General features: G+C 32.2%; 3 protein-coding genes across 3 annotated transcripts; 2 read left to right on the top strand and 1 right to left on the bottom strand.

Moving 5' to 3' along the window:
• Positions 1–317: 317 nt before the first annotated feature.
• LOTGIDRAFT_188312 (hypothetical protein) lies at positions 318–1,835 on the bottom strand. The gene is made up of 2 exons (XM_009055035.1): positions 1,743–1,835; positions 318–1,147 (listed from the first exon to the last, which is right to left on the bottom strand). Exon 2 carries the CDS (start codon positions 1,011–1,013, stop codon positions 669–671), a length of 345 nt encoding a protein of 114 aa, XP_009053283.1. The 5' UTR covers positions 1,014–1,147; positions 1,743–1,835; the 3' UTR covers positions 318–668.
• A 2,115-nt stretch (positions 1,836–3,950) lies between these two features.
• Positions 3,951–8,377, top strand: LOTGIDRAFT_160156 (hypothetical protein; the record flags this gene model as incomplete). The annotated part of the gene is made up of 3 exons (XM_009055034.1): positions 3,951–4,134; positions 7,499–7,675; positions 8,052–8,377. The coding sequence occupies 3 exons, from the start codon at positions 3,951–3,953 to the stop codon at positions 8,375–8,377; spliced, it is 687 nt and encodes a 228-aa protein (XP_009053282.1).
• Positions 8,378–42,817: 34,440 nt separating this feature from the next.
• On the top strand, positions 42,818–43,555 carry LOTGIDRAFT_116020 (hypothetical protein; the record flags this gene model as incomplete). The annotated part of the gene is made up of 1 exon (XM_009055033.1): positions 42,818–43,555. A coding segment is annotated over one exon (738 nt), but the record flags the coding sequence as incomplete, so codon positions are not given.
• Between the last annotated feature and the right edge of the window lie 17,393 nt (positions 43,556–60,948).

Below are 60,948 nucleotides of genomic sequence, written 5' to 3'. Positions count from 1 at the left end.
TATTAATAGAGTTCTATAATCCTTTTATAATAAATACAAAGAAATTTATTTACAATTTACGAAAATGAAAAGCCTACCTAAAAAGGTATAATGTGCAAAATACAAAACAATATCAGTTTCCAAATCTACTTGAGATAAAAATGAACATGACAAATAAAGGTAAGCTTGCTTGATATAAACTTCATAATAACTATAACACAAAAAAAGAATATTTTGGTATTTACAAATACTAGAAAACATAACTTTTCTTTAAAGTTGGGTTTCTTCATTTTAGTGTCAAATTTTAAAAGAAAACTATTTGATTAATTGGTGTTTCTAATGAATTATCATGTATTCTTAATCAAATCGTTATGTTCTTATTGCATATAATTAAGAGTTTTAAATAATCATAAATGTCCATGTATGTACAGTCTGGATAAACAAAAAAAAAGTCATTAGAACACCTCTCCTTTTTATTCATATAAGCATCAGCATTTTCATGAATGAAAATAAGGGAACCCATCTTTAAAATGCAGATCTTGGTGATTTGTTTCATTTGGAGTCCACCAAATATTATCACGAAATGAAACATCAAGTTCTATACTTTAGTCAGATTGACCCTAGACCTAGTCCTACATACAAGTATTTTGTGGCTAATAATAATGCTGAGTGGAAAACACAGAATTTTTTTACCCTACATTATGAATATACAAATTTCCACAGATACATAATAATATAATAGTGAAAGCATTATAGTAGATCATGGACCGAAACCTTGGTTCCAGTTCTCCTTGTCGGTACCAATATATCAACAACAAGTGGGAACCACAAATGAAAACAATTATAAGGGCAAAAAATATGTTGATTCCATTGGGTGGCCATTTTGGAAAAGCAAAGGCACTCACTAGAGTCACCAACACCACGATAGAGGTAAATGTTCCAACCACCAGATTTAAAACACGATCTGCCCTGCGCGGCTCCCCGAATAGTGGTCTCTCAATCTCATTGGCTTCTTCATAGCCTCCTCTCCTCATTGTGAAAATTTTAATGGAATGATTTAAATTTGACACAACTACTAACACCAGATCTTTATTCTATTATCTTCTAGTTTCCATCTCAGACTTAAAGATGTTCTACAGATTCAGATGGCATTCAGTCTTACAGAATCCTGAAATAAGATGAAAATAATTTTCAAAACATTACATTCCAGTACATACATAAATTGCATCAAAATAGGTTTAAGCTGAAATCAACATTTTCAATTTTCATCAAGGAAATGTATTGCAGCAATTTAGGTTTATTGACAAGGAAAAGATTAATATCTTTATATCCATTAAGCTTTAAAGTGTCTATTTGGTAAACCCAATTTCTATAACTTGAAAAGAAAGCTTTAAAAAAAAAGATTACTGTGTCTGGATCTTTTTAAGTTAAGAGAAGGTCCTGCCTAACGTAAAATTTCAATAACCCCTTCAAGTACCACAGTATCATAAGTAATAACATGAACAATCCTTTCAAAAACAGATAGACAGACAAAAAATGATAGCCTTACGGCTACAGAGGTTAACAGCTAAAATTATCAACAACAAAAGGCAGCCTAGACAACTTTAAACTGACAGCTTTGTAAACAACAATCACATGACTCAAATTTAAAATAGAATGACCTGCTGGGACGACACCGTCAATTTTAATACGCCTGCAATTTCTAACCATTATGAAAACTGTTTCAAAACATGACGACAGTTTCTAGAATTATGTTATCCTACCAATTCAAAGAAATGTTGAAAACATCAAGTGAGCTGCGTAAAAAAAGATTTTTTTTAACAATGTAAACAACAAAGATTCTACTTCCGTTTTCCGATACACATTTCCGGTCAAGTTAGTGTCGCGTAAAGTTTGATGATTCTTAGCGTAAAAAAAATGGTTTTGGATATACATCTATGGTTGTATCCTATCCATAACCAAATAATCAAAACTCTGTTCAAAATAATTCTTGAAACATTTATTAAACAAATAGCCAAACATGAATCATTAAAGAATTATTCAGATTATTAATTTAAAAATTAAGCAAAATAGGCCTACATTAGGCCTAGTCATAGTATAGAGTTATATAGCTCAAGACTATAGGATTCTTTATAGCTATCTAAAATATAGACTTTTCTATATCTAGGCCTAAAACCCCAATATAGGCCTATGACCTTCGTTAGCCTCAGAAAATAAGACGAATAGAACCAACTTAGTTTGGAATTTCTGTATTAACCTATTTTGCCATCGTAAATTTGCCCGGACTAATCTTTTCTGGTCTCTCAGAATTGGTTTCTTTAAAAATTATGTCGCAAGTGGTGAAAAATTACCCGCTATGCAACTACATGTAAAGCTAAATCGTTAAACGCAGGTCCATTTCTTTTTCAAAAATGTTTATGCCAATGCATTGAAATATGCTTACCTGTTTTAACCGAACTGGAATATTTCATCAAGATTAAAGCCAAAGCAAATATTGTGGCAAAATTGTTTAGTTTGGTCCGTCACTTGAAATGAAATTGGAACAAGTAGAATTATTACCAGTATGATCACGAGATGTACTGAATTCTAATTAATGATTGGGCTTCCGCTCATTAGTTAAACTATCAGTGCGGAAAATAATATATTAAATGAGCATACGAAATTGGTGAGGAATTTGGTCGCCCTTATTGTACACTGTATGGCGTGAGCTTACATTGTGAGATCAAAAAGGCAGGCCACAAAATGAATTTAGCATGTTTCTCTCTGATTGGAATGGGCGAAGGCAAGATTGCTTGCTAATAATGATTTTCTAGCCAGTTTTTCCTATAACTCTTGCAGAGTGAGAGACTGGAAAACATTCTGTTTTGGATCTGTTATCTAGACCTAATTTCCCTCATTGTACACTTATTTTGTATCTTTATCGAACCGCATTCTAGGCACTAATTCAAACGCATACTTTCTAGAAAATTATTTTAAAATCGTTTCAGATGAAGCAAAAATATCACTACTTTATTGTAGTCTGTAGCCTACGTATTTCATTAACAATCAGTAGTTACGTCCCTTTGATCGCACCTGAATAAATTTTAGCCTGTCTGCAAAAACTGTGAACTTCTTATTTCATGGGACATAACTCGTAGTGGTTTAAAACTTGCAAACACAGCCGATTATGGAAACCGCGATTCCATCAAACGTTTTGTTCCAGGTTCAAGATCAAAGCTTGTGACAAAATAACAAAATATTTTTGGGGTTATTACATGATTTTGTACGAAAAACATGAAATGAAATTTTTCCCTACCGATAAATAAGCTCAGGCCCGATTCTACTTAGCCTATTCCTTCACCAATTTTCTTTTAAAAAACTAAATTAAAGACCTATTGATCTACTGGGACATTTTTGACTATTATTATAGAATATTTCCCAAATATGGCATAAAAATATTATACGGTACTGGGCCTCTGTAATAAAGTTCAAAATCTGCAAGAATCTGTCATGCTTTGTTAGTAAAAAAAAGTATTGAAGCCTAGCCTATAGGCCTATTTATTTCCTTAATTCTTATTTACGATTTTCCAATGTAATTATCTAATAATTAAGTGGGCTTATCGTTGATTCAATAATCGGGATTGGCGAAAGATTGGCTACCGGTACTGTTTATTTGCTTTATCAATGAAGACAAGTTGTAATGCGTCGTCTGCTAGAGAAAAAATTGATTTTTGCCTCAACTGCCCTCCATACAGTCGTACAGTAGACAGGTGTGATTATAAACCAATGAGAAGACGTCATTGTTGAACACTGCGGAAAACTTGCATTGACTCATTCAGCTACGGCAAACCAGCCGATAACTACACCAATTTCACACACATGGACGTTTTTAAACCAGTAACTGGAATTTTAACGTGTTAAGTTGTCGAACAACAACATTTTTTAGGAGTATATTTTGCTAGGATTTGAATTCTTATCTTAATGTGGCCATAATGGGCGCCCTTCTCAATTGGAATATATCTTTTGTTTTCGTGTTTATGTGTACTTTTTACTGTGGTGTTTTCTCTTCAAATAGCTACCACTATAAACAACAACATACTTGTAAAAATGTTCAAAAAGAATTTCAAGAACTAAACATTGGTGATAAGAGTTTGGTGCCGGATTTGCCAGTCCATGGTAGGTATTTTACAGATTTTGCTATCCACATACGAAGGGGAAGTGTTCTTTGGCCTATTGGCTGGCATTTTCTTTCAAAAAAGGTTTCAAATTTAAGACCAAAAGAATTACAAATTGATTATATTTACATGCAATGTTGCTCAATAATTTTAATATCCAGAAGTGTTGGTAGATGTAGTTATTAGTATTGGATACCTCTTACTATTAATACTATCTACTGTATTATTTGTCCCAGTAGCCTATAACACATTGTATTACATACTGTGTATTATTACTGATATTGCCCTCATAAACCAGTTAATATGAGTGATATTTCACAGATTTAAAACAATATTGTCTAATGTATTACAATTACATACCAAAAGAGTCAGTGAGTCAAAAAGCTGGGATGGTATCCTTTTCAAGGCATTATAATAGTCAATATTGCTTACTGTTATACACTCTGTGAAACACTGTGTATTATTACTGATATTGCCCTCATAAACCAGTTAATATGACTGATAAAGTAAATATGAAATTAAATTCAAAAGTATACATAAAAGGAAGCATTGCAATTAACAACTACAAGTATTATATGAAAATGTATTGATATTACTATAAATAACTAGTTAATATGAGTGATATTTCACAGCTACTATGCATATTGACTTAATATTGCTTAAAAATTGAATTTACTATTTAATCAAGTTTCCTGATTTTGCTGATTTTGTTTTCATTTTTTTATATTTGACTTTTTTTGTAAGATGTATTTTTCTTGGAAATTTTTTTTTAACGCACATTAAAAACATTGTGATCTATAATGACAATGAATTGATAAAACGCAATCAAACCTGAAGACATTGTTTCATTCTTATAAGTGACACAGATTTGTATTAGCTAGTTGTATCTGATAATTAATACATTTTGAATTTTAGCAATTTACAAACTGAATTTTTATGGGTTTTTTTGGTTGTTTAAACAGTAACATGTTACAATTGACTTGAACATTAAAGAATTTTCCTCTATTGTCATTATGAAAAGGATAAACTTGAAAATGTAATTTTAAGCAAATCATATGAAATTCTTTCGAAAGATGTCAAGTTCTCAAGCCCAATTGCAGAGTGGCATCAAGTGTTACGGTATATAGGATGAGTTTAACTGAAGTCAATAACCTATTGTCTGAGCAAATCAAAACGTTTTTGAATTTTTTTGATTTTTTTTAAGAGAATTGTATTAGCAGCCTCAAAATAGTACTGCTAGTGTTGATAGAAACATAATTTCCAAGTTTCCATTGAAAAGAAACACGTTTCCCTCTTAGAAATTTCAACCCTAAAAAGTCACAAATTTTTTGGCTGAAAATTGTCCTCTGTTTAAACAAATTTTGAAGACATTATGTGTGCTTATGTTTATATTTTTATCAACGGAAAGATATTCCAAGACTAACAGTAATATTTTGAGGCTGCTATTCCAATTGTCATAAAAATAAAGGGAAAAATTCAAGAAACTTTTTACTATGCTCAGACAATAATGCAACCTTTTATTACGGGTATTTTCATCTAAACATTATATCATGCACAATCAGATATATTATAACCTTCTCTCTTTTGAAAGATTCACAGTAAATTCTCATTACTTTAACACGGCATGTTACTCATTAATTATAGCCATATCTCAATGTGTTAAAATCTATTGTATATAATCTCTAGGTGTTATATACAGATTAAACATAACACTTTCATTCATTCATTATCCATCAATTTACCTTTCATTCATTCATTTCCTCACTATCTTATTCCCTCATTCATTCATCCATGAAGATTTCATCATTCTTTCTCTCAATTATTCATTCAAATGACTGAAATTCTCCTCTGTAAAAACAAATTTTGAAGACATAATGTTATGCTTATGTTTATATTTTTATCAATGCAAAAGACATTCTAAGACTAATAGTACTATTTTAAGGCTGCTATTCCAATTCTCTTAAAAATTAATGGACAAAATTTTAAGAACTTTTGATTTTGCTCAGACAACAGCTTTTCAGGCTTATCTGACCTATTTATAGAAGGAGTGTATTGTGTCATTTTTCTTGTAAGCATTTCTCAAGTATTTTGGGGAATAGAAATTGAAGTATATAAGTATTTATAAATCAACTTGAATCATTTCATATGTGAAAGTATCTTCCAAAATATTTCCTGTTTGACCTTTGTTATTGTCATTGAATAGATTTCCTTTTAATATTGCCAAAAGAAATTTCCGGTACCATTATGTAAAACCTTATTTGGAAGGCATATTTTTTTCATGATTTTGGACAGGATACTATCAGAATTTTTAAAATGGACATTTTTTACAAATAATACCTGTCCATAACTATCTATTCTTTAGATATAAAGGTGTCCTAAAGCCATAGTGATTACCAGTTGTGTATGGTTTCAAATAAGAAACTTCGAACTCAACTCTCATGCAACTGAGTTGTGATTTGCATTCAGACTTCATGGCCACTTTCATTAGTCGCAAACATACACATCAAAGTTTTTGAGTACAGAACCTGAGCCCCAGCACCAATTCATTGCTAGTAAAGGGGCTATGTACACTGTACGTTGTCTATTCCAACTTTTAGTTCTATTTGCTCAATTTGCCTTATCAAATTTTCCTGAAAAACCACTAAGGAACCCCCCTAAGCATTGCCATCTTGATGAAGACACGCCTCTCTGTCTATCAGTCTACTCTTAACCAATAGATCAATGTCAATATTTAATATCTGTAATCAATCATATTATTAATTAACTAGCACTATAATAACTTTATTATTAATTACTTCTTTTAATTACTCTCAATAAAAGTCAATAACAGACACAGAGCCTTTCATATTAACGTTTTTTTTCCTTTTTAGTAGTTCCATAAAAAAAAAAAAAATAAATAAATATTGGACTCTTGTATTTGTCCATTAGACCTTCCTTTTGTCCCATCAATGTTTAAGGGATTGTATCGCTGACACTTACACATTGGCATTAATTTGCACCTATTTTCAATCAGATGTCTGTTGTTCCTGCAATTCCACTTAAACTAAGCACTTTTATGACGTCACTATCGCAAGGGGCCTTTTATAATGTAAGCAGATTTTGTGATAGTGACATCATCAAAATATAAGCTAGTTTTCATCTAATTTGAATGAATCTGTATATGTGTATCTGAATTGAAGAGATTTGTAACAAGTGTGATGTTGATAATATTTCAGTGAGGGGCTTTTGAGTTCCAGCCTTGACTGAAAACACTGCATTAAAATCTGTATATTAGTATATGAGAGGTCAGATATTTTTGATCTACAAATTATGTTTAGTTTTTCAGGATATGTTTTGCTAAAACCACATTTTTTTTTTTATTTCAGTGGCCCATTTAGCAGTCTGTCATAAAGGATTGCACCATCCTGGTCAAAGACTGTGTTGTAATAATGGCACGGTGGATAAATACCATACTGCTGCCAATAAATACTTGATGGATAGCCTTCATTCAGGCACAGCTTTTCTCAAGAAATTTCTTATGGATAAACTCAAGGACTATGAAAGTAAGCCTTTTTTTTGTTTATTTTAAGCACCCAAGTCCGATACAAAATCAGAACGTTTCTCTGTCTATGCAAAATTGTAATAACTTCTGGAAAAAACCGATGAATTGGCTTCAGACCCAATATAACCTATATAAGGTTAAAATATGAAATTCACATACAATAATTGGAAATTCATGTTGTATTTATGTGAAAATAACCAAATACACATATTATAATTTTCATAACATATCGCAAAGTGTGAAGCTCTGAGTAGCAACATGATTCAGTTTTGTTTTAATATTTCTCTATCGCTCTACAATTGATGTATTGAGCACTATTTTAACAGTGGTATTTCTATATCGCTGTATAATTGATGTATTGAGTACTATTTTAACAGTGGTATTTCTATATCGCTGTATAATTGATGTATTGAGTACTATTTTAACAGTGGTATTTCTATATCGCTGTATAATTGATGTATTGAGTACTATTTTAACAGTGGTATTTCTATATCGCTGTATAATTGATGTATTGAGTACTATTTTAACAGTGGTATTTCTATATTGCTCTATAATTGATGTATTGAGTACTATTTTAACAGTGGTATTTCTATATCGCTGTATAATTGATGTATTGAGTACTATTTTAACAGTGGTATTTCTATATCGCTGTATAATTGATGTATTGAGTACTATTTTAAGTATTGCAATACTTCATATATAAAAGTACATACATTTTAATGGTTATCAAATAATCCACGTAGAAATTCATTTAGTTTGATATTTAGGTACTTATACATATTTTTGGACATTGTCTTAAAAGATATACCAGTGCAAAGGGTTAAGTGATATACAGAATAGGTGTTTATTATATTGACACTGTGTTTGAAACACTGGGTACTGTAGTATGAATATAAAAAATCTTTTAACTAATACATACATGGATTAAGATATACAAGAATCGTGTTCTAAACAACTTCTGTATTATAATAGCATGAAAAAGAGACCCTACACCTGCTTTTGTTAGGGGATCACATGGGTGGGCCAAATACTTGATAGGATTAAGGTGTTACATACGGGCTATTTTAAGGTTCAAATGCTGATGTCAGGGGCAAACTTTGAAATTCCCATTAAACTAAATTTTGTGCTTAACTATCACACCATAATCATTAATGTTTATAGCTCACAAAAAATTTTAAACATAATTATTTTTTATTATGAAAAATGAAATTCCAATTCCACAAGTTTTAATTGATTTGGAGAAAAAAATTGGCTTTAATGTCTTTATCTAAAGTGGTTCCCAACCTTTTTCAGTCTTTACACCCCTGGAGCAATCACCTGGACATTTCACACCCCAAAAAATTTGTTTCTTCTACATTTCCAGCTTGTGATGATGTAAGGTGCTCTCTCAATTCAAAATAAATTCTTCTACTACACCCGTTGGCCACACCCCTGACACCCTAGTCTCCACCCTGCATGGGGTGAAAATACTCCAGTTTGGGAACCGGGGCTAAATGGTTCATGAATTTTTCCTCAAAAATATTTTGAAAATATGCCAGTGTATCAATATATCAAAAGAAAACCTCACATATAAAAAATAGTCAAAATATTTGCAAAAATCGTGCTAACTAAACATTTAGACTCCTATATGCCCTAACTTAACTTTGCTTCAAGCTAGACCATGTAATGTCTTATAATAATCGTATAATGACCAGAGTTAGACCAAGGTAATGAATAATTAAATGCCTACACACTTTTTCCTCTAGCTTTATCACAAGTGGTGAAGGTCATGTAGAAAGTATTTCATAAGGTCTATTCTGATGATGATGATGGGAAGATATTTGTCAAATATAACATCCACATTAAATACTGGAGAACTTACACCATATCTATTTATAGTACAGTATTGATAGTTTAGGAATCTAGGGAAGAATGACATTTAAATTGTCATTGTCACTTAATAATGTTTTGGCTTTGGGCTGATAGTGCTTTTAAAGGGATACTACATCTTAGAATGAACATAAATTTTAAGAATTTTAAACTTGGCCAATAAGAGCATATATTCATCAGTAGATATACCTGGTGTCATAAATAACATAACAGGATCCTTATATAATCCGATAAATCTGCAATCAAGGTCTTCTATAATAAAATAAGGCTCTCTTGCCTTTTAAATTTGACCTAATTCAGTTACTAAGGTAAACAATTGGTTGTCTGGAGAAATTCTAATAAATATTTATTGACCTAATGAAATTTTATCCAACTTGTGAATGAGCTTATTGACTGTTTAAAGAGAAATGTCTACATAATTTATTTATAGAATAATATATAGACTCACTGGTAATGCAGTTGAAATGAAGGATTTTATGAGCAGCTAATCATGTGAAAATATTGGTCAACTCTATACAATGTTAACTCTGACATTATATATTTTGGCTGTAATAGTTGTACAATGAACATTCTTAGATTTAAGGTATTGAATTAAAGATACTATGCCTGATAAATTTTCTGCAAATTATATTTTGCAAAAGTATCTCACTTTTGAAAGGCTTTCCATGATTCCACTGTATCACTGAGAGCAAGGGTTGAATAAATATTGTAGACTCTGTATACCTTTACAAGCTCTTTGGATTGAAGGTAGCATATAAGGCATTTTTATGAAAGGCAATCAGATGAAACAGATCTTGAAAAAGATTAGACACAGAGCCAATCAACCAACAAAAAAGGAAAAATAAAACAACCCTCAGAAATCAATGAACTCATCTAAAACAACTATGATACTAAATCATATTGATTGGAAAAGCATGATGTGGAAGAGTTCAATAAAGTTTGATGGGTGTCAATTGAAAGTATCACACAAAAAGCCTTGCAAGTCTAATAATTTTATTCTGATTTTCTACAGTATTGTTACCTTTACTTAGAAAAGGGGTGGTCAGTATTGTACTTTTAACCATTAGAATGCCTCTTTAAACAGTTGATAATGAATGGTAAACATTGTTAATAGGTACTTAAAAACTAATAATTACCCCTAAAGCCTTTGTAGTTTGTGTACTAACTACATTCCTGTATAGTACTTGTTACCAATAGTAAGATCTATATTGTCTCCTTTAGATAACCATATTAATATTCAATTACCAATTTTTAATTTGAGCAAATTTAGGGGGAAAATCATTCATTTCTGTCAAATTCTTAACATCAGGTGCTTATATGCATCTAAAAATCCTGGAGCATAACAGCAAAAGTCCTTGAAATACTTGTTAATACAGCAATTTCTACATATAGCACACTAAACTAAAATGAAAGGAAATGTGCAACAATTCTATTCTTCTTTTCTGAACCTTGTTGAACTGTCAAAGATTATGATGCCATTCCAGTGCACAATGTGGCAGATATTACCCAATGATTCAACTATAATAGCCTTCATTAGAACAATCTCTGTCACATTTTCCACAATGTAAAATACGCCTAGAGAATTATCAGTGTGAAATCTTGATAATAAATTGTAATAGATTATATTGCCCTAAAGATAAAATGTCTTCATTTATTTCATTCATGTGTTTTATAACTCAATAAAATTAATTTAACTTTAAATACCTGCAGCTTTAAATAACCAACCATCTGATAACATTACATACATTATATTTATTGTTTTATGTTTTTCATTTGTTAAGATTTTTACTTATACACAAGCAGTGAATTTATTTAAAGGGACAGTTGCACCATTATTTTTACCAATCGTACCTTAGCCTCAGAAACTGGATTTTTTCTAGCTAAGCCAATCCATTATAGTTTTCATAGCTCAGAGTCAAAATTTTAGCTTTCAAAACCATGTGTATCCAGAATTATGGGCGTTAAAAGGATAAAAAGGAAAGACAGCTATAGAAAAGAAATTCCTAGTTTAAGATATTTTTGATGGTATTATGCAAATTTCGTACTTTTCTAGTACTTCTGAAGAGTATTTGCATGTATTCAATACAAGAATCAAATCAACCCCAAAAATGGCACATCTGTCTCTTTAAGGTAGTTACGTGGGCAACTGAAAGCCAAAGTTATGTTGTTTTCATCAATATTTAAACCATCTTGAAATAAAGTGCATTAGACGTGTTTTCAGTCAGGATTTAAGTTTAAATGAGTAAATATTAATAAGCTAAGAAAGAATTTGTTAAATTCATCTGACACAGACAGATCATGTCCATGATACAGTGGCAGAAAAGTGCTTCTAAAAAGTCTGGTACTTTCACAAAGTTAGCTGTGTACATTATTCCAGGTGACCTAGCTGTAAATGGGTACAGATAATTTAGGAGAGGTCAATGCCAAGAGGTTTGGCCAAAGATAAGCTGTCAAAAAGGAGTCATGACAAACTAAATAAAAACCGTAAACTAAAAGTTCAAACTTAACAAAAGGATAAATTTACCATTTTAATTACACCATTCTAGAATTGAAATGGGGTCATTTAATTTCCAAAATAACAACAACACATAAATTGTCACTAAATGTGGTATTTAGTATAAAAAACACAACTTAAACTGATGTGCTAGAGTTAATTATAATGACACTTAAAACCTAGCCTAGCTATAAACTAAGATTATATTGTCCAACAGGAGAGATATTTGGTTAAGTGAGCTATTACCCTAACTTGTGTTTTCATTTTGTGTAAAGACCGAAAGGATATATAAATGGAAGCCGGTATAAATATTTGCATACCAATGATAGTCTAGTAATTATTAGTGAGTATACCAAGAGACTTCATTGGTTGTAAAGAGTACAAAAAGTTATTTGAAAATCAAATTTTCGGTGGCTTGTTAAATTTACATCTACAACAATGTATAAAGAATTGTTTTTAAAAAGATTTTGGTAGACTTATTACGTATGTATATCAGGGACATTTATAGCTTCTATTGACCATTATACCATTCTTAAATTCCTGCGGTTCCTGTAATTCTTGAAAATCTTACCTGTCTTCATTAGCCCACATGGTGCAGAAAAGTAGGACGTAAAACTCCATTCATTTCATTTCATTTAAAAATCTTAAGGCGTTGCAATATCTACGATATATTTGGCTGTTCAAGTTTTGGCTGGAATTAGAGAAACAATTACAGTTATCTAATTTAGAATCAAATGATGCTTATAGATGGTTGGTTGGTTGGTAGATGACAAGTTGACATTTGCTTCCAGCGGATGCTGATATCGCAAACTAGGTAGTTGTTGGTAGTCGTAGTAGTTGGTAGTTAAATAGTGCTTATAGATGCTAAAAATGTCCTTTAAATACAAAGAAAAGCTAGAAAACCTGTTTTGAATACCTAATGACAATTTCTTTTAAGAGTACAAATTATGCTTGCGAAAATTTTATAACTCCAAAAGTTGTTTCAGTTTGAATCGTATTAAATTATTCATCCAAAATATTTTTGTCAAGGTGATAATTGAAATTAAATTTTAGGGTATGAAAAGTTCACAGGTTGAGCCCCTTTAATTAACTGTAATCCTCTTACACCCTTACACTCCATTAAAGGACACTTAACAAGTAATCTATCTAATCCTTTAAGGTCAATAATAAAAAGGTAACTCTAAATTTCTCATGGGTAACAAAAAAACAACAAGTCAATGAGTGAAAGAGGCCATTATCCTCGGAAACCTGTTAACACCCTTTAGTCTATAGCAGGAGCATCTAAATGATTAGTGTACCCTAGGGCTAGTTGATTATGTTATTCAATGCATTGAAAAGAGCAGAAATTGACATACCTATTTTCGAACAATCCATTGAAATTTGACACCCACACTCAATATACATGTATAACTTTTTCGTCTCATCATTTATTAAATAGGTCTTATCTTAGTGATATTATGATAAAAAGTGATTCACACTGCTGTGAGAATAAATTATATTGTATTATCAAGTATTTGAAATCCTCCCTATTTTCACTTGGGGGAAATATTTTCTTCATTATCATGTGCACGTTAAAGATCCCTCAACAGTTGGAAATCGAAAAAGAGCAGGCTAATGCCACTGTCCTGACAAAATTTCCCTCATTGCACCCTGCATGGCGTTGCCCGTCTTCATTAACCTACATGGTGCAGAAAAGTAGGGCGTAAACTTCATTTCATCTGTCCATTTAAATTGATTTTTGAAAACATTTCATCTTATATCTTGGCCAAAGTTTTCGAAGCCTTATTTCACCGGTAGGTATTATAAACTTGTAATAAAACAACCTTAAATATGGCAAACACCATGTTTGAAATTTTGTCTCTGGAATTTTCTCACAAAAAGTCAAATTGCTCCATTGAATTATAAGGATTCTTATCAATGACTACCAGAAAAGACTGGGATAACCATAGCTAACATGTTTGATATATAACTTTGATTGAATGATTGAGACTACCTATCCTGTGATATTGATAGCTATGTATTATTGGTAATGTATGATGTAAAGACTTGATAGGTGCAAAATACTATATCTATCAAACAGCTTTTTTTGATACACACTTTTTTAATGCGGAGGCTTTGAGACATTTATTGAGTGAAAAAAAAAAACACCCTCTTTGCAACATGCTCTTCACTGATAGAAGATCAAAAAAGTGGTTGATGAATTAGCTTTTGAATTTTTGTCTTTACATACTTTATGACTTGGCACTGAATAACCATAAAGGTGTATATAAAAGTAGGGTGTAAAACTCAATTTTGTTTCATATGAAAATTTGTCAGTAGGCCAGTAATACTTAGGTAATATTTTTATTTTGAAAAAGTGCAGGTTACTTGATTCCAAAAAGTAAAATATGTCTACCTAAGATGTTTGGAAGTTTGTACTATATGTCTCCCCTAGCTGTAAAAGAGCAGATCTGAAAGGATCTAAGAGAGAGTTGTAGATATATAATTAAAATGATCTGTTTCTATGTAGAGAAGATGAGTTGAGGTAGAAACATTCTACAAACACAACAATCTTATTATTAATTTATACTTTCTACATTTACTCAACCAGTTCCCTGATTTAATCAATACAGACTGAGAAGGACATAGTGTCGATTGCTTACTTCTGCTGAGTTCCAAGCTACCCCAGGTTTTAAGGTTTATGGTCTTGGTTGACGATATTTGTCACTGACTAGAGTCTTGTCATTTGTTTTGCTGACTGGCTGCGGGCACACAAGGAGATGAAAATCTCCTGTCAGTCGTTTTCCACTATGTCAATAATCAAGTGCGGATCATGAAATTGAAAGGAAAATGAATCTGATTGGATGATGACACTCTTGCAGAAGATAAAAGAATCAGCAACAAAAATCAGCAAAGATTGTTCGTGTGGCTGCACCATTAGAGGCAACATTGTTTTTATTTATCAGTTCCAGAGTGCTGAGGTTATAAAACCAATGGTTTGGAATGCTTGAATATCAGAATCCTCCGACCGAATAAATGTGAATGAAAATCTCCTCTATTCCCAATTAATTTGACATTTAGCTCAAAGCAATTACATCATGAACACACAATTTTGTAATCTGACAGTTGGAAAGCCTAGAACTCTTCGAGGTGAGGCCAGGGGTCTGCCAGAGACCTCCAGAGCCAACAGAATCCTGATGGTCTGAGAATTTTGAGCCATTAGAGGGTTTAATTTTCACTTCAAAAAAGACCTTTCACAGGCCTGAGAGAATGGCCCAATAGCTCTCTACCTAAATATGCCACTGGTAAGAAACATGCTGATTATAAAGCTCATGTTTTAATCCAGAAAAGGTCATCATATGTCTTTACATGAACTGTCATGTAGTTCTTATTCAGCTCTCAATTTGTTGTTAATTAAGAAAAGGACATATTCACTTGTTTGTAAATTACTATTTACTTTCGATGTTGTTAGAAAACAAAAGAATTGGTATTCTGATATCAGTATCTTGAATTTGGCATCAGATTTCATGTCAGACCACTTAAAATGGCTTCATTTGGAATTTGTCAGGCTTCTTTCTAGGAACAAGCCTGTTTCATCACAATCAGGTGAAACCGTATCCAGGGCGGCCATATTGGATCAATCAAAGTGTTAATAGGATTTTTGTAAGAATAATATTGACACTACCTTGGACATGTTAAACAAGTTGGGCAGTAATAATTTTATTAGTTACAAGATGGAAGAAAGTGGCTAAACATGTATGTAGTTGATAGACTCGGCCATGTGCATTGATCTGCACCAATTATTTTGCTTGGACTAAATGTTGGCTTGTAGTGAATGATGTTATATACTCAAACTCGTCTGACCACTCAACCTTAAGTCTATTTATTTCAGTAGCTTATGTAGATTAGTTTCTATATGATTTTAGACAAATATAACATGAGAATGTAAGTTTGATAAGAGATACAGGTAAAATACTCAGAAACCAGGACACTGTTTCTCAAAAAATCTTTACCATTTTTTTTCAATATAAATCTCCACACAAAAGAAAACAACTTAATTTCAATTTTTGTTTAAAAATAAGGTACCAGGCACCAAAAATTTCATACATAACTGGACTCTGGAATTTGGTTGATGGAGAGGGGACAAGATTTCTCATAGGAGGATATTATGACTAACAAGATTATCTGTGTTAGTGTTTGATTAGATCTATTACTCTATCAAATATTCATATTGACTCTTACTGCCACTCACATTTGTCCAGGGCTAATCAATGTCACTGCTATAAATGGATATCACTTTCAGCCTTCTTATCTCAAGTAGAAAACTGACTTCCCTTTCAAAATCAATATGAGTACAAAGTTATGGAATATGGTGACAAATATAGTACGATCCATTCTCGTTGGTACCTCAGAACCATTCTGAGATTATCTTGTAGAGGTGGGCCGAATTGGAACGGTTCTCAGAATGCTTGACCATTGACAATACACAAAATATATCTGTTCTGTTCTCAGAACTGTTCTGAAAATGAATAATTTTTGTAATGTAATTAGATAATCTTCTAAAAGTACTCTAGTCAGTATTATTTGTGGGTTTGATTTCCATGTAAAATTTTTGTGGTACAAATCGGAAGACAATCTTGATATCAAACCTTTGACTAATTTGATGACAAATATTTTGACCCTATTTCTGTAGTAATTGGATGAGGTGTGACCTTTAGGAAGGAAACAGTAGGCCTATCTTTCCTTCATCTTCATATTCTCTAATGATGGAGGTTAGAAAATGTTAAAACACAGGAAAAACAACTTCAAATTCATAAAACATCTCACACAAATGTTACACAAACACAATATTCAAAGATTTTTCTTAAAAAAACAGATTTAAATCGTTGAAGCAAAAACGACTTGTAGACTGAGGAATATTTTATACGTATGTTTCTCAACCAAGCTGAACTAAGTCGTGCAATTTCTGCATAAACCATATTAGCCTCCTTGTGAGTTGATATCTTCACCAAATATTCACATTTTTATGACTGCTGAAAAAAATCTGCACCTCATCAACCTTTCTGGTATCAGGATTTTCAATTAGAAAAATTTCTTGAGGAATATTGAAATGTTGACCTCCAGTGGGAATACACAGTGTTTATTTTATATTAGTTATTCTACAAGTCCCTTATCATCATTAACATCACTAAGTATTCTCTTTCCATAATACAGTATACAGATTACATAGAAAGAATGATCTTTTGTTTCTTCAAGACTTGGACAGATTTCCAACACAGATAATTCTGGACACACATGGATTTGAAGGCTCAAATTTTAACAGTGAAAATTGAATTAAATGAATGGAGTCTTACGTCCTACTTTTCTGCATCATGCAGGCTAATTTCTACAGTGAGCTGTGAACACTATTACTGATAGACTTGGTTAAAAAGATTCATGTTTCTGAGACTAAAGACTGATAGGTCGAAAAAATGTCACAGTTGTCCCTTGAAGAAAGTGGTTCAATGACATCAAGCTATAACAGGGTTGGCAAGTTTTGTCCAGAGAAGTTTTAACCGGCCAATTTTGACTACTTAAAACCGTCCCGACCAAAACCCTTGAGTGGACAAAAGTGGTTGAAAGTGGTCAAAATCTAGTTTTTTCCAGCCAAAACCCAACCCTTAGCTACAAACTCCTTTATGATCTGAAAGATAAGCTATAAGACATTAATTGCTCATCCTTCAACCTGTTTCTGCATCATATTGAGATAATGTGAAGGAGGTCTGAAGAAAAGAAAATTGTGTTTGTTCCAACCTAATGATTGACTTGAAGACAACAGAAGAAAATTTCACACCCATTATTTTAAGACTGTTTCTTTGTTGTTGAAGATTGAGCAAGGAATAACTGAATCTGTCAACTCATTTAACCTTCTTCATTCATTTATTATGATCAATGACAATTTGTGTGAACAAAGCTTTTTTACATCATTAGCCATTTTGAAATGATATTCCTCTTATTGATTATTTCTGGCTGAAATACACTGAGGTTGTTTTTAGGTCTCTAAGGTTATGCACCTCTAACTATTTGGTTACTGTTTGACTATATTGTTTTATTTTTTCTCCTGTTAAAGTGATACTACGTCTGAGAATGAACATAAAATTTAATTCTCAAGAATGGTCAATATGAGTCTATATTCATCAGTGAACTTACATGGTGTCATAAAGTTACAACATAATCCCTGTAAAATCTAGAAAATTGGAAAATTCATAAAACTAAGTAATTATTCAAATATTCCTAATATTAAGCATTTTTCAATAGTTAATTGCATATTCATGCATATTTATTAAGTTTTTTGGATTTATTAGATTATATAAGGATCCTGTTATGTTATTTATGACACCAGGTATATCTACTGATGAATATATACTCTTATTGGCCAAGTTTGAAATTTTTAAATTTTATGTTTATTCTAAGACGTAGTATCCCTTTAATCCAAAAACTTGACCAAATTATTAACACTCAAGACAAAGTGTGTCATAATCTGGAGATGTTTTCTGGAATTTCAGGAACCACAGACTTCGTAGAGGAGATCAGAATGGTGCAAATAAAGGCTATAAAACCTCTGTTGAATCTCTTTATATTTCCAGCTTTTTTTAAGCCACATGTACCAAAATTAATCTAATATAAATATTGTAATATAGACTGAAAATAGGTCAGTTGTCTGAAGATCATAAAGCGTGAAACTCCGAGTAACAACATGATTCAAGTTATGTTTTAATATTTATTTATCTATTTTAACAGTGAAAATATTCTTATATTGCAGTTAATGATGTTAGAAATAAAAGTTTTACAAATTTCCTTTTAATCGCTGTTCCTTTTGTGTCCAGTCTGTTAGTAAATTGTTGACAAACATGTCTACTAATTCTGATTGTCCAGTCTGTTTTGCTAGTTATTGTGTGTCTGTCACAAGTTGTCTGTCCTGACAGTGGTAGTAGTCAGTGGTATTATGAGAACATTGATTCCTGTAATTAGTTCTAACAAGTTTAACTATCACTACTAATGGCCATTCTAGTATTGATCAGAAATTAGTTGTTGTTTGGTCTCTTGAGAGTTAGGATAATTGTCTTTGATTTATGCTTAAATATGGCCGAAAGGGAATTGATCAACAACAGGACAGATGGGGCTTAAATATGAAAAAGATACGTTGACAACAGTTGGTCTGACTTGTGCATCTATATTCGAAAGACTGATAAAAAAACAAGGGCTATCCTGAAGAGATGGTACCTTTTGCTGGCATTGATGTACATGAAGCCGTGAAAGAGGATTCTTGCCACGGGTGGCTCGTTTTAAACTGATTGCTGTGAACCATTTGCATGACCCCCAATCTATGAGATGTCAAAAAGTAACTCATTTTTGATTGAATAAAGCAAACAATAAGATAGGCATCATCAACATGAGAATATGGTCCACAATATTACAGCAGTTAGATTATGTTAATTATAAAGTATTCACTATCTAATGTCAAATTCTTTAGTATATGAACTTCAAATACAACAAATTTTCTTCTTGATGGAGTCCTAAAAGACAAATGTAGGCTAAAGTAGATACAATGACCTATAGAGTACTGGTATTACATTATTTACCTAAAACAGACAAATCAACATTCCCCAAGATAACATACATAGAAAACTTACTTTCACAATTGGTCTCAATACCAAACAAGACCATCAAAATGTTGCTTTTTCTATAAATAGATTTCAATGATTGCAGAAGCAATTGTAAGGTAATTACTTATAGTGACTTATAGACCACACAAGTTAGCTCTAGTTAGTAATTAGACAGTTGTCACAGTCAGAAGCATTCTTTACCTAGAATTGATAAAACAGGTGCTAACTATCCAACTTAAATTAAATATTACCTGTAGGAAGTGTAAGCTAGAGTTACATAACTGTTAGAAATTTCAGACTTTTTTTTTTGCATAATAGCACCAAAGTTTTTGCTAGCTTGTGGTAAGGGTTAAGAATGGTTTAGGGATGGCTTCAGCCCTGTCGCTAGTAATGAATTGGTGCTGGGGCTCAGATTTTGCACTCAAAACATCAAAATCTATATCTTTGATTTTGTACAAAGACACTGTAAATGAATCAATCTCTGTTGAACTGAAGAGGGTTTTGTTGAGGCTTAATTCTGCCTTGCTGGGGCCCAGCCCATACGGACCCCACCCTAACGACGGGGCTGGATGGCCTGCGAGTTCACTGGATTTTCTGGTAGGATGGCTGAAGGTACATTGTTTTTTGAAGTGGCATCAACTATGGTTCTATATGAACTGCTTGCTGGTGGCAACACATCAAAATTTTTCGCTATTGAAAGATTTTGGTAGTGACTTAATTGTCCAGCTTTGAGATGGTTAGAGCTACAGACACCTTGAAATCTCAGGAATCTTGTTAACAATTATGAAATATCAAATTTACCGTCTGATCTAAACGGAGAGTCAAGGTGTTTTATCAGACACCATAATGAATTGTGGTCTGAAACCAATCTGGATCAGTGCCATTAAAAGAGGTGTTGCCAGATTATATTATTGTTAGCAATGTTCATAACGTGGATTGATTTGGATGTGAGAAATTGGCTGTTGTTTCTTCTCTGTGATTAAGTTAGGTAATTACCAATAAATACATACAGACTTGCCAACTTCATTAGTCAGAAGTGTTGCCAGAATTTAAATCAAGCTTCAATCTTGGTGAAATCAACAATTAATGTTTAATTGGCTGTTTGGGAGGCCAGCCTGCTTTCAGTTTGAAAAAATAAAATTGTCGGTTCATGTTTGCATAATTTCAAATTCTTTGGTACCTTCTGTGATGTATTCAAATTATCTGGGAATGAAGACAGGCTGTGTCATGTAGTGTGCAATGAAAAAACTTTTCCAAAACATTTATTATATGGTGCAACAGGAAAAAAATGTGAATTGTACAGGTAATTGGGAGGAGATGACAGGAAGTTACTGCATTCCATTTCTATCTTGTGGATTAACTACATCACATTTTTCATTTGTTATGAATCAAGTCAGTCTTGAAAAAATTATCCAGTCTTTTTTTCTCTACCAATTATAACATCTGAAGATTTCCTTACTGAAAACTAAATTCTTGTGTGAGTGGTATTGCAAAATTAACTGCCTTTTGCTAATCATCCTACATCAATGTTGGTGAATGCAGTTCAATGAATATATTGAGAGTCTGTTTACTAAGAATATTCTTGTTGTTGACTCCTCATTCCTGGTCAGTGAATCCTGCATACTTTCTTTTATGTTCGAAGTTCAGTTGATAATTGTACCCATTCCCTAAAACAAAAATGAGGCTCAACAGCAATAACATGGTGACAATGAGGGCAACTCTTTTTGTGGTGTTAGAAAATAGTTGAAAAAGTCAGAACACGTTGCCTATTGTACCTGGACTTGTATAGCTGTGATAGAATAGAATAGATATCTATATTTGATATTATTAGAGATGCTGTCTGGTACATAGTAATGTTAAATATAGACAGATACTAGTTAATATAACAACAGGTTAAAATGGTGACCAGCTGTTGACTGTCTAGTATTTAAAGGTTGTTAGTCACATGGATTAGTTTACTGTAAAAAATACAGACATACTAAACTATCTGTCTGTCTGAAAACATACTTCAAGGGAGTCCTAAGCATATGAAAACTTTAATATCAGGGCCTACAAATCACTGTTATTTCACTCAAAATTTGCTCTGAAAACATATAGGCTTAGAATTTTCCTATCATGTCCCCAATGTTCAGAGCAGAAAGAACCTTTTAAGCACGGTCACGTGGATATCCATGGTTTAGCGCATCGTGTCCAAACCACACCCCCATTTGTCATACTTCCTTGGGTGGGTAAGAGTAGCTGACAATGAAAAACTGATATATTTCATATCCATTGTAATCTAGCATGTTTTCAACCAAAGTCCCGTTCTGATATTTTTTTTAACCAATCAAAGCGTGTTTTGAAGGATCCATTTCTTGAAAATAATGACAAATGGCTGGATAACAAAACCTAATATTGCTGTCATAATGCTCTCCTTAATTCGTTATGTTATCAAGATACTGGTGGACGCCTTATTGGGCTTTAATTGAATTCACAGAAAGAGTTCACTAGTTCACTTCTGTACCCAAAATACAACTCAGATATAGCCATGTAAGGTGATACAAACTGGCTTCAAAGGCATGTAAATCTCTGGGTTTGGTGTATTAAAAACTAGTTTTTGTCAGCTATAATTTATTCCATATGGTACACATGAGTAAAGATGTTTTTTAACAGTCTTCAGGTTTCAATAGAATGACTTGAATTTCCTGTAAAATGGCTTTCAAAGTGAACTTATTTAAAAACTATAACACTTACAGATGAATATCACACACATTTCAAATATTTGTATTTATGAACTAATTATTATTTGAAATATTGTGTAGAATTTCGAAGTACAGATACTTAAAGGTTTGTTAATATCATATAGAAAATATTTACAGTCTTTATCTGAATTGGCATCCCTTTCAGAGAGTCCACATAGCTTGTTTTTTGGTTTTGTATATTTATTACACACGACTGGACCAAGCCATTTAGGATTAAGGCAGTGGTTCCCAACCTATTTCAGCCTTCAAACCCCTGGAGCAATCACATGGACCTTTCACACCCCAAAAATTTGTTTCATCCACATTTCCAGCACGTGAGGATGTGAGGTGCTCTCTCAATTCAAAATAATTTCTTCTCCTACACCAGTTGGCCACACCCCTGACACCATGGTCCCACACCTCAGTTTGGGAACTAGGCTAAGTATTCTCAAAACGATCTTAGTGCTAGGATGTCCGGAGTTCTTATCGTCTAACATTGATTCTAGGACATCCTAGCACTAAGCTCGTTTCGAGTATGGGAGCCCAGGGCATTACAGCATTGGTCCCAAAATGAAATTAAATTAGAGCTACTTTAAGTTCATTCTCCCTCTTCTCTTACACCTGATGCCACTAGGGTTTTTAGAGAGACAACAAAAATAATACAGTTGTTTGGTATACTTATTTTATATTTAGATTTTGATATTACATGTATAGTTGAGTCCTTCTTTTAATTATTGAAACACAAAACTGGTTCAAGATGAAAAAAAAAATATATGATCTTGTGATCTGTAGTTGTATTTAATCTTATAAAAGTGAAAACCAATGAAACCTGTAAGCATTACTTAAAAAAGAAACCTGATAAATCCTATAGATGAAACATGATTATATTTATAATAGAATATAATGTCCAATTGAAATTGTCAAGACATTCTCTCAAACTTGGTATTTAAACTTTAAAAAGGAAGGTGGGTGACCTAATAAGCCTGGAGCATTAAAACGTAACCTGAGACCGTCAACATTTCAACCTTTTCAATATATAAAGCAAAGTTAAACAGCTCAACATATTGTGTTTATAACAGAGACTGGTAGCCATTGAGACAGTCATATCAAAACTATGTCATTCAGGGAAAGGATTGAGGAGGGGGTCATTTTAGGGAAAGTGTGTCTTTAAATCACTTTTAATACTGTTTGAAATTAATCATAAAAAAGTTACAAACAATATCACATGACTATTAAAAGGTGTGTTTTTTTTATTAAAAATCTCAAGGAATGAAGAGGGTGCTCATTTTTGGAGAAACACCTTTAATCAATTTTTTTTATGTTATTTGAAATATATTTATAAAAGTTTACAAATTTTGATCAGTTGAAAAGTTAAAGTGGTGTGTCTTAAAGGGACAGATGTGCCATTTTTTTTTTACCAATTATACTTTAGTCTCAGAAACTGGAATTTTTTAGCTTAGCCAATCAGTAATAAGTATTCACAGCTCACTGTCGAAATTTGAGCTTTGTGTGTCTGCATGAATTATCTGCATTATCTGAATGTTAAAATGACGACTCATCACATTAAGATACTCTGTGATATATAGAAAAGACATATATAGAAATTGTGAGTAAAATTCCTAGTTTGAAGTATTTTTAAAGGAATTATGTAATTTTTGTACATTTCTAGTACTTTTGAAGACTATTTACATATATCCACCATTCAAATCAAACCCCAATAATGGCGCATCTGTCCCTTTAATTACAAATCTCAGTTAGCGTATTTGCCCCCTTTATATAGTTCGCCCCCATTGGTATGTCTATATTCAAGTCATGTCTATATTGTATAGTGACAATACCCATACTATGTTTGGCCTTGTATAGAGAGTAGTCATAAAATAAAACCTTGTCTCAAGAAATAAGACATAAAAAACTTGAAGCGTGTGTCACACGACGACTGAACGGGTGTGCTTTTCAAGAAATATCTTTTGTCTGGGCTAGAAAACCATTCATAATCCTTAATGTTTTGAATGAAATAACGACTTCTCTTGTCCTCAGGTTCTTTATATGGAAACAATATTTAAAGTTATTATCAAAACCCTGTACTGTTCTTTCTATCATTGCTTTATTATCTTAATATATTTCTATTTAAAACTCTATTAGATATTAATACTTTGAAGATTCTTGTGATTTTTCATTTAAGAATATTTTAACAAAATCTCAAATCATTTTCTGATTTTAATTTTTGACTGACTCTAAATATTAAAATAAAGTATGTAAAATATTTCATGGTATAATAATTCCTTTTTTTTTTAAAACATTAACATAAGATTTAATGAAATTTTTGTCTGAGCAATGTAAAAAAGTTTTTGAATTTTTTAGATATTTTTAGGAGAATTGGAATATCAGCCTCAAAATAGTTACTGTTATTCCAATTCTCTTTAAAACTATCAAATTGTTGTTAACTTTGCTCAGTTAATGGTTCATAATATACATTATTATAATGGCATCATTTGTTATTCCAGATTTTGTTTTCATTGTAAATTGTGCAAGTTTCTATTTACTTTCATTTTTTTTCAAGATTGTATATGAAAGGGGGAGGTTAGAAATATTACACGATAAAGGAGAGGGTACTATAGATGAAAGCCTGTTTCCTAATCCTATTATGTAAATAAATATTGTTTATACAAAAAAAAAATGATGCGTTTCATATTTTTATGATTTATTTTACAAGTCTTTCGTTATTAAAGGGACAGGTTCACCATCCGCTTTACCAATCATAGCTAATCTCAGAAATGGAACCAACAAAAATGTGAACCATGGTCTATAAGGAAAGTAAGGTTTTATAAGACTAATATTTGACATTAATTTTTTCCCTATATATGCTCATAAATATATTCAATTGCTTTGCATGTTGGCCCTTCCTAATTATTTCTCAACAGCACAAAAGAAACATGCTATACTTAAGTGGATTGGTCAGGTTTGGACCAGTTCAAAGCTCTTTCAAGTTGTTTCTTCTTTGATGAACAAACACCGTTTTTACTAATTATATTAAATTATACTTTGAATAAAAGTGAAATATTTCTATGCTATTCCAATGTCATCATATTCTACAGTATAAGATTATATGACTTATTATATTGGTGTTTAATGCTGAACATTTGGTAGATAACTTTAAGATCCAGGGTTCAGCATAAGAGATAGTGATAATGCTTGCAGATTTATGCAGTCCACTTATGCAGATGGAACAACAGTGAGAGGCCCATTGCTTGCCACCGTGCATGTCAAAGATCCATAAACATGTATAATTAATAAATAGGTAAATTTTCCCTCATTGTACACTGCTTGGTGTTTTTTTTTTTGACTGTAATACATTGTATGCAGAATAGTATGACTTAAATTTCTAACATTTGTAAAAACTCTAACAGAATATGGTAATAAATGAAAGTATGTGACTATTATAACTAGTATTGATTAACAAGACTTATTTTATGTTACTATCAAATTATCTGTTCGCTTTAAGTGCTAGAAAATGTTCGCTTGTGAATCATTCATTATAAAAAAAACTCTCTTGTCAACTTGTCATCTCACTAACTGGTTTTCTGAAAAATGATCTTAAAGGAGAGCTTCCAGAGGTGTTTTTTCTATTTCATTATGGAAATGAGCTTTCAGAATAAAACAATGGCATGTTTCTAAGAAATTTACATAATAATTAAGTTTAGAAGGTTGAGAATGAAGAATTCAGGTTTTCAGATAAAATGTAGAATTCAAAAAATGATATTTGTTGTAAATTGAATTAAGATAGAGAAGGGAATTTAAGTTAAAGAATTCAGTTTTTGATCAATTGAAGAATTCAGTTTTTGAAAATTGCAGAATACATATTTTTTTTGTTGAAAATTGAAGAATTCGGTCTTTGAGAATTTGGAATTAATGTTTTGATTAATGTAGCGAGGGGATTTATTAAATCCAGCATTGTTCCTGCAGGCTGCAAGATAATTGGAATATTATGCCAATTCTTTCTCAAGAAATGCCTTTCAAAAATACCGATTTGATCAAATAGCATTTGGCCAGCTGACTTCAAAGAACATTTGGTAGTTGAAGAAAGAATTAGTTTTATCCAAGTGTCATTCTGATGTTTTAGACAATAAACAAATAAGAGCCGTTGTATTTAGGCTAGTGCCAAACAAATACCAGAGGAGTATTTCAGCTTGTAACTAAAACAATAGAGGGGTGTTACTAGTGTTTACATACTCTAATAATTCATCAGTAAACATTGTTTAAACACTGCTTCATTTCAACCAATTGTCTTCTCTTCACCTGACTTGACTCACTGACCACATACTGACCTATTTCTATAGTTCATTCATTATTAATAGAATTACTGTTTTTCTCTTGTATTTTACCCACTGAATATCTACTTTTCCAAGAAACAGGATCTGCATAGAAAAAAGGCTATTCTTGCTCTGATTGCTGATAATATTTTTGGTACCATGCTTTTTATCAATCTGGTGTTACTTTATCTGTAATGCAGGCCCAGAGAGGCTGATTTGTAAAGAGTTCTCTACCAATAGGGTAAAACTAACCAAGACAATCTAAACCCAGCTCTTGTTCTCTGTTGGTGTGTGAACAATCCAGGCTCACTAAAAATCAAAGTGACTATGAATGCTTGGATGCCACAAGCCAGTTGTCCCTGTGGTAACTCATTTGATATTCTAGCACTTTGAGTTCATATAAAACCAATTTTTACCATCAAGACTAATTAATGATGCTGATTCTCATCAACAGAATCATCAGTTAACCTTGCAATAATTATAGAACCTGGACCACCTTTTATCTGATATATCCTATACAGTTATCTAGAAGACCATCAAATCTTCATGACTGACAATAATCCAGAGATTAGATTCCAAGTAGGCATATCATGATGTAAAACTATCTAGCAGATAGAAGGAATGGTAGAATAATAAGTAGTGATAAGACAGAGGGATAAGACAAGGTTCTCTTACTAATGTACTATCATCTATACAACAAACTAATAACATTGAAGATTTATCGTTCTGATTAACATCATTACTTACTACAAAGCTAAAAGTAGTTCATCAACTGGTCTTGTGAGTCAGAATTGGATTGAGACTGGGACATGATATTGGGTTTGGACGCTTGTGAAGTTGCAATGCATGGTACTAAAACTAACTTTCAGAGCTTAAGCTGATTGCAGCCTTCAAGCTCAGTACTGAAGCTTTTCTAAGACTTGAATTGATGTATATATGGACAGAAATGAAGAAAAAATAGACAATGTTAGCTTTAGGTGGGGGGGGGGGGGGTAAATATTATTATTATCCATAAATGAATACTGACATGTTGAACAATCGCCTATATTTCAATATGAGGTTACTTAAAATCAGATAATTTAACAAAGTTTTCGACATACTATGTATGGAGATGTCACCAATTCAAGGAACATGTTAAAACTTTATAAAGAATTTCATTGAGAGATATTATCTATATTAGAAGATTGAAGGGGTTATCAGGGGTTTTGTGTATATCTAAACACCAGATAGTTAAAAGGTCATTAGGAATTGGGCTATCAATATCAAAGGGATCTGGTTACTTATAATGTAACTACTGTAATGTTATCCCTACTATGTTCACAATACATCCATTTGAGGCCCTGTTTCCTTACTATTCACTTAAAAAAAGAACAATTTTTTTACAAGGATAACAACTTGGGTTCATATGATTCTTTTCTGCCCGCTGATCCTTGGCTAAATCTCTTGGCATTGATCTTCCTCTGATTATCCATATCCTTTTACAGTGTTTGGTTGACTGGAATGAGTTTCTTACCAACTAATGTTCCTGATAAGAGTTCTGAGATGTGTATCAATAGCATATGAGCTAATATAAATGAATAAACAAAAGCTTATTAGAAGCTTATACTTTCATGATAGCTTGTTGGGAAATAGAGGTACTGTAAATTTACATCACTGAAGGATAAAATGAACTTCTTGTCTTAGTTGACCATCTGGTACCTACATTTGAACCATCCTGAAGTATTTTAATAGGTTTTAGATGAACTAGCCCTTGAAATGACCAGCTCATCATCAGGTCATCAAAAGGTCTTTTGGGGTCTTGTCTGCGATGGTCTAACTCATTCTGCCAGGCAACCAAATTTTATATGGGTACAGATAATTTAGGGGAAAGAAACACAAAGAAGTTTTCAAGAATTCTCCAAACTAAGTTATCCTTGTAAAACATGAATCTTTTTGCCTTTGAATTGACTACCATACACTTCAGAAGGATCTAAAACTTAACAGTATTCTCTCAATAAGAATTAAGATGATCATTTTAAGAAGCCAGTCTTCAAGGTCATCTTCCTACTCAGATTTAAAGGGATAGTACGTCTTAGAATAAACATCATAGTTATAGTGATATCCACTGGATCAAAAATCCTCCAAGCCTAAGTTGCAACAACCTAGTAAACTAGTAGTAAGAAATGAAGTAATTGTAAAGTATGCAGTCTATTTTAACTCTAACTAGGATATAATATGTGATGATTGGCTTCAATCCATAGAATCAACACTTAGCTTTCTACACAGTGTAGACTAGAGTTTATTTTGGCTCTACCCAGTATTTTATACAACAATTTCAAAACAGTTCTCTGTTGATTTCTCTCAGTGGTTTTTCTCCAGGAATCTTGAGATTTAAAGATGGGTTTCCTTATTTTTTAGTGTCAAATTAAGCCAACTATTTGATTAATTGGTGTTTCTAATGAATTATCATGTATTCTTAATCATATCATTATGTTCTCATTCCATATAATTTAGAGTTTTAACGAATCACAATTGCCCATGTAATTACAGTCTGGATGAACAAAAAAAGACCTTTCTTGATCGGTCACTCATTAGAATTCTCTACTTTCTATTCATAAAAGTATTAGCATTTTCATTTTCATAAATGAAAATAAGGGAACCCATCTTTAAAGAATGTCAGAATTACTGTAAGAGTAGTCAAGTTATCAAGACCTTGGTAATTAATGAAAACTTTGGTTCCTTCTTTGTTGTAGTCTACTGGTGTAAAGGCAGATACTTCATCCATTACCATCAGGTCTTTATAAGCTTCTCTTTAATCTGAATATGATTTTACAAGCAGAGCTCAATTTCCGATCTGTATCCCTTTTCAGCATTGAAATTTCATATATGGTGCTCATACAATTAAAAAAATAAGTACTATGATATTTTTAATATTGGCAGTTGTCACTTCAAGGTGTGGGTGAACATTCTTGAGTGACTTCATAATATCAAAAGTCTCATTTTTAGCTCTCTAATTTTGAACCTTGACCTATATAATTACTTTTGAGGTCAAGGGTCACTTTAACGAGAGTCAAAATTTTGTTTTAACATAATTATTATACAATAGTGTTCAGACATAAAGGGATCATGTTTCCAATCCAAGACATCAAAGTAATGTAAAAGAGATTAAAACCTCAACTTTTGCTGTCTGTACACAGTGATATTTTTATGATATGAACAGAAACAGACAGCTGTGTGTATGTTGAATATTATATCATTAATAGAGGCATACAGCTGGTAAAATGAATATCCTACTCTGTTAAGATTTGAGTATTCTCAGAAATGAAGATCTTCTACTGAAAGCTCAATTCCATTTCAAAAATGGGCCATCTTAATTCATACCTTGATTTACCTTTAAAGGGATTGTAAAGAGGTTTTCTAAAAATATTTATGTGTATAGGGAACACAGAGAATTTTCGATCAGACATCTGTGGTTCCTGCAATTGGACTAAAAATAAAGTGTTTGAAAGCCAACTTTGATTGGATTCTTTACAAGATCATGAAGATATTTTGACCAATGAAAAGTATCCTCTTAAAAGTTACAGGTTTCTGCCTTTTTCATTTTGAAAAATATCTGAAAATATATGACATAAATAAACAATAAATATAGAAATATTCTAATAAAAAATGAGAACTTTCACACCACAAAAAATGTGTCCAATGCATTCAGTGCTAAGTGACATGAAATGAGGCGGCTATGGAATTTGGACAACATACTGAAGTGAAAAAACTTATTTTCAAATTCTCAAGTAGTAGAAATTCTCAAATACTTCAATTTGAATCACTAGGTGGCCTCTCACATTTCTTATGAAAATATTTGAAAAATGTGGACATGTTGAAAATGTTGCCAAATTTTAAGAGAAGTAAATTTGACTGCCATCTTTTTGGTAATGTTTGTACTTATTGATCTTTGAAGAATGAATGATTAAATAAATAAAAATGTAAAACATATATTCAAAGCCATCTGAATATTAATTGAGCATAACATCGTGTCCAAACCACACCTCCATTCATCATACTTCCTTGAGAAAGTGAGAAAAATGACGTATTCATAGCTAAATATTGTCCAATCCATATTGGCCCTACTGTATTGGTAGCCAATCAAATTATGACATTTTGTTTGAAAATGTAAACAAAACGAAAGCAACGTGCCATTACATATTTGATGAATATGTACCGTATAGAAATCTCATTTCCACGACCCCAAAACAAAGTGTAGTGGGCTTAGTTTAATACGGGTTAATAAAACCATGTCAAAACCCGTATTCGAGATATGATGTGAGCATAAATACTTATGTGATGTTCAACTGGGGAATGCTACAGCCACTGTAAATCTGTATTTATTAACTGGGCATTCCTTTAATTTAATTCTCATCCTGAATTTAGAGCTCCAAATAAGACAGACAGAAAATGTTCGTGTTTAGGTTAAATTAGTAATCTGAATCCTTGGTGCTAAATTTCATAGTATATCACTTAAAAAAACCTACAAATGCTAAAATATTGCAGAAAAAAAATTAATATCCATGAAATTTAGTACCCCAAAAATACATGATTTGCAGTCTAAAAACATATATTGATGTTAAACATATAAGTATAAAAAGACTAATAGAATGGTAGAAGTTGATTATTCTAACAATAGGCCATGAATATAGGAAGAGACTATAAGATGGCTATAAAAGCAAGGAAATTTCATTCAAGATAATTTATGAGTGAAAAATGAAAGGGTATTTTAGACATTCATTGTCTAAGAATTTACCTCGTAAAAACTATAATGACTTTCAAAACTGCTATGATTATAATAATAATATCTCATAATATGTTATTATACTGACAACTCATTGATGTATTCTGCATTTGGTATATATACACTTGATTCACTTTTTTCTTCCTTCTTGTGAATGAATGGATTCTAAAACCTCCATTTCATTCTATTTACTTCTTTAAATATAAGTATGGCTCAGTGAGTTAGATATTTGCTTGCTAACCTAGAAGTCCAGAGTTCATTCCCGGCATAGATCGAAATGATACCTTTGGATTTTTTAACCCGGTCTCCCCTGTCATGATGCAGGTAAGAGGGGATGACATGGAAAATAAACATGGGACAAAAACCCTGTGCGCTACAGGCTGTGTACGTTAAAGATCCATCAACAGTTGGAAATCGAAATATTTCCTCATCGTACCCTACACGGTGATGCCCGGGTTCATTAGCTCATGTGGTGGAGAAAAGTAGGACATAAAACTCAATTTCATTTCATTTCCTTCTTTAAATATAAGTATATTTAGAGGAGAAAATTGTGTAGCTTCAGAGTCCTTGCTTTTGTGGAATTGTTACTTCAAATAACCAAAGCTAATTGAAAATAGCTCATTGAAAATATCTTCTTGACAATAGTAATAGGTAGATGTTTAATCCTTAACCCTGAGAGCAAATGAAATACAACGTCATATACCCTGAACTCCAAGTAATAAAAGTAAAAGCGTATGACGTTAACGTTGTATGACGTCACTTAGCAACGGCCGGTATACTGGCTGCTCGGGTATATATTGCGTTAGTGTTTGGCCGGTAAACCAGCCGCTAGGGTTGAAAGGGGTAAGATGTGAAGTCCATCACCAGGACCTCAGCTTTGGTAACATTATTTGGACTATTGTCAATATGGCACCAAAATACTCTTATTATATATCTGATAAAGACACAGCTTTATAGAATAAACAAACCAAGCACCAACAACCCAAACCTAAAAAAGAAACCTGAAAAACAACATTTGATGTGTTTCTGCCAATTCTCCTGACTTCAAAGCACATAAAAGTTACATAAGATTTAAACCAGTAATGGTTAATTGATTGTATAGGCCTACATGATACTTATAATTACATTTGCTTAATGCAATTTAAGACCTTATTGTGTGTATATCTCTTTGAAATGTCCTATGGGGCTTTTTCAGAAGTTTGTAGTGGTCAAGTAATAATGGCTCTGGTCATTGAAATCTGGATTTTATCTTAAAGTAATGGACATGTACACTGTTTTACAAACAATATAGATACTTAACAACTATAATAATTTGTTTTAAACAACTAAAATGATTTGTTTAGGTACAATTAATGGGGTGATAAAACCATCAAATTAAATATATTTATAAACATTGAAAAACATAGCACACACTTCACCAGATGAAGGGAAGAATTGTTAGTAGCCTGGTGGTAGTGTAGCACACACTTCACCAGATGAAGGGTAGAATTGTTATTAACCTGGTGTGAGAACTGGCGGTAGCTAGAGATCTGGTTTAACTCCAACTGGTAGAAGACTGTTTATATCAGCCTGGTATGGAGTATATGTTAACAAGTTTGATCTGTAGATAAGAAAGGTATAATAAATGTTATCAAGAGAAATCTAGACCATAAAGCCTGTTGTTTTCTGTCTTCTCACTTTATGATAAATACATTTCCCTATTCTTTAATCTTAATGAATCTCTGAATGCTGATACACAGTACAGGCATTTTTCACTTCAACTGAGCTGCATATCCACATGGCAAATATCAAAAAAATCATATTGGTCTTATGTGTTAATGGAAAAAAAGCATCTGAAAATGAACCGATCAGATGTGCTTTGGGATACGTATGTGAACCTCAAGGACCCTATAGTTCATAAAGGACAAAATGTGAAAAAATCGATTTCTCACGAAAAATGTTATCAAGATAAAATCAAGATTTTTAGATATTTAATGATCTTAATGGATAATAAAAATGAATTTAAAATCAATTTTATTTATTGACCAATCAGATGACTGGGAAACTGAATTCATCAAAGGTTTATGAGAATTTGTTGACTGGTTGTTCGATTTTTTATATTATCATTACAAAAATGTACTTCGCTGTATGAATATCTGAAGATACTTCAACAAATAAATATTGCTGTATATTAATCAGACTGAGACATTTTAACGATTTTCAGAAAAATTAAAATCCATTTATATAACCTTCATAAAGTTAAAAGGATAGGTGCACCATTTTTGGAGGTTGATTTTAGTCTTGAATATATGTAAATAGTCTTCAAAAGTACTAGAAATGTACAAAAATTGCATTATTCCTTTAAAAATACTTCAAACTATGAATTTCACTCACTATTTCTATATATGTCTTTTCTATATATAACAGAGTATTTTTGAAAGCTCAAATTAAACAGTGAGCTATGAATACTATTACTGATTGGCTTAGAAGAAATTCTCATTTCTGAGACTAAAGTATGATTGGTCAAAAAGAATGGGGTACCTTTAACTATTCACAAGTTAAAAAACAGAAAGAAACCTGAAAGCTATTAAATTTTAAATGATACCTCCATCACTGAGTTCTTCAAAACTAATACAAACTTTTATATATGTATTTTAAGGATGAAAATATAACATCTGTTTCCTATATTAATTCAGAAATTAATTCTTAAAAAATTGGAAGACAAAAAACTACACTCTAGGTAATACCAAGGTGAATGATTTACAGGATATTAAGATTGGCACTTTTATATAAACCGCAGACGTATTCCAATATACCATAATAAATAGCGCCATCGATTTAGAACTTTGTTTCTTTTCCAATTTCATCTGACACAAAACAACTAGTTAGATTGGATCAAAAAAGACATTCACTTGACATAAAGGACTATTCTCTCTTTAACAATTATTGAATTAGGGTTGTTGAATACTGTGCAGAAATTGAATTTCTATTGAATATATTTCAACATTAAAATTGCTTGTCTGCAATGTTTCAAGATGGTTATAAAAAAATCCCTGGAATCTTTTCTGCCAAGAAATTTTAACTGCAATACTACATACATGTAAGAATGTATTTTAGATGTGAAATTTGGTTCTGTAAATGCTAGGGGTGCATATTAGTTAAAAGTATTTAATAGTTTGACATGATTTTAATAGTTCATGGAAAGGATTCTGCTAGAATTCAGCTGAATTCAGAAAACGTTCCACCTGTACTGAACAGTGAAGGCGTAGACAGAATTCAAAATGGGGTAGAAAGGAATAGGAGGGTAAACTTTGAATGTTTCCTTCCGGTTTAGAACGCTTGAAGCCAGAATTAGAACCTTCAGTGAACTAACCAATCGAGCGCTACCTAAGTTAAACTTGCCTATTAACCTACAGATTCAAGATTTATTCGACAGTATAGGTAGAGATTATACCATTTTCAACCAGTTGTCTGCTGTCAGTGATCCAGGTCAGAAAAGGCATCAAGTCATTCAGATAAGTCAATAAACAGAGACCCCATGCTACAGTTTGTGGACATTAAAGATCTCTCAACAGTTGAAAATTGAACGCTAAGCCTTTTAATCCATGTCTGAAATAATACTTTCAGGATAAGAAAGTTGATATTGTCACATTAGTTATAATGTCATTGGCATTCCTGCCCTGAGAAAACAATATTTTACTGTGATTAAGTATTGCATGACAACATGTACATGTATTGAAGAAATCAATTATTGAGTCCATAAAATTGTTGAAAAAGATTTAAACTTGATTAAAGTTTGATACAGGCAGTTTAAAATTTCTCTATATCTAAGGAAAGAGATTGATAAGGTTAGGGAAGAGATAATATGTTTTCCTCAAGTTGACAGCTGTGTTGAGATCTGTATATTTGTGTGTGATAGAAGTAGTAAATATGAGGCAGGATGTGCTAACTGTCTTCCGAACACTTGCTTCTTCTGGGTTATTGTTCATGAAGTGAAGTTTTTTTTTTTTCATACTGATGATAAATGGTACAAATTTGGCTACTTTAGTTTCAAAAGGTATGATGGTTTGATGAATCGATGTAATGTTTGAAAAGGGGAATGAAAGTTTACATGAGTATTTGTCACTGAGAAAAAGATATTGTGGGTTTTCAGGACTAACCCCAATGTTACACCCTAAAATCCCAAACGAGCAGTTTCGTCTAGGCACCTAATAAATACATATACAAACACTTGATGTGTTGCTTTGTATTCTGACAGCGGATAAAGGGATAAAATTACAATGTTATCTGTTGGTGTCTGCCATTTACCAACTGATGAATTCAGCACTTGTTAATCTGATAAAAAAATATCCCAGTCTTAAGACAAATTCTAAGAAAAAACAGTCAAATTCTTTTTCTTATTTGACAAATAATTGAACTAGAGCTGGTTTAAACGTTTAGAATTAGACAGCTACACTCTATATTCAATTACAATGGTATTCAACTCTTTTCTTTCTGAATTCAAGACTGACATGTACAAATCTCAGTTCTTAGGAACATTGCTGAATCCATCATCAAGATAACTGGTTTGGAAATGTGGGAGTGGGGTGTTAGGACTTAGAAATATAGCAAAGAAAGAGATCAAATCTTCTGAAGTGGGTCATTTTAAATTGTTGATATAGATCTCATGGTTGTCAAGTAATAGTGATGCAAAGAGCGGTTGCCTCATTGTTTCACATGAAACGAAATATTTTAATCTGTTGCCCCGCATCGATTTTCTTTTTATTTATAATTTGGACCTGTTAGGGAAATCGAAAGTATAGCTTTATGGTAAAACAAATGGTCATTCTGGATTTTATCAGAAACCTATAGTTTCCTTTTACAAGTCGTTTTTGTGCAGTCGGGCACGATGCGGCAAGTTGGGCAATGCGGCAAAACGAACTCACCGTGCAAAGAGATATTTAACGCTAATGCACCTATTTTAGAGTGAGTGAAAAGTCCAATTAAAAGTGGCACTTCTCTTTTACTTCTCTTTTGAGTCCATTTCCTGCTCCATTTCTAGTCCATTGACTTCCATGTCATTTACATTTCATTCAAGTAGTCTCTACGGATAGGTACTGGTATTTATGACTGCTTTACCAGAAAAGTAGCCATAAGTTTATTAGGTGACAGGAAACTGCGTGAATTTTATTTAAATTCATCTCTTTTACGTCTGTTGGAGGCTATGTAGTGGCAGCCATCTTGAATCCCCCAGGGAAATCAGAAAGTAGTTGATATATTGCCTGAACAATGTCTTTCTAACTTTCATTTAATAAGATCTACTTGATAAGCTTTCAACGTCATTATTACATCGCCTGATTTTTATCCTTCATTTATTACACATGTAGATTTATATTGAATTTCAGGGGAAAATGTTGCCATTTATCTTTTGTTTCATGGTGACATGTAGACACATCGCTAGAAGGGAATTGATCTAGGAAGGTTCCAGTCAGATCACAACATGTCCCTAGTCACATCTGCATTGTGAATAACTTGAGCTAGAAATGGCTTGCTTACTTGTCTTGAACACCTGATACCACTGTAAATGGCATGATTTTGAAAGATGGTGTAGATCTCCAACACAGATTGATTTTTTTTTGAAAAAAACAGAATTGTTTAGCCTTATACAGCAAAATCCAATCTGTATTAGTGTCTAGAATCATGAGTTAGTTGAAATCCTACACAGTACTGACTGGTTGCAGAATTTTTTTTACTTTTAGGAGGATTCAAACCCATGGCACCTAATGGCCTAGCAGACTTTTATCCAACTCGCTACCGACTGAGCTAGTCGTTAGTCAGTAAGTGTAGGAATTGGATCATAGAGAACATTTTTTTTGTATTTTGGGCTTCGAATTTGACACCAGTTTGCCAAAAAATTCTCTTGAACATGTAAAGCTTTTATGCCAATGTGTTATTCACAATACATTCCTTCCGCCATGGCCATTGCTTCTGTGTTATTATCCTGTATACTGGGTGTAATTCAGATGATTTGATTTTATCATCTAATCATTGATTCACTTGTCGTTGTGCCATTAAAAGAATTGTGCCGAGATCAATACCAAAGGCTAATTAAAAAACGCAAAAAAAATCTGATCTGACAAAAAGGAAAATGAGATCTATCGCAAGATAAAATAGAAATACATGACTTTTCCAATAGTATTCAAATTGAAATTCCAAACTGCACGGCTTGGAATAATCGGAAATATTTTTTACCACCATTACAATCTGTTAGGAAATTCCCTCTGATGTTTGAAGCTTGGCTAGATTTGTTATTACAACTAATGAAAGCTATTTGTGTCTATTAATGTTTATGGTAGTTTTTATTAAGCTTTATTTTTTTAGCTTAATTTTTTGTAATTCCCATGGTTGCCATTATAATTATTGTCAGTTACTAAGTGATTGGAGAATGTAGGATTTTTCTTTCTAGTACAAACTTATTGATGTATTTTCACCTGAACTAAGCTAATTGGAAGCTCTAATTTCCTATTCGTCTGAGCTAATTAGAACTTAATTAGACATTCAGACTTCAAAAGGTTTTTAAACCTGAGCTTAATGGAAGCTTATTTGAAATTGAATATTTCATCAGTCAGGAGCTAATTGGAATTTCAGTACACATTAAGTACTTCAATCCTGATCTTAATGAGAATTATTAAGCTAAAGCTAATTTGTAATTTAATATTACGTCAGCCATGAGCTAATTAGAATTTCAATACACATTCAGAACTTATAGAAGAGTTGTATTCCTGATCTAAATGGAAAAAATTAAGCAAAAGCTAATTTGAAAATGAATATTTCATCAGCTATGAGCTAATTGGAATTTGAATACACATTAAGTAACTTAGTCCTGATCTTAATGGAAATTATTGAGCTAAAGCTAATTTGAAATTAAATATTTCATCATCCCAGAGCTAATTGGAATTTCAGAAATTTTTAAGCTAAAGCTAATTGAAATGAAATATGTCACCTGTCCTAAGCTAATTAGCAATTCTGGTTTGCTTTGGGTCATGTAGTTTTTGGAAGAATAAATCAAGGCCCTGTGTGCTATAGCCCTATATGGGGAAAAAAGACTTTAAATGCCATATTGTCTGGTATTTTATACTTGATTCTTCCTATTTAGTGCAGAAAAGTAAGATGTAAAACAAGTGTGTCACAGAAAGTTTCAGTAAACATTGGCCCTTATTATATTTCATTTATTTTATACAGGTATGTGAGTATCTAAAGAAATTGAAAAAAATAATCTCATATCAAACAAGTCTAGGTATATATAGGTCAATAAACTGTCTGTTGTTTACAGCATGTATTATATGATTTCCAATAAGTATATATAATATATAGTTATATCTATGTCTACAGCTAGTCTGAAATAAGTCAGAAACACCAAACTCTCAGCTTTGATAAATATTGTTTGACTTAAACCAACTAGAACAGAGTCAATATAATGATTAACTTTTTTACACTATTAAATACATAGTTATCAAGTTTGAAAAATGATAAATATAGTACAGTTAAATTTTCCACCATATAGACTTTTCATGGTTCATGAAACTGCTAAAAGCTCACAGCTCTCAAAGGAATTGTAGAGAGGTTTTCTAAATTTTTTATGTGTATCATGGACGCATCAATTTGCACCATCCCAGTTTTCAATCAGACGTCTTAAGTATATAATGACGTCACTAATCGCGAAGAGCCTTATGTGATACAAGAATACTTTTCGATTAGTTTTAGTGGAATTGCAAGAAACACAGACGTCTGATTGAAAATTAGAATGGTACAAATTGATACTATCAGTGTCCAGATACACATAAAAAATTTAGAAAACCTCTTTACAATCACTTTAATACTAATATTTCTCAGAAACTTCACCTTAGTAATACTAGGCTTTTTGTGAGGATCTATAGCACAGTTGGTTAAAGTGTTGGTTCTTAACAGAATGTCATTTGCTTGGTTACGTCCAACAAATGGCCGCTGTGGGTTCAATTTTCAATCGGCGTATGAAAGTCTGATGACCTTGAATAAGTCACTCATAATTCCAGTCGACCCAAACGTAAATGGGTATGGATAATCCGGGAAAGATCAATGCCAAAAGGTTTGGCCAAGGACCAGCTGGTAGAAAGGATCCTTAACTGTGAATCTAAGTTGTTATCCTTGAAAAATATAGTTCTCTGTTTCTGTCATCAACAGACACAGTAATATAGTTAGTATGTTTATGACCAGGTTACAGTTGACTAAGTCTATACTAAACAACACACAGCAATGCATGTTATATATATATATATAGGGTGCATAATGAATACACTTCCTAACTCTATATCAATAGAGGGACATATTTCACATATTTGATCAGTGATAGCAATGGCTAAATTCTTTACAATGTTCTGTATGTGATAACTGCTGTTTTTTAAATCACTTACACATATTTCCTGCATAGAAGTATTTATATTGAAACCAAAATAATTTTCACTTGACCAAAGCAGTAAAGCCAACTCTGTAAGCAAGAATTAGCCATTCTTTATAATTTTGGTGTAAAATGTTCTCTCTGTGCACCATATTGATTTCAATTCTTGTAAGCTAGAAGCTGGTTTCCTTGATATGCTTGCTAATTTTCTTTTACAAATTGCATATTTACACTTTGCTTTCTATATGATGGTCAAGTGGCTTTGTGAAGCTTCCTGAATGTGTTTATCAGTTTGATGATGACTTTCTATTAATTGAATCCTTTTGTTGTGCATTCTGAATGGATTTGACTATCATGTGGATGGAATCTGTTGGTCTTTGGGCAGATGATGCTATTGGAAGTTTCTTAGACAAGTATAGGGAGGTAACCTGTGTTTGGATTGGATTGGATTGTTTGTTCATTAAATAGCTACTTAAATATGCAGTAGAAAAGGTCACTTCTTCCAGAAAATGTTCAACCTCACCAGCCTTTTTCTATCTAGTACAAAAAAGAAAAAAAAAATTCTAAAAGGAAAATTCGAAGAAAAAAAATCCATATAATCCTCCTATTGAAATGATGTAACACAAGCATCAAGTTTCATCTACCACCCTTTATGTGGTGAATTAGTGTTGAGTACCACACAGGTTAAAGGTATCTGGTATTTGTATGATGAGTAGTCTTAGTGAAGTAACAAGATCTCATATAACAATATAATATATTATTGTAGGTTGGACCTTGATTAAATCTGATACTTCTTTCTATTCTACAGCTTATAGCTCAATGGTTGAAAATCTTTTTGGATATTTTGGATCTGCCTTTGTTTCCTTTGTTTGGAAATGCTTAGTCCATCCACTTACATTATTAGAATAGTGTATCATTCACTGGTTTACAGCTGAGAAATTCAGCCAAATCTATTGCAGACACCAGTACCAACAGTGAACCATTGTCTGATTTGTGGCCCAGAAAGCCATAAGCAGACAACAGTGCTTCAGTGAAATAACTGGTTTGCAGCCCAAATGATTGCAAATCTTTCTTTGGACTGCATCAATATTATGTTTTTGGTCTTTTATGCTCTTCCTGTTTTTTGGATAGTTTGGTCCTTTAAGTAAACACTTACTGTAAATGAGTAATGAATCCCCAAAATAAAATAGCAGGTATAATTTGTAGTATAATTGAATCACTGTTAGTCAGAATAGTAATATTAGTAGCTAAACCTTCTGGACTTGTCACCCTGGATTATATCAGGAGTTAATTTAGTGTGAATTATATAATGAAGATCTTGTACAACTCTTGTGTAAGTGTAACTTGATTAGTTCTAGAGAGATTGGAGGTGACAGATAATCTCAGTTATTTAAATCTGATACTTATTTGTCAGTGGTAATATATTTATTACGGTTATTTATTCATCTATCCATAATCCTTGGTTTACTATGTATTATTAGGGTGTGAGAACCAATACTTGGCTGACTCTTAGAAGCATTGGCACAGGCAGCAGAACACCTAATCGCCTAGCTGTCATATTATGCTATCTGTTTTTGATTGGTTGAGTTAATTCCTGCTTCCAGCAAAAGCTGATATTGCAGATTAGGTGGTTATTGGTAGGATTTGAATTGTACATACTGTTGTCTTGGTCATGGAACTGTGGTACAATTTGACCTTTAATGCTATATACCCCTACTAATGCAAATGAGCTCATCCAAACATGCACAATATGTAGCCAAGATTTGACTGTATGCATGTGTGGAAGAGTTCAATAGAAAATTGAAGAGTGTCAAATAGGTTACTGACTGGACCACTAGATCCAGCTTGTACCTATAACCTACTTTGATGTTGATGCTATATGTACTTCAGTACTTTGATGCTATCTGTACTTCAGTACTTTGATGCTATCTGTACTTCAGTACTTTGATGCTATCTGTACTTCAGTACTTTGATGCTATATGTACTTCAGTACTTTGTTGTTATATGAACTTCAGTACTTTGATGTAATCTGTACTTCAGTACTTTGATGCTATATGTACTTCAGTACTTTGATGCTATCTGTACTTCAGTACTTTGATGCTATATGTACTTCAGTACTTTGTTGTTGTATGAACTTCAGTACTTTGATGTAATCTGTACTTCAGTACTTTGATGCTATATGTACTTCAGTACTTTGATGCTATCTTTAGCAACTGTATAAAAAAAATTTAAAAACTTTTTCAGAAATTATAACATTAATTTATTTATCTAGATTCATTCATTTATTTATATTGCCACTTATAACTTAAACATACATGTACTGAGTAGCATTCCATTTACTGGTTCTTTATGTACCATGTTATGATAATGATATTCATAATGGCATAAATAATTGACTAATTTACAATAGTTAGGGAAAGAAATGAATTCTCTGGGGAACCGTGACAATAACTATGCCTATTGTTATTCTTCCTGTGTAAAGATAAAGATTGTTGTTATGTCTAGGGTTGGATAACTTGCTCTGTCATGTGTAACACATCATTTTGTTTGTCTGTTAAAATTTCTGGAAAAATCTCTTAAAGAACTTGAAAATTTTACACTATGGGAAGTAAACAAATCTTTGGCCAGCCGGTAAACTGAGGCGTAGAGTGGCAAAGTTGGGTATACCTGCGTGACATCCTTTGACCAGTCGTGTCTGATTCCAGAAACAGGGATTTTGATCCTTCAAATCCATATGTGTCTAGAATTATCCATGATTGAAAAGTTATTTAGACGACTTTTCTTGAGACACTGCCATATATAAAAATAGACACATATATAGTAATAGAGAGTCAAATTCCTAGTTTGAGATGTTTTTGAACACAATTTTCTAATATTCAAGATCCAAATCAACCCCTTAATATGCTGATTGACATCTTTGCCACTATGTTTTGTTCAGAAGATTTAATATGTTTGTCTCTTGTCCATTTCAGAAAGTACAGAATTGTTTTTGGAGGAAGCCAAGAACAGAACCTCCGTACTCTTAACACAGATGCACAATATACCCTGGACAAAACATCACGATGCAGTGCGGGACTTTTTTACACATTTAGATAAATATATCATAGGAGAAAAAGACACTTTACATGACAGTGTCCATACATTCTTCAGTAGACTCTTTCCATCAGTGTTTTATTATACTTTAAACGATCCATCATTTTTACAAATGGACAATGAATACCATGATTGCCTTTCAAATCATTCAGATCAGATCCGACCTTTTGGAAAAGTGCCTCAAAATTTGCAGAAAAAACTTCAGCATTCCTTACGCCGCTCGCGCTCCTTCGTTACCTTGCTGACGGATATTGTTGAAGTCATGGAAACCACAGATAACCTCCACGTGGATTCCGACTGTGTGGATGCAGTCACCCGTCTGCAATACTGTTCTCGTTGCCATGGATACACAGAAGTTCAACCCTGTCGTGGATTCTGTTTGAATGTTATGAGAGGGTGTCTGGCTAAATTGTCTGATATCAGTCATGCCTGGGATTCGCTGGTGTCCTCCTTTAGAAATCTGGTCATCAACATGAAGACAAGTCGTACCAGTAGTTTAAAAACGGTACTCATGTCCATAGATAAATCGGTATTTGATGGTATATTAGAAGCTATGCAAGGTGGACCTAGAATCCATGCTTCTGTAAGTACCTTTTTAGTTAATGATATATACTAATGAAATCTGAAGGTTTATTGAATGTAAATTGCTGTCAATGCTAAATAAGTCAGTGTTAACCAGCTGTAGGGTGTAAAAATAGGCAAGGACATTCTTTTGTAGCCCAAAAATGTCCAGAGAAGCTGCACATAAAACTCAATTCTTTTCACAGTATTCTAAAAATTCATTCTGAAGAATACTGAAAGTTCATCTTGATCCCCTGATTCCATTTCATTGGCACTGCTCTCCAATGTCTGAGACTCTGAAAATTCTTTTTCCAGGTTCTGAAATACTGTGTGAATAGTACCAAGACTAAAACTGAAAACCATCCTTACGAACGTAAGATAGATACCAGCTTAATGATACAACCAGCTAAAGAACTATCTCATATCTCACTGGAAGAGGTCGTAGAGTCTGTATCCAAGCGTCTAGATGATTCATTAGGAATGTACAATAGGATAGCTGATGGAATATGTGGAAACAGAATGATCTATGAAGAAAAAATGACATCTGAAACTTGCTGGAATGGAACTGACATTGGAAGGTAAGTCTTCCCAACTTTTCTATAATGCTTCATCTAACAATACATTAATTCATATATTCAAGATACACTTTCAAATTGATACATCTATATATATGCACATTTGATATTGATACATGCACATTATAGATATTATGAATTAATCCAATGAGTAGCCTACTATTTGTGATATTCACTGTAATACATGTATGTTCTTGATACATATATTCAAGAAACACTTTCAAATTGATACATGTTTTTGTCAATTTTGATATTGAAACATGCACATTATACATAGAATTAATCCATGTTGCATTCATATAATATTATTTATATGTGATATTCATTGTGATACATACGTGTATATGGCAAGACACACTGCCAAATTGATACATGCACTTACATGGATACATAATAAGTAAAAGATACAAGTACTACATATTTATATGAATACATACATTACACATATTTATACATTTATACTGGGTCAAATTGCTATATATATATTATAAATGATACACATAATGACATAACTATTCAAATTTCCAAATATGCAAATAGAATTTGATATATCCAAACCATATGTTTAACAATTAAGCTAACAGTAGCCTACTGTATATTCATAATTCATAATGTTTACCTACAATGTATGTTCTCAATTTTTAACTCTTTTGAAGCAGAACCAAGGACACACTTGTGGTAGAGACTTTATTTAAATGTAGAAGATTAAAATACAATATTATATTTGAGGTATAATTAACTCAACATTGGAGAATGACTAACAGTAAAAAGGAAATAAGCTTTAAAACATTTTCATAATAAAATTCAGCTAACTATGTAATTTGAATTAGACATGCGTGACTACATTTTTAGAACACCGTTCCTTTCAGAAGGCTAGGACCATTCATTGAAATGATATTTAATGTCCATAGGATAGGAAAATTAAAATTTAGGATTTCTTATTTGAAATGAGATTGTACTAGAAAAAGATATTTTGAAATGTAATAATGGGTTGGGAGTGTTTTCCATATCTAAGCACCTGCCTCTGTCAATCATTCATTTAAAAATTCTCAAATATTTTGGGTGTGATTGGAATAAGTCTGTGAATTACTGATGTTTTGTGTTTTATTATGAAAACATATGAAGCTGTCGTCTGCTATATCAAGAATAATTTTTTAGTTTTTGCAGTACATTACCCAATTTGTTGCAGTCATTGTAGCTTTCTGAGTAATGGAGGAGCACTGAAATCTCTCTCCCTCAAGCAACATGCTACAGACCTCATGCTATATAGAAAATCAAAAAAAATAGGTCACTGGACTGTTAAAAAGCAAGGTGTTATTGTCATTAGAAAATTCCCTCCATTGTGTACAGATTTTGTCAGATATTTGAGTTTATACTTGTATCTCATGTTAGTGGTATATGCATCATGAGAACATGAATTCATGGATTAATTAAACCATGTAAAACATGAAAACTGTGCTGTAACAAATATTAATGATTTCTCAGTATGACAGTCAACTAGTTCATTAGTTAATATATTATAATTCTGATTAAAATTGATTATATTGGTTGTCTCTTTGCTTTTTTAAGGGATGCAGTCCTCTAGTTTTGTATTTTTATTATAAGTAGACTTTCAGTGAAGACTTTCATGGAAGACTTATTAGGGTTTTTTTTTCAACATGGAAGATTTATTAGGGTTTTTTTCAACATGGAAGACTTATTAGGGTTTTTTTCAACATTAGAGACTTATTAGGGTTTTTTTCAACATGGAAGATTTATTAGGGTTTTTTTCAACATGGAAGACTTATTAGGGTTTTTTTCAACATGGAAGACTTATTAGGGTTTTTTCTATATGGAAGATTTATTAGGGTTTTTTCTATATGGAAGATTTATTTGGGTTTTTTTCAACATGGAAGTTTTATTAAGGTTTTTTTTTCCACATGGAAGAGTTATTATTATTTTTTTCAACATGGAAGATTTATTATTATTTTTTTCAACATGGAAGATTTATTAGGATTTTTTTTCCACATGGAAGACTTATTATTATTTTTTTCAACATGGAAGACTTATTATTATTTTTTTCAACATGGAAGATTTATTAGGATTTTTTTTCAACATGAAAGACTTATTAGGGTTTTTTTTCCACATGGAAGAGTTATTATTATTTTTTTCAACATGGAAGATTTATTAGAATTTTTTTCAACATGGAAGATTTATTAGGATTTTTTTTCCACATGGAAGACTTATTATTATTTTTTTCAACATGAAAGACTTATTTGGGTTTTTTTCCACATGGAAGACTTATTATTTTTTTTCAACATGGAAGACTTTTTTATGGTTTTTTTCCACATGGAAGAGTTATTAGATTGCTTTTTTTTAGTAACATCTCTGTCATTGAGGAACATCAATATGTAGTCTTAAGGGCAAACAAATAGTGGTGGGAGGTTCTAATCTTGATCAGTGTGTGATAGTCTTGTAATGATAATCATAATCATTATTCCAGTCTACAGAGTTGGATAATCCAAGATCAGCTCCAAGAGGTTTGGTTAAGGACCAGGTGGTGGACAGGATCCTTGAGAACCAAGATTAGGACTCACGGCCACCATAAATTTGCTCTTTTACTGTGCTACAGAACCTCTGAAATGTATCACTAGACATCTGTATCCCTTGAAACTAGAGAAGTAATGTAGTTTAAGCTCATTATTGGCAATCTGATCAGTGTTTTCCACCCGGGTTCACTTCACTCGAATTAAAAAGAAATAATAATTTTTATGGTTATGTCTTGTTACAGAGTGAGTCATAAAGAAATCTGAGAATGGTCTACGATTGTCTTTGAGACTTGGAATCATTTGATTGGATACAGTCAATTATTTCAGGATAAATTGGGTCTGGTTCCATGGTAAGAATGAATAGAATGCCAGATGTAGATGTATTACACGCAATGTCATTCTGTGGATGGAATTGTCAAAGAGTCCATATAGTTCATTCCATTCTTTGAGTATTCATGTACTTAGAAACAAAGGATCCTTCTATTAGTAAAATGGTTATTTTGAATTTACAAGCAAAAATAATTGGGAATATTTTAAACAGCAGACCTTGATTAAGTCATCTTCACTCATAATTCCAGTCGACCCAGCTGTAAACAGGTATGGATAATCCGAGAAAGATCAATGCCAAGAAGTTTGGCTAAGGACCAGCTGGTAGAAAGGATCCTTAACTGTGAACCCTAAGTTGTTATCCTTGTAAAATATAGTTGTTTCTTTCTTTTTTTCTCTACAAAGTACAGTAATATAACATTAATAAATATTATAAATATCAAAGGCAAATATTACAGTCAAAAATTAAGAAAACAACTAAAGCAATTGCAGGTACCAAACACACCTTCAAAATTTTTGGTCTGTGGTCCTGCCACTGTATTATTAGTCTTATATTCCAGCTTTCTTCGTGTGATTTTATTTAACTGTATATTACATTGCCATTGTACATTAAGACTAAATCAATGAAAGCTAGATGGTAAATATCGCTCAAGGCTATTTATTTTAATATAAGAACGACAGTTGCATATCCGGTTCTTGACTTTGAAGTTAGGAAATATAAGGTTATTTTGATACTTGATAAACATTTTTTGGAGAGGCCTGTTGATGAAAAATACATGTTCATTCTACATGAGCATGTCTAAAACTATAGCATATCTATGAAGGACCATTTTGTATTAGCATTGAATATAATATATTCCAAACCAATCAATCAACTGACTTCTATATGGGTATTTTTATGATTTATTTTGTAGATATGATTACATGGCCAAAACCGAATAATATATGAACATGAAAGTTATTTGGATAAAGTGATGCATGGTCCCATGGCCCCAATGGAAAGGATTATTATCCTTATTTACATGGATAGCAGTTTTAGGTTCTAAGGATCTGTTCTACCAGCCATTACACCAAACTTGTTAGCATTGACCCATTTACATAGCTGGCTCAACTGAAATGATACAAAAGAAAAACTAAATTTGTTCATCAACTGTTCTCAAAGTTGAAAACATGGTTGTTGTAATTGTAGCAAGCTGTTAAAACAGATGTATATAATTATATTATATGTTATAAGTTTATTCAGTAACACTGGTATGAACATTATTATATAACATATATATATTATAACACACCAGTTTTCATTAATTTAATGTTATCAGCTTGTTCATATGTAACGACATACTTATACATGTAATACTGAATGTTAATGAACAATTGGTTGATCTGTTCACATTCAAGTCTGGCTCAATTTAATGTTATCTGCTTGTTCATATGTAACGACATATTTATACATGTAATACTGAATGTTTATGAACAATCCGTTGCTCTGTTCACATTCAAGTCTGGCTCAATTTGATGTTATCTGCATGTTCATACATGACATCCTTTGTATGCAATACTGTCTATGAACAGTTCATTGCTCTGTTCACATTAAACATCATATTTATATGATGTCTATTAACTGTTCATTTCTATATTCACATATAAGTGTAACAATTTTGACTTCTTTGTTGTGTAGACTCAATTTCTCAAAATTAAAAATTTGCATCTCAGCTTGCTTACTGAAATTTTCAATGATGTAGAAAATAAAAATTAATTATCCCATGAAAGGTTCATATTTTTATCACATCTATCAAGTTTAGAAGACGAAATACCTTTAAAATTACATTTAGACATTTTAGTTATATATAGCTGGCAATTACTGCAGTGAGTTTTAAATGCCACATATACATTTTAAAGCCTTTAAGATTTTACTGTTCACAAATTACAGACAGTCATATAGTGCAACATTAACTAGCAAGTTAACTGTGGAAAAACCATTTCACAACTTCACAAATCCATATGTATCAGACATTAGTGGCATTTTTTGTCTACATGGGTTGTAAAATCTCATGATTTGCCTGTGTTTTTGTGCAATAGATCTCCTATTTAGTGTTTGTAAGAACTTCAGGTTGTAATGAGTAAGTTTTAAGCCTGTGTTACATCTCTCTGGTAGCTTTGTAGTTCTGATATTTATGTGGTTCCACTATGGCTCTAAAAAGTCAGATGTCAATATTTTCTGTGAACTAAGGTCTAAAGGTTTTCTTTGTTCCAAATTCAGAAAAATCCTTTGAATTCAAGTCAGATTTCAACACTTTAGTCAGATTTTGAACTTAAATCAGATTTAGAAATTCTCACTGAATTCAAATTGACTGATTCGAACATCCCATTAGAAGTATAGTTTGTCAGATTTGAACATCTCTTATCTCTTGTCAAAAATGAATGTTTCCTTTGAACATCCTTTCTAAACTGTAGTCAGATTTGAACATCCTTTCTAAACTAAACTGTAGTCAGATTTGAACTTTCTTTCTAAAACTGTAGTCAGATTTGAACATCCATTCTGGACTTGAGTCAGATTTCAACTAGTCAGATTGAACATATTAATGTTGCTGATTGACTCTATTAGAACTTCCTTCCTAAACTTTAGTCAGATTTGAACCTCCTGTCTGAGCTTCAGTCAGATTGAACGTATTAATCTTGCTTATTGACTCTATGTTCTCTTTGAACATTAGTCTGCTTTGAACACCCTTTTCTTAATTACTCTAATGGTAATCTTGATTGATCTAACTTGAGGAGTTAGATGAATGTGAACATTTCCTTAGCCACCCTACCAATTTTCTCTCAATTAATTTGTTTCACATTAGTTGAGCGTGGCAACTTTTCTTTATGACTCCATTGGTTGTCAGGATGCCAAATTATGACTGGTGCATGATGGAGAAAAATGAAGCTTGAGAAATTTAGTTAATCAAGTTAGAATTAACAGAGTTTTTTTTTAAATGTCAATGTCAGAGAGGATATAGAGTCAAGTTTATGATGAACTGAATTTGTACTGGTTTTTTAAATGTATTGCATTACGTTATATTAAATTAATGTTCTTAGTGCAAAGTCTTTCATCTGGGAAAGGGCTTGCCAAACTGTTGACTGTGCATTAAAGAAAAATTTTGAAGTTTGCGTCCAAAGTTCCATGATGGAAACTGATAGTCTGCTAGTTTGTAATTCTTTTAATACTGTGACAGGGAAACACGTCGAAATGTTGCATAAAACTTAAACCAGTGATGGTTGTTCCATAAAGCCATATATATATATTTTCTAATTATTCTTCCATTAAATTATTCCTTCAAAACTGTATGAAATAGAGCAAAAAATGTAGAGAAATTTCATTCAACGACTTAAATCTTCAAAATGGGTGGAAGAAAGCTATTAAAATGTTATTGACTCTTTAAATTTTGGCAAGTAATTCTACCCACTGTGAGAATATATGCATCAAACAGATACTGCACTGTGTTGTGTATATAACCAGTCAGTAATACAGAAAAATAACATGGCCATGTCTTCATCTAGATTATATTTTAATTATATTTTGTAATAGTTGGATACAATTTTTTCCATACATAACTACCCGAGTCTCAATTTAAAAAGATATTTTGGGGAAGGGACATTCGATTCTCCCAAATGTACAGGTCGATGTACAAATTTAGATATTGGAAGAACAGTCTGGAGAAGTTGGGTTAAAAATTAAAATATTAACATCCTTATTAGTCAAAAGCCCAGTTTACCTCAAAATAATTAAGACTTAAAACCAGGACATTTTTTGTGGTTCTACCCACGCAAATTGACAAAATTCCTGAAAAATCAATGATCATCTCATTGTTAAAATGCTTCAATCGTACATTATAGGAGAGGGAAATATTTAAAGCCGTTGAATAACAAATTCTTAACTGTAATGTGGCCTAAACCTTGCCAAAATACACTTCCCAAATTTGATCTTTTGGTTTACTTGACCCAAGACTTGAATCGATTTCTTACCCGAATTTGTCATGGTGTCACACATGTTTTGTTAAAATATCGCTTCACATTTTAGTGGTTTGCATTGTTTTGAAGTTTTGCTTTGAAAGGTCTGTGTCCTCTGTAGAGTGTTCAAAACAGTTTTAGTTATCAAGCTTTGAAACTGTACAACAGAGAAATTCAATCAATGAATGAAACCCTCAAAATTCTTTCAGAGCAGTTTGGGATTTTTCTCTTAAAGGAATTGTAAAGAGGTTTTCTAAATTTCTCATGTGTATTAAGGACACTGATAGCATCAATTTGCACCATCCCAGTTTTCAATCAGACGTCAGTAGTTCCTGATATTTAACTAAACTAAGTATTTTATGACGTCACTAAGGTCTTTATGTGAATCAAATATATTTCGTGATTAGTGATGTCATCGAACGCTTAGTTTTTGTACAAGGCTATTGAGGCCAAGGGTTCAAATCCCCACAAGAAACCTTATTTGTGACTGTCCAGATTTTGGTTCTGAACCCTTTCCATCTTGATGTGTTTTGACTACAAACAAACAAACAATGAACTAACTACATGTAATTGATGCTGGACTGAGTGAACTGTCTGGTTCCTGAGCTCCTTATTAAAGCAAATAGTTTCCATTTATTACACATTTTCTAAATGAAAAATTTCATAATTTTATTTTTAATTTTTATTGATTATTTGTTAAGAAATTGTATTTTTTGTAATTGTATATATTATATTTTAATGGCTTTTGGTTTATTGCATGTTGACAAGGTGTACTGACTGACTCACTATTCAAAGACATACAAGAATACATAGTTACCCTTGAATATCAAAGCATATTTGATTGAATAGGTTGTATGCTGCATTCTTCAAACAAAGATTTTTTTTTCCTCATTAAAAAGTTTCCTGGTGACACAGCAAAAAACATTCAAAGAATTTATATTCATACTTTCATTTGTATTCACTAGTTAACTTCTTGATATGTTTTTGTTGCATAGAATATATATTTTTAAACCAACATATTCATAGATACAAATTAGAAATGATTTGAAGATTTGTTCATACTTAATCACTTGAATAATATTTTGATCTTGTTCATACTTCCAATTGGAGGATTTTCCCATTGATGAATTCTTCACTTTCTTATTCATACTTGAATCCTTCACTGAACTTATTCATACTTGGAACTTATTTATACCTGAATCCTTTACTAACTTCTTAATACTTTGCTGTTGAACTTGTTCATACTTGAACTTGCTTATACTTGAATCCTTCACTAACTTATTGATACTTTGCTGTTGAACTTATTAATACTTTTCTGTTGAACTTATTCATACTTGAACTTACTTATACTTGAATCCTTCACTAACTCATAATACTTTGCTGTTGAACTTATTCATACCTGAATCCTTCACTAACTCATAATACTTTGCTGTTGAACTTATTCATACTTGACCTTTATCATACTTAATTTTTTAATTCTTCACCAAGTTGTTCATACTATGTCATTGAAGAATTCTTCACAAACATGTTTATTTCAATAAGATTAAAGATAATGCTATGAAAAGTTATCAGTAAATGAAATGTTTACTGTTGTATTAAAATAAAATTAATTCTCTACTACTGTCAACAGGTTTAATTCTGATTTACAACATTTCATATTATCTTACTTGTTTATATATTACTTACAACTCTTATCTTTCTATAACACTTAATATCACTTTACGCCACGGCTTCTCAAGTATGTTAGTGACCAAACTTTGATACATTTATCACTTTGTATCTATCTAATGAGAGATAATGAGTGATTTATCGCTTGATTTAAAGCTACTGTAAGCCATTGACTAAGTGATCTTAAGGTCTAGGTTGAAATGTAGCTTATCTTACACTTGTGGTCAATTGTTAGGGTGTCTTGAGAACTTCTAATGAAAATATCAGTCATAAAATACCAAATTAACTGTATCATCTATATAAGACGATTCAAAAAGACCAAGTTGCTCTGAAAAAAATGCCAGCTGTAGAGGTTCTTATTGAATATTGTAGCTCCTGGATTCCATGAAAGAAACTGAATTGAAAGTCCCTTGAACATGTCAAATATTATACCAATTGAGCCAAGGAATTAGTGTTGATTCTCTTCTGGTATGAACAATGTTGGCTTACCCAATAGAACTTTCTTTTAAAAATGCACTTTAATTATAAAGTTATGGTATTTATTAAAGCATTATATTGCATACAGTTGTGTCCAGTAAGTGCATACACACTGTTCATACAAAGATTGTAAACTGTTGTTTACTTATCCAGAATAATACTCTACTTGCACTTTAAATCTCAAAAGATTTTCAGACTTCAAAGAATTCGATACATCTCGTCAAAAAAAATATTTATGGTGTAGATCCAAGTTGAGTTCACACACTGTACTCGCTAATCTTGTACTTGTTGACAGTCATTTAAACACACCTAAATATCAGCAACATAAAAAAAACAACTTCTTGTACAGAAGTCAGGGTAAACTAAAGGCTACACTTGGAATGTTACTGGCTGCCAAAAGGTAAAAGGTCTGCTATGGTTTTGATTGTAAAAGATTGAGATTTAAATTGGTATAGTGAATTTCTCATTTAATTGTGTTTTTCTCATAAAATGTCTTCTCTTAAAACAAGAAATTAAAATTTTTTGCAGTTTTTTTCATTAGGCTGAAGATTTGAGCAAAACAAAAAAATGTTTATGTTGCTTTGCCATCACTGTTTTACAAGTGCTTATCTTATGCTTGAGGTATAAAATCCACCCTCAGAGCAGAACATTTGAAAATGGGGTTAAGTTTCCAATATTTTACTTCTGATTTATTGTCAATGTTTGGGCTTTGCCAAAAGCGTGCCCTGCATGATTCTTGGAATTATAAATGCCTGTAATGGGTTAGGCGCTTCAGCTAGACATGATTGGCAAAGCTGGAACCCTGATAATGTTCTAAGCAAATAATAAACAAAACCATGTATTTAGTCTAAAGTTAACAAACAAGGATAGCCTAAGGTTGTTCAATAGTCTAAATACTAACAATGGACCGAAATAGTCAAATCATACATTGACTAGACTTTCTGTCAATATTAGAATGATTGAATGAATGAATGATAAAGAATGAATGAATAGACTGTTTGGCTGACTATTAGTATAAATATACTTATTGTAATAGATCAATGAAATTTCAGACATTGGTCTATATTAGAATGAATGAGTGATAATAGAATGAATGAATTTGGTACTTGATAAATGACTGAAGATGGGAAGATGACAGTCAATATGGGATAAATGAAAGGATCAATATGGGATAATGAGTAAATGAAAAGATCAATATGGAATAATGTGTAAATGAAAGGACCAATATGGGATAAATGAAAGGGGATAATGAATAGATGAAAGGATCAATGGATCAATATGGGATAAATGAAAGGGCAGGATAATGGAATAAATAAAATTCCTAAACCCAAACCCAAACCAACTGACCTAATTTTGGAATTTTCTATGACAGATAGATATTCTTTGTTTTAATTAACAATGAGTAACATGTGAGAATTTTTTTTTTTATAGAAGATAGGTTCAAATCCTGGTCAGAATGACAATATGATGACAGTCAATTATATATATTGTCATAATATTGTGACTAGGTGTTAAAATCACAAAATATATTATCATAATAAGTTTATAGGATGGGATAATGTTCAGTCTAATTATTATTAAACTAAACTTTTGTTCTGTTTTTTTTTTTAAATTATAACATTTAATATAGCCACATCAGTTAGGATCTAAAGACAGCCCTCTTGAATATTGGTCAACGGGACCTTTTGACCTAACCTGATAAACACTGTATCAAAAAATGCTAGCGCTGGAGATCCCAATAGCATGACAATGGATAACTAATGCAGTAGAACTACACAATGCTTATTAACTACAAAAGGCTTGAAAAGAAAAAGCATCTATGCAAACTTTCTCTATTGTATATTTCACAGCAATGCATTGTTAATTAGTCCAATATGTTGCATAAAATACAATGTAAAACTCTATTTCATTTCATATGTGAAAAGCGTTATATTGAATTTCTGGTTATTATCAAGTCTCCAACTGGTTAATGCAGTGTTGATATAGAGTCTCTGATGACCTTCATACTACATTGTTAAATAATCTGATCTCATGTAACTGTATTGTAATAGACTCTTTTTCTCATCTGCATATAGTCAGAAATACAAGTAGCTATTAAAAATACATGTAAATAATATGAATGAAGTTTTATGAAGAAATTTTGTCATAACAGCTTAGTAGTATTCACAATGACAAGCTATTACGAACTTCATCTTATACCTTGACTGCAATAGCCACCTTTCTGGTATCACAGAAGTAGCAATTTTATTTGATTGTATGCCAGCGAATACAGCCAATCAGAGCCCTCAACAGAAGGGCTGTCAACATTATGGCTGTACTTCAATCAAATTGCTGCGTTTACCTACTTCTGTGACATGCAAAATGTGGCTATTGTAGTCAAGGTGTAAGACAAAGTTCACAATAGCTCAACATCTTGAAGATGCAACAGAGTAAGCCTACACTTTTTCGTTGTCTTGTTGTTACGGGGTATGTGTTTGAAGACTGAGCCATGGTTTATTGTCTCATCTGAATGACATCACACTGTATCCATGACGACCAATTAAAACTGTCTTATTGATATGAGAAAACTGATACACCTTGGGTACCAGAATGAAACCTTGAACATTCAGCTTAGTGAGCAGGCATGAACATAACAGAGCACTAGGCTTCCTGACTTTCTTGTAGCAATGCTGCTATAGAAACTGCTATCACTTGAAACAGTTTTACAAAATATCCATCTGAACAAAATATAATTTCAGAAGCTTGAAACATTAAACACCCAGTCGTAAAATGTTAAGATGTTATCTCTATTGAGCTTAACTACAGACCCCCTACACAAAAGCTAACGATATTATAACAGAGAGAATGTGTTTTTTGTTCACAATTCAACCTTATAACACACAGCCAAAAAGCACAGGTCAAAGATACACAAAATTTGCATATTCTTTAGAAAATTGCCACGACTAATATAATGTTAGAGTGAATGGAAAGAAAACCCTTATAAAGGTTTCTAGTGTTTGTTGAGAGATTGTAATTAAAGAATTTTCTTTGTGTAGAAATGGGACATTTTCAACACTTTTTAAAGCTCCATTTCACACTTTTTGTGAAGGTTTATTCAAGTACAAACTACTAAAAAATGATTGCATTGTGACTACTGTCTCTATTGTTCAGTTATATGAGCTTACATTTGTTCAGATTGTTAGTACTCTACATATTCTATCACCAAACCTGGAATTTCTTTCTTGATTTTGACAGGATTCGACTGAAAATCCTTTAACTTCGCATGATGGAATATTTGAGAAAAATGATGGTTGTTGTTTCTTATCTCGGTCATCATGCTAACATCATGTCACCTTGAAAAAGTCATCCCTTCGAATTGCTGAAATTAATGACGCTATAATTTGACCGAGGCCCATTTGTGAAAAAAAAATCCTCAAAGTTTGATCTGTCTTTTCATCTGGCAGAAGGTTAGGTAAGACAGGTTGGTTAGCAGAGACAAGCTAATGTCTGCTTCAAGTTAAACTTATATTATAGCAGAATTGATAGTTGTAGTAGTTCAATCCAGATCAATTTGATCAGTTGGTACTGTTGCTTTGGTTGTCAGATCTGGTCTGATGGAATAACATGGCAGTAAAATGCAGCCTTCAGTAGTGTGGTATGAATTTCTGGACCTTCATTCATCTTTAAAGCTTGTCATTGAATATGCAACATTTCAATTTTATGAGTCTGGCATGTTAATTTCTTCAACCTCCTTGAAAATGTATCCTAAAATCAAAGTTCAGTATAGATGTTAGCTCAACATGTGTAAACAGAAATGTAAAATATTTGAATGAAGAGTGGTGGCCCTTGACACAGATTCAGTTGTTTACATAGATTGCACTTAAAAAATAACTGCACAGTTTATTGTGTAAAAAGTATGGCCTAATGTTTAGAGTGTGTTGCCTCTTGTACACTCATACACTCTTTCTTTTAATGATTTTAACATAGTAAGAAAAGTTCATTGACATTTGTTTTCATTGATTTTTTTGACAAGGTAAAATCATATGAATACTTTGAAACTCTGAAACTAATTGGTCATTTACGAAGGCAAATTTCAATTTCTGTCAAATTTATTCTTAAAGAGGCATTCAGCTTTTGTGTAGGTCAAATTTTTTTTTTTGCTTAAATTTGTTGAAGCTGAATGCCCCTTTAATAGTTGTGCAATTTATCAAATTAATACTCATTTTCATTTTCAAAAAATTGTCCTAATATCAAAGTAGTTATCAGATATTTAAGATCGAAATTCAGTCATGATTGGCAGAAAAATTATAGCAGCATTCCTGTTTTAGACCAACCTGTATAGTTACTATAATTCTTTGATACTTTGAAGTAGAAATCATGGTAGATTCTTGGACGCCTGCAAGCATTAGAAGTTCAACACTTCAGTCAGTTGGTATTTGTCTTGGAATTCCTGCTATTATTCTGTGAATGAAAGCGTGGAATCAATATTTTGCTAAGTGCAGTGAAAGCAAAAACATATCACTCTTGTTAAATAAACTAGTGCCAATTTGTTGCTATTTCTTCTCTCACTTAAAGTTCAAATGTTAAAATGAATAGTGTTTGTAATATTGATCAGAGAGTAGTAATAGACCAACATGAAAATATTTAATTGACAGAACAGTTTTCTTTTAGTATAATAGCACCTAGTGGATCACCAGTAATAACTTGTTGATTCAGCTATTCTTACATGTTACTATAGAAATGTTTTGATACTTGTTTTCTTGGTCAAAAATCTTGTACTATAGCTTCAACTGGCCTTATATGATTGTATTCTACAGGCAAATATAGGCAATGAAAAAACTTCAAGCAGTCTCCTTTTTCTACAGGCAAATATAGGCAATGAAAAAACTCCAAGCAGTCTCCTTTTTCCACAGGCAAATATAGGTATTTAAATTGCAGTGCTTTTCTGTCAGTAAAAGGCATGTCAAATGAGGCTTAGACAATATTTTGCATGTAGCATCAGTTTCATCCAACCAAAAAAAGGCAGATATGCTTTCTGAACATCTTCAGGAACTTTTCATTTGTGGCATCAGTTGTTTGGCATTTAAGTTATACCTTTATTCCTATTATAGGTTTTAAAGTTATTTCAAACATTCTAATTACATGGTGTTTTTGTCATTTTTCTCAAATAACTAGTTACACCTCAGAATTGTGACTGCCGTCTGCTGAAATTTGACCTATTATGTCAATCATGTAATAGCAATACACTGTTAAGAATACTTTTGGTACAGGGTTGGGAGAATATGTAGAATTAAGGATTAATTTTCCTCATTGACCAGGGTCTGAAGTCTTTGTTTCATTGTTTGCCGTTTGGTAAAAACAACATATTGTGTAAGCACGGAGAAACACGAAGCGTAACCACAATCATTTGGACAGAGTGTAAGAAAAGGTCTTAGCAAGCCTTTTGATTGTTTAGGACACTTTTCAGATTGTAGGAAGTTTGATTGTGGATTTGACGTCTGGTTTTATCAACATGTTTTTCTATCTCACACATTAAAGAGCTGGGATTGTGAGATTAAGTCATGGTCATTTCATTGTTTGAGAATTATCAATGTAAGGAGATAATTTTTGAGGATATTTTCAAATCCATGAAGCACAAAATGTGTCCATCCTCCTTCTTTTCTAAACAGAACAAAACCATCAACTCATCTGGTTGTGAAGAATAATTAACAAATTGTGTTAAACAGTCCGTCTGGTGGTTTAACTTCCTGAGGTCACACGAGGTCAGCCTCTTTCTATGGTGAAGTATTTGTGACATGATTATTGCCTACTTCAATTACCTTGCCTGACTGAATAGGTCAACTGGTGTTAAGGAGTTGAAATGGACCTTTGTTGTTTGACTCACACAGCAATCATCAACTAAAGATGACTCAAGGCTACTTAGAACATTTATTTGCGTCTTTCTTATTTTAATATTTTTGGACCAGATTTCTGCACTGCCAAAAGTCCATGTGTAAAACTTGCAATTCTGGAGTCCAAATTGCTTAAAAGTAGCTGTTCACTCATATTTTCAACAATTCAAATCCATTCTTATTAATCACTATACATAAATTCAAACCTTTTGAGTACTTTTATACTTTTGAACTTGGTAGTATGTAGTAGTTCAGTTATCATTCTGTCATTAGACTTTGATATAATATGCTTAGAGAAGGGACACAGACTGAAAATACATCAGTTGTCTGAAGACCTGTAGCATGAAACTCTGAGTAACAACATGATTTAAGTTCTGTTTTGATATGCTAACATATATAACATTTTTTTTTTGCAAGATTATAACCACTCAAATTTCAAAGGATTATCCATTGACTGAAATGAATAAGAAACTTCAACAAAAGATTTGCAAAATCAACAGTTTGAATGGTTAACAGCCCACGCAGTCAATGCTTGTTAGACAGTATCAAATTGACAATATGTGAAAAGAGTAAGAAGAGTTGATCACTCCACCCATCAATACACCTAAGGACCTGAGTGTACATATTGTTTCTATCAGACAGTGGTATATTACACAATAGATAAATGTTAACATCAGGTCTAAATAACTTCAATATTATACTCTAGTCTCAATATATTGTTTCAACAATATTCAATACATGTTTACTTGCATAGCAGGATATTCAACCTTTCTCTTACATGAATAGCAGGATATTGAACCTTTCTCTTACATGAATAGCAGGATATTGAACCTTTCGCTTACATGAATAGCAGGATATTGAACCTTTCGCTTACATGAATAGCAGGATATTGAACCTTTCTCTTACATGAATAGCAGGATATTGAACCTTTCTCTTACATGAATAGCAGGATATTGAACCTTTCTCTTACATGAATAGCAGGATAATGAACCTTTCGCTTACCTTCATAGCATTTATTTCTGTTTAAAGCTCTGATATCCAATCTAGGGGACCAATGTCTCCTGAAAGTAATAATGATCACCCATAGAGGTTTCTGAGAAAACTTTTCTGTTGCTTGTGCCAAACTACAGGATTTTGGAAGATATTTTAATCCTGTAAGCACTGTAATCTATTTACTGTAAAACTACCATTGAAGTTCTCCTGAACGAAGCGATAGGGCATACAGGATAGGAGGGGCAAGGAGGCAAAAATACTGAGAATCAGGGATTAAAAGGACCACCATTTGAACAACTAAGCTTTATTTGTTGGAGCTGCATGTCCTGTCATGCTACAATGTATCAGCAACTTCACAAGGACAAGAAGCTAAATCAGGATAAATGACTTTATAATACAGTTGCATGCCTACTCAATATAAACATACAGCTTGAATGAATATTCAAAAAGCCGTCTGCACCTAAAGACATTTGGTTAAAGAAAGAGAAGGTGTTATATAATAAGAGGAACATGTATTATTTATATTACTAGGAAATCAGACAAACATGAATATTTAAGGGCGTTAGATACATGTTAACTTGCATGACAACTACACAATATCAGCATATCATTCCCTGGTGGGTTTGATTTCGTGTTTTACCCTTTCAAGGTAGATCTTATTGACTGAATTGCAAGAGATTTTGAAGATACACCACTAATGGACAAGTATTTTGTCCCATTTGACACTTATACTTTGTCTCATTTGACACTTATACTTTGTCTCATTTGACACTTACACTTTGTCTCATTTGACACTTACACTTTGTTTCATTTGACATTTATACTTTGTCTCATTTGACACTTATACCTTGTCCCATTTGACACTTATACTTTGTCTCATTTGACACTTATACTTTGACAGATCTTTACCTGTACCAACTGAGAAATGCAGAAGAGCTTCATCAGTACATGATTACAATAATTCTGGACCTATTGGGTTTACATGCAGGTGCCCAACTAATAGAGTGACCTGTTTTAATA

The sequence above is a fragment of the Lottia gigantea genome (genome assembly GCF_000327385.1).
Source record: "Lottia gigantea unplaced genomic scaffold LOTGIsca_23, whole genome shotgun sequence".
NCBI lineage: Eukaryota > Metazoa > Mollusca > Gastropoda > Lottiidae > Lottia > Lottia gigantea.
Note: the sequence above shows the minus strand (reverse complement) of the source record. Positions and strands in the feature narration are given on the sequence as shown.

Bases quoted from the DNA above. Each gene is read 5' to 3' on its own strand.
- LOTGIDRAFT_188312 (XM_009055035.1), bottom strand. From the start codon at position 1,013: ATGAGGAGAGGAGGCTATGAAGAAGCCAATGAGATTGAGAGACCACTA.